We start from the raw sequence: 72,089 nt of genomic DNA on the forward strand, positions 1-72,089 counted from the left end.
CTTTAAGGAACAAGTATTCAAATGACCCTCGTAAAATAGAGAGCCTACGCTCACTTTTTGTATTTACTCTCACCATAATTGTACAAAATGCACCAATGCATTCTCTCTCTTATGCCCAGTACTCAAGCACTAAGATTTGTAATAAATAGTTATTCCCTAATACTCAACTGGATCGATCGACTTTTCTCTTTCTTGTATAGACTTTGATTCGTTTGCAGAAAAAACTAACACACCCCCATCCGTGAATTAACATTAATGCGGAAAACGCTCCGTGTACAAACATTTTGGCGCCCAACGTGGGGCATGTGTGTTATGTTAATTCTTCTGTGAACAATTAAACTTTTCTATATTAGACAATCCAGACTCACGCACAACAATTTGCTCGAACGAGTGAATGAAATTCTTATAGTTTGCATATGTTCCGTCGAAAGTGGGTAGCGACAACCTTGGTAACGATGACTTCACTGGCGGTGGGTGGTAGACCGGCGCAACAATGCTGGCGTTCAGATCTCCTCCCATTTTTTCCTTTATGGCTAGCTTGATTGCTATGTATGTATCCTCCAAATCTGCCCGTCCTTCATCATTCGGACTAAGGTCTTCAATATTAGCTTGGACATTTAAAACATTCTTGAAATACGTTTCTAAGATATGCAATGATGAGCTTCGCTATCGGTTGAAGTACCAAGCAGTACCTCGACGAAGCTCAGAGTTGTCTTTGACGCCTCTTGCCGTACAACATCTCAAAGGTCACTTAACGATCTACTTTTAGTCGGCCCTACCATTCAGGATGAGTTGTACTTGCAATTGCTGCGGTTCCGCATGCATAGGTTCGGCATCACAGCCGACGTCACAAAAATGTACAGGCAGGTACTTGTGAGTGAGAAGGATAGAAAATTCCAGTACATTTTGTGGCGAGCATCTCCAAATACGGATCTTCAAACCTACCAACTCAATACAGTGACATATGGGACTGCGTCTGCCCCATTTCTCGCAACTCGTAGTTTGCATTACTTGGCTGAGGATTGTAAGGATGCATGGCCATTAGGGGCTGCTGCTGTTAAGACTGCATTTTATGTTGATGACCTTTTGTGTGGGGCTGATGATATAGATACACTCTTCAAACTAAAAACTGAAATCACATCAACTCTCGCTCGTGGTCAGTTTCCATTATGCAAGTGGCATTCAAATCATCCAGGCGTGATGGAAGACGAATCTACCAAGGAATTAGACATTTCAGAAAACTCAGTCAGCAGCACAACTTGGCGTAACTTGGCATCAACGAAGTGATGCATTTAGTTTCACATTTAATCCAAAGGAAGTCTATCCCACTACCACAAAACGAACAATTTTGTCTACTGCGTCGTCGCTATTCGATCCAATCGGTCTACTATCACCGTTAGTCATTGTCTCTAAGATCATTCTTCAGGAGTTGTGGCTTTTGAAACTCGACTGGGACGAGTCTGTCCCCCAGAATTTAAGCCACGCATGGAGCAAGTGTTTGGAATCGCTGAATTCACTGTCGTCACTAGCGGTACCTCGTTTTTGTTTGCAGCCTGATACTAGGAGCATTCAAATACATGGATTTTGCGACGCATCGATTCGGGCATACGGCTGCTGTGTTTATGTGCGCACGGAGAATTCGCTTGGACAGGTCACAGTGAAATTTTTCACTTCTAAGTCTAGAGTAGCACCAGTGAAGAAACAGTCTCTTCCGAAGCTTGAACTATGCGGCGCACATCTACTTTCTCAGTTGTATAACAAAGTCAAGGCCATATTCAGTAAACACACTATCACATCTTACTTTTGGAGCGACTCACAGCTCGTATTGCATTGGCTGCAACAACACTCAGTCACCTTATCGACCTTTGTTGGAAATCGAGTGTCCGATATTCAGGATTTAACGTCTGATGGAAAATGGCGCTATGTGCCAACACATCAAAACCCTGCTGATATTCTGTCGCGAGGCTGTAACGTGAGCGAGTTGATTAAGTCTCCATGGTTTTCGGGTCCTACGTTTCTAGTCGAAGATTCACTAAACTGGCCCGCCACTGGTGGAAAACTTGATATTGACATGGACGTGGTTAGCTCGGAGAATCGGAAAAGTTTGTTTGCTGCCGTACACGAGACAAATAATATCCTCAACATCGTCGATAATATCAGCTCGTACACTCACAGTCTGCGTCTCATTGCTTGGATGATTAGGTTCATAAGGAGATGAACGTCGGAAGCAATCGACGTTTACTACAACCTCACCGACGCCAGATGAACTTCGTTTTGCTTCACATTGCCTTATTTGGAACATTCAACAAACTCATTTTGTAGGGGACATCCGTTTACTTCAGAAGCAAAAACCATTAAAAAGCAGCTTAAAGTTTCTTACTCCCTTTTTAGAAGTCGTGAACGGATTCGAACTTTTCAAGGTTGGTGAACGTTTGGAATACTCAGACCTACAAGACGGTCAAAAACATCCGTTGCTGCTGCCTAGTCAGTCCAAATTTGTATGGAACTATATTCGCCATTTGCATCTTCGGAACTATCACGCTGGACCTAAAGCCCTAGTCGCTCTCATTCGTTTGGAGTATTGGATCGTTAACGCCAGAGACTTGGCACGTAGAATTGTTCGCTCCTTTGTACACTGCGTTCGCTACAGACCGAAGCTGCTACAACAACTCATGGGCTCATTACCGCCTACGCGACTCGCTCCGGCTCGACCCTTTGAACGCTGTGGAGTTGACTTTTGTGGACCCATCAACACATATCTACGCATTCGAGGAAAGGGACCTACAAAAGCATACATAGCCGTGTTCGTTTGCCTTCTCACCAAGGCCGTTCACATCGAAGTAGTCTCTGATTTGTCAACAAAGGCGTTCTTAAACGCATTGAAACGGATGGGAGGTCGTCGCAAGCTGCCGACAGACATCTTCTGCGATAATGCCACTAACTTTGTAGGGGCATCGAATCAACTGCAGGAACTAAAAAAGTTTATGTTTTTAAAGCAGACCCAAGATGAAATCTATAAATTTTGCGCATCTGACTTTATTAATTTCCATTTTATTCCCCCCAGGGCACCTCATTTCGGAGGCCTTTGGGAAGCGGCAGTCAAGAGTGCAAAGGGGCTGTTAAATCGTACGCTGGCCAACACCAGGTTCACCTTTGAAGAGTTGAGCACTGTCGTCGTCGAGATACAATCGATCCTCAACTCGCGCCCGCTATCGCCGCTTTCGTCAGACCCAAATGACTATAGCACGCTCACGGCTGGTCATCTCTTGGTTGGCGAATCATTGCGATCACTACCTGAAAGGTCCCTCGAGAATATCAAGCTGTCAAGTATGGACCGCTACGATGCGATTACGGCCGTCAAGCAACGGTTTTGGAAGCAATGGTCTGCTGACTATGTCAACGAATTGCGATCGCGCACGAAGTGGACAGCACCCTCAACGAACCTCACCGAGGGCACGTTGGTCATCATCCATGAGGACAACCTGCCACCGCTACGCTGGAAACTAGGCCGAGTGCAGTCTACTGTGCTTGGGAAGGATGGACTTGTACGGGTGGTGCACCTCCGCACTGCAAATGGAACATGTTGCAGGCCAATACACAAGTTGGCAATTCTTCCGGTGGTTTGAAAGCAGTCCTTTCAACGGGGCTGGGATGTTCGATCAAACTCCTTTAAGGAACAAGTATTCAAATGACCCTCGTAAAATAGAGAGCCTACGCTCACTTTTTGTATTTACTCTCACCATAATTGTACAAAATTCACCACTGCATTCTCTCTCTTATGCCCAGTACTCAAGCACTAAGATTTGTAATAAATAGTTATTCCCTAATACTCAACTGGATCGATCGACTTTTCTCTTTCTTGTATAGACTTTGATTCGTTTGCAGAAAAAACTACCACACCCCCATCCGTGAATTAACATTAATGCGGAAAACGCTCCGTGTACAAACAATTATTATTATTCATCCAACAAATTTAAAAAAAAATCATTAAATCATAATACAAAATTAACTTAAAGTTTTGTGTAAATACTTCTGCAGCATTAAAAATGTGTGTAAATAATTTTGACAACTGATAAGCATCACTTAATTTGCTTCTCCTTATGCGTACAAACAGTTATCTTTTCCAATTCTTCTCTCATTCAATTGCTAGTAGATCAATCTTTTTGGCCTAAAAGTTTTTTTTTTATTTAGCTTTCAACAAACACAGGAAAAGGTCCTGAAATTGAACATGCAAACAAAAACTCGTTGTGTAAATACTTTTGACCACCCCTGTATATATAAATAAATAAAAAAACAATCAAACAAATCAACTGGCACTTCATTCCGCCGTCTGCCCCGCATTTTGGAGGTATTTGGGAGACCGGCGTACGCTTAAATTGCGCTGAGTAATTGGTAGCAGTGCGTTGACACTTTCGAGGAATATTCAACAATTTAAACCCAGATTGAATGTTTACTCAACTCTCGCCCACTGTGTACGCCCAGCGATCACAGCTTGGATCCCCTTACCCACGCTCATTTTCTTATAGTTTAACCTCACATGTCGGTGCCGGAGCCGTCCTTGTTAGACGTCAACATTAACAGACTGTAGCGTTGGAGACAATTGCAAGCCAAGGTTCAAGGATTCTGGAAACGTTGGAGTCTTGAATATCTTGCTTCCTTGCAACCTCGCACGAAATGGCAGCAGAAGTCCAACAACATAACCGTGGCCAAGACGAGAGGGTTTTAGAGATCACCGTAAAAACAGCTCGAGTAGTTTACAAGAGACCTATTACCAAAGTTTCTGTGCTTCCCTTGTTCTGAACAGTCGTTCAGGGAAGCCGGTATGCTAAGAAATTAGACGCGTAGTTTTAGTTCAATGTTCATTTATATTACAACTGCCCTATTCATATGATTGTATTGTACCGCTCAAGTAAGTGTTTTTGCGCACATAGCTGTGTAGTTATTGCTTGTGTTCAAAACATAGCTGTAACGTTCTCACAAGTATAGCTAAAGCCCGCAGCTGCACACGCATACATCGATGTGTACCGTTTTGAATTGGACCGTCGCATCACATGATCTTTCAATTCCTTTTTGGCTCCACTTCTTTTGTGGAGTGGAAGTTACATAGTAGGAAAATAGAATCATAACCAACCGCCCGCATATCGGGCGATTTTCACACATAACTAATCACCGATATTATATAATCATCGAATATATTAAATAAAACCTAGTAAAATGTATACAGTACACTCATTCATAACGAAAACGTTAATTCATAAAAACATTAGTTTAACAATTTATGCAGACGACGCAATCTTCTACACTAAGTTAAAAAACACATACGGCTTACATAATTGTTTTAAAAAAATACTTAAAGATATTCAGGAGTGGGGAAACTTGTCGGGTGCCACACACTCCACAAACAAATGTAAAATATTGCATATTTGCAGAAAACATCGCTGCACTTCAAGAAACAATGATCTTAGTTTTCAAAACACGACAATTCAATCTGTAGGCCACTTAAAAATTCTTGGAATTGTTTTCGATTGTAAATTTAATTTTAAAAAACACTGTCTACAATAATGATTACAATTAGAATCTAGACTTAAAATCATTCTATATCTAAGCTCAAAATTTTCAAATATCCATGTTAATACGTTAGTATATATCACAAGAGCTCCTATCCTTGCCAAAAGCGACTACGGACTTCCGATATTCGGATGGAAAGCAAATGCAAATTTAAGAAAAATTCAAACACCATAACATAATTGCGTACTCCGCAGCTTCAACGCCTTCCCCACATCTCCAATAAAATTCACTTTAGCAGAAGCTGGCCTTCCGTCCATCAAACATAGGTTGTACGAATCCACAATCAGAATGACAATTAACCGACTACTCAACAAATATTTCAACAGTGCCTTAAACGCCAAACGTAAACACAAAGTACCCTCAACCATACGACGCTGTGCCATGCTCTGAAAACAGAGCAGTTCGTCCTTCAATCTTCAACTTCACCAACTCAAAAAAGTAAATATGAGCGGAGTTTTCCGAAGGCTCTTCTTGGAAGAGTTTTTCAAAAGGCGTAACTCTTGCTGGCTATTCACCGATGCATCAAAAAACATCTCTGGTACCGGCTTCACTGCAGAGGCTTTCGCCATTCGTAAAGACTGCACAGACGCAAAGGAAAACCCCGGCCTATTTATGATCTGCACAGATAGCCTCTCCACTATAGAAGCTGTAAAAAATGTAAACTGCCACAATAAAATAATTGCCGAGATTCGTAACCGTAAAGCTTACTCTTTTCTGGGTGCCCAGTCAGCAGGGTATTCAAGGAAATGAGTATGCGGATCTAGCTGCAAATCACGCCCTTCATACTCCCACTGAGGAAAATGATATTAAAAGGCTCATCACCCAGATCTCAACCCAAAGACCTTCTGAAGATTGGAGCCAATTTCTCCACCGATACAAGATGTTTAACCCGAGTGGTTCACCCACGATCTATCCAGCAAAATGTACAAAACGCAAATGGATCATATTCATCCGCTTACGTATCGGCCATACAAAATTGACTAATGAACACCTGTTAAAACCACACAACGTTGTTCCTGCGGGGACACTCTCTCAGTGGATCACCTTTTAGATGTTTTTACAAAATGGTCAAGGATAAGAAAATAACTCTTTAAAGTTAAAAAGCCCTCAGCATTTCTTGAACATACTAAACCTGAAAACATTAATTTAATTAACCTTTTTTTTTAGAAAATGTAATATTATCGAATTTATCTAACTGCAGCTATTGAACAGCAGAGCTGAAGGCCCTAATAGCTAGCGCTCGAATAGTTTTTTAAGTTATTATTTTATATTAGCCTTAAATTTAATAAATAAATAAAAAAATAAAAATTAGAATCCCAATTTTATCACAAGAACGATACCAATTGTACCGTCTAATACCTTTCCCATTAAAAACACAAAATTTATAATCCTCCCACGATACATTATTAAAAATAAGCTAGAAATTAAGGTATTTATTCACCTTGTATTAAACTGGGCGAATTACATGTATGCGAAGGTCCGATAACCCCAACCAACCCCGATTGTTTATTCAACCTACTCAACAGCAACAAAGTGACTTGCAACATCATCGACCGCGGACAAAAACCACAAATATTCATGCCAATGAAAGGACTTATGCGCATCTTTAACGCCAAAAATAGAAATATCCCTTCTGATTGAATGTCTGACAACAACTTCAGCGGCTCCATGGTCATCCACTACGAGAACTACTCAATCTCCGCGGACGGCATCAAATACGTCGACGCCGCCACCACCATAGCAGAAAAACTCCAGATCGACATGCCTCATATCCAAAACTTAACGACATTAACCTTAACTAAAAAATTGAGCCTCCAGGACTACACCTAAACGATCTGGAGAACAACCTGGAAGTAATTCGGTTAAGAGACCAATCCACTGCACACTTGACAACCGTCTAGGTGCTCTTCGGAATCCGGCTCACAGCCACAACCTTCGCATGGATCTTCAAGCGGAAATCGATCATTTTCACACCCGCCAGCCTGGACTCCATTGTCACTCCTGCCACAACTTCGTTGGCCATGCCCTCATTATGGCCGTCGTTCCAAGTAAGGGGGAGATGAGTTACCGATAACGGTTCTGCAGCACCGCCACCTAAACCCCCTCGGACATTGGCAATGTTTCACTGAACGACTATGTCGTTCAACCCGGAAATTACTTTGTCCATCACGACACTTTGACTGTCGACTACATTGTCCACCGCAGCATAAGCAACCGCCACATACGGGTATATGTCATAACGCCCAGTGGCATAACGCCCACGGGCAAAAATTAGTATCATAGCGCCCGAGGGCGGGGTTTCAAATCTCTTTTGGGCTATCCGTCGTCTCTGACCGCAGCCTGCTGCCTACCTACTCGGAATAGGCTGCTCAGCTTGTCAGGGTCCCAGAATTTTCTGGCAACAAAAAACTGTCTTTGGCGACGCACAATGTAGAGACTCGAAGAAAAGAGGAAATGAGCCTGGCACGAGCTCGAGCCAGCCCAGAAATATGCATGTAGTTGTTTATGTGTGTTTTCGAGCATCAATGTGCTGAATCATGCGCAATATAGTTGTTTTTACAAACTTGCGATCTAGCAGTGTCGAGTCTCTACGTTGTACAGTGGGTCAAACGACCAATTAAGCTCAATTTTCGAAGTCAGAAATAGTTTTTTTTAGTCTTTTCGATAAACAATAAATTAATAATCTTATTAATATTCTTGGGGTCTCATTGTTTGCCTCAAAATATGAATTTTTCCCAGAATTCAGAAACTTTAAGTCTTCTTTAGGATCTGGAATATGATTCTGAATAATACTTTATATATTTTTTTCTAGTCCTCTACTATTAGAGAACAATTTTAAATAATTCTTTCTTTTTGTATATTTAATATTTTTATTGTCATCAGCTTTTTTTATGTTGGATGATGCTGGATAGTGTACCAGTAGGTATCGCAGTTCCCCGTTGATGTGCAGTGTGGGAGAAGGCTATAATCAAATGTTCCGTATTTTCCATATAAATTTAAGACATAATTTTTTCACGATTTATTCAATTAAGAATTTGATTTTTTTGATTTTTCGTATCTTCAAAATTGTGCAGATTCGATATCACAGGAGTGTGATTACCAAATTTGGTTGCTCTAGCTTTTATAGTCACTGATATCTAGCCGCTCACTTTTTGCGATAGGCAAAGCCGACCATAAAACGTGTGTGTTAGAGAGAGACAGAGCGAGAAGGAATAAAATTGTTTTCATCATTCTGGCTATTATATTAATAGGATCTGGCTCAGGTTCTGCAGTCTAAAAGATATAGTCATTGTCTACGATTCTGTATTTTTTGTTTTCTCGTATCTTTGAAATTTCGGCTGCCACTGATTTTCGCCCTTTGGGCGATGTTTTAAAATATACTTTTAACAGTGACATATCACTGAAAAATGGATACAAAATGTCGTTGCTCTAGCTCTTATAGTCTCTGAGCACTAGGCGCTCATAGGGACGGACAGACGGACGGACGGACAAACGGACAGACGAAAAGACAGACATCGCTCAATCGACTCAGCTATTGATGCTGATCAAGAATATAAAAACTATATGGGGTCGAAAACGCTTCCTTATGGACGTTACACACATCCAGTTTCACCAAAATTCTAATATACCCCTATACTCATTTTGCGTATCGGGTATAAAAAAAACAAGCTATCCAATTCAGTTCCGAAATAGCTAGCCTTATTAATAAAAAGGAAATATAAGCAAAAAATAAACTATTCAACTTAAATCCGTTCTTAGATAAAGATGGATTGTTACGAGTTGGAGGTAGAATGCAAAACTCCAACGCGGATTTTGAAGTTAAACATCCCTTGATTTTAGATTAATGTCACTTGACGTCTTTAATTATCAAGAATGCACATAAAGAAACATTGCACGAGGGAATTAATCTGATGCGAAACTATATCCAGGGAAAGTTTTGGATATTTGGGATAAAAAATTGCTTAAAGAAAAAACTTAACGAGTGTGTCACGTGTGCTAGGTATCGACAGAATGGAACCAACTTTATGGGAGCATCACGGAAATTAGACGTTGAATACCAAAGAGCCCTTAAGGAAAACATAAAAGTGGTGCCAATATTAGAAAGAGAACAGATCGAGGGGCACTTCATTCCCCCGGCAGGACCTCACTTCGGAGGTATTTGGGAAGCTGGGGTAAAATCAGTGAAATATCACTTAAAAAGTGTAATTGGGGACAATAATTTAACCTATAAGGAAATAGCAACTCTATTATGTCAAATTGAAGCGGTACTCAATTCACGCCCTTTGTATACAGCTACAAATGATTTTGATGATCTGGATGTATTAACACCATGTCATTTTATTATTGGAAGGCCAATATTTGGCCCTATTGAGACAATTTCAAAAGGAACAAATCGGGAATCTGGATAGGTGGAGGTTAATTCATAAAATAAAAAGAGAATTTTGGATTAAATGGAAAAAAGATTATTTGCACACACTACAACAAAGAAATAAATGGAAAATAGGAGTAATTGCAGCATTGTAGTGCTTGTGTTTTGTTCCCAAGTATCAAATGCAAACATTGCTGCCAGAGGAACGGCGAAGTGGTCAATTGAAATAATGAACAGTTCCACTTCCATATATTTGGACCCGATGGGGGACTTTGAAATAGTCGCCTCGTCCGGGAATGTAACTGTTTATTATAACATGAACCCGTATTTTCAAATGATAAAAAAGTGGAAAGAATTGATTGGGAAAATGAGAGTTGTGTGTGGTAAACTTTATACTTTTGAAGATCAATGCAATAATTTTATCTAAACGCGGAAAGAAAAATTGCAGACTTGGATGAAAATAATAAACTTTTCATGACTCAGTAGAATAAAAGAAAGAAGCGAGCAGCATTTGAGTTTATGGGCTCACTTTATCATATATTATTTGGGATAATGGACGCCGAAGATAGGGAAACGTTGGAAGGAAATATGAAAAATTTATTAGAAAACCAACAAGTGGTAGTGTCAACGGTAAATATCCTCAAAAGAACTATCGAGGAAATAAATTTAAACTTTAGAAGTATGAAAGCTAGGGTAGAAGACATAACGGAAGCATTAAAGGAAAGTTTTTATGTGTACAAAGAATCTATAAATTTCTTTATGGTAACAAAGCAACTAAGCTCCTTGATTGAAGAGTTTGATAAATTTCAATCAGCAGTTATTAATCTACTGATAGATATTAATCGTGGTAGACTAAATCCAAATATTTTAAAACCTATACAGTTAAAGGAAGAAAAAGCATAAATAAAAGATAACTTATTAGAAACATTGGTGCTTAACAGCGAAAGGAATTTTTGTTGATAACAAATTAATTCTGAACGTGAAGACTCCCCTGTTTGGTAGGCGCGCATCCCATTTGTTTAGGATAATTCCAATGCCGGTTGAGCATGAACAAGAATTAGTCAAGGTAGATTTGAGCTCCAGGTATTTAGTATATAATTTCGAAATTGATTCCTATCATTCGATGACTGAAGCTACCTTGAACAAATGCCAAAAATGGCAAACAAATAGAAGAGTATGCGACGGTAATTGGCATTGGAGCAATGCCAATGATAATGCTTGTAAGATAGCTCCTTTCAAACAAAAAGGTAATTCAAATTGCGTGTATCAAGAGCCAACCAGCACAGCAACGCTCTGCATGTGTGAGTATTACACAAAAATATGTGATTGTATGATCTTTTCGTTTTTGAGAGTTCTGTCCCTGCAGTACGGGCCTTCGATAACTAATCTACTGACATGTCGTTGACAGCGTCACTACCATAGATGACATAGTTGATGACCCGCCACACGCTGAGCTGTTGACATTAACATGGAGAGGTCCTATGGCATGATGACACTGTCATCATGCATTTCATAAGCGATGATTTTAGTCGAAAAATCATGCACTTAATAAGCCATCATTTTGGTCAAAAATGCGTGCATTTAATATGGAAAAACATTCATTTGGTAATTTTTTCAATTTGCTCTATTTATAGAAAGTTTAATTCTTTTCTGCGGTGTTCAGAGCCTTGAATTTGTTTGATCTTGAGCTCTTCAGAAAGGCACTATTCTTAATATTATGAAGAGCCTTGCGAATGGACTTTTCAGTTTGCTCGTTCGGTATTTTTATTTTCACCGCCGCTGAAGTAATATGGATTAATTAATCAATTATTATGTTTTTTTTTAAGTTTTTTTCCAGGACATTATAAATTTCTTTGAAACTTCCAAGAGTTCCCTTCCCCGAAGTTCCAAATACATTTTACTCCAAAATAAGCCTCTCGTGCACCAAATATTTTAAACTTCCTGACATTGATGGGCTCGTCCCCATTACGTTCCGTAATTTGTTTATCTAATAAAAGAAAATAATGAAAAAATAACATTAATTAGCTGCCATGGAAGGATAGGCTACCACTCACAAAGAAATCGGTGAGCTCCGGAGTTATTATCGAGTTGAAATGCTCCAACTCCGTCGTCGATTATGTAATTTTCTGCTACTTTTGCCTCTTTTTTATTTGTAGCTTCACAAGTGCCACCGCCCCCGCAAACTTTTCTATCAAAACGTCGATTTTTTTCTAAATTATTATTTGGACTATCATTTCGCCATTTTCTTCTGAAATATAAACAACAAAATGCATATTAGTGTACATGAATTTCAAACTTTCGAATCGATAACTTACTTTTAAACGCAGCCATTTCTTACGTCCAAGCTTCCTTTGACCAAAATACCACGATTGGGAACCTAATTCCATCCGTTGATATCCTAGGCGGTTCGCGTGATCTTTCGGCTCACCAAAATCACCTTTGACTTGACACAACCCTGTTTGTTTGTCCCTTGCTACCGAATGACTTCGATAACATCTACAAAAAGGCGTTGTATCCGATCAGCTGAGAGAATTTAAGAGGTATTATTGCTGGTGGAGTATTTTTTTTTGTATTACTATATTTTATTTTTTTTTTTATTATTATTTGCCAATGGAATTAAAATAACCCTAACTGGCTAGACTTACTTATATCTATTTTAAAAAGATATAAGTCAAAACCCATGTCAAAAGTCAAAACCCATTTCAGCTGGCAGCGTATTGTGCTGGCGTAGCGCCTGCCAAATGGGCTCATTAAAGCCATAATTGGTCCGGTTAAGATCAACTACAAAGAGTGAATCCTTAGGCTCCTGGCAGGCGTACTGAAGCCCATCCTACTAAGCTGGTCAGGGCAATCGATGTTACCCACTAGGAGGTCATAAATAATGATCTGGGCCGCAATGGTCCTTCGATCCTCAAGAGAGGAAAGATGCACGAGGCGACATCTGCATTCATAAGACGGCAACGAAATGGAAAAGGGCAAAGGCTGGAGTGCCGATTTCAGAAACTTTCTTTGCATCTCTGGATGCGGAAAATTTGAACGACCCCAGTGGAATTCCAAACCATTGAAGCGTACTCAATTCTCTAGCGCACAAGGAATGAGTACAGACTTAGCTTCGTATATGGGCCCCTGAACTGGGATGATTTCGCTTAACAATGCCGAGCATAGCATAGGCTTTTGGCAATATAAAATTCAAGCGCTCTACAAAAAGAAATTTTGAGTCCAATATGACCCCTATAGAGAGGATGGCCATCTATTGAATATGCGGCTAACACATTGAGGACACACTTACTAAAAGAAACAAAGTAACATTTGCTAATGTTGGGAGGAAGCGACTTAACTCTGCACCAACGAGAAACTTTATCCAGGTCGCGCTGACGAAGGATACTGTCACATAAGGTTTTGACAGATCGGAAGATTTTAAGATCATCAGCATAAAGCAGATGCTCAGAAGCTTGAATGCTAAAACATAGTACTTTGATAAATATTAAGAACAGTAGTGGGCCAAGTGCACTTCCCTGTGGAAGGCCGGAAATAGCGAAGAATGGGTCGGAAAGCTTCGCACTTACCAATACGACATACTCTCGCTGCTCAAAATATGATCTTAACCAACTGAGCACGCAGGAATGAATCCCTAACCGATGCAGCTTGGCTATTGGGGCACAGTGGGAGACTTTGTCAATGGCCTTAGCAAAGTCAGTATACACAACATTTACTTGAGGGTGCATTTCAAACACACGAGTGCAGAAATTACAAAAAGCGATAAGATTAGTGCCCGTTGATCTACTCAGCATAAAACCATACTGATTTGGGGTAATGTCGGCCTTCATGAGGAAAATGATCTATCTGCCAATGATTCGCTCAAGAAGTTTTCAAAAAAATTTTCTGATTTGGCAATTGGTGTATAATTGGAGATCAATTTTTGGCACTTTTCTTAAAAATTGGCGTAATCGTGGCAACGTTCCACTTGCCAATAATCCGACCTGTTAACAGCGAACTTGTGAAGAAAATTATGAGAGGCTAACAGAACGCAGTTGCCATCAAGAATTTTCCATTCATCAATTGCCTCCAAACTGTACACCAAGTATGCCAATATCGACCACCGAGGGAATAGAGTTTAAGATATCGAAATTAAGCCAAGCTTCGTATGGCTCAAAATTGGAGCTAAAAAAAAAAGGTAAAAAGGTTTGCTATGCCACTATCCGTAATTGAGCTCAAAATGACAACGTCGAAATCTCACGTAAAGGTACAATCTAGGTGCTGATTCTGAAAAGAGTGTTCCACTCAAGAGCGATGGTCGGGTTGCTGACTCTTTCCAAATGTCGAGAGCAGCGACGGCGCAAGCATAGCACACGAAGCCTTACTATAGCGGTAATTGTTGGAATGATGACGTCAGAAGCGTGCGTACTCGAGAAAGTCCGCCAGCATCGTCGTCTGATCCAGCAGAAACCGAGTGAATATCGCACAAAGTGCAATAAAGCAAAAAGTAAAAAAAGTGCAAGCAGAATATGTTGTGGAGAAGCGGCGATCATAAAACCAGAGTCGCCGTTCATTGGGGGTTTTTTGAAGTGGATGGATCTGGAGCTTCCGGAGTTGGCGTGGACGTCCGCACAGCTGTACGCAGATTAACTTCTATCAAATAAGCTGCCGGTCTGTGTCTGTGCACAAAGCGGGAAACCCTTACCGATACTTCCCAGAATTTGTCATCAAAGCCCACACGAAATAGGGGTTCAGGGGCCCCAAGTTTAAAGCTTACGAATTTCAAGCAAAATTTCATCACCGCCTCTGGCCCCGTCTTAGTAGCAAATTTACCAATTTGAAGGTAATACACTGCTCTGCATCACACTCAACTGCTCACAGCACGGAGCAACACCAACAAGACGATCAACATATTTGTTTCGATTCTTCCTCTCTTTCCTTCTGACTGTGATGAAGCCCTCCAAGTCAGATGGGGGAGCAGCAGCTGATTCCAAGTCAATGACCTCAGTCGAGGTGGCGGCTACTAACTGTGGAGACATTAAGTCGGTCGCCGGCATGGGCTCACTGGAATCCTTCTTTGGAGCAATCGGCTTCACCCGCTCATGAGAATTGACCGAAAGTGCGGTCTAAAAATCAGACTAAGATCCCGATAACGGGTTTTAAGCATCAGAACATTGTCATTAAGTTCATTTTCGAATGCGAGTCATTCGCAACCACACAGTTATCACACTGAGATAACAAATACGGCAGATTTTTATTAAGCCAAAAATCATAAAAAAAAGTCGGTTTGTTTCGAAAAATAAAAAAGCCAGGCGTTGGGCTCTTTCAATGCTAATTTATTATTTTCTTGCACTCTCCCCTTTGCTTTTCACGGGTTTTATAATGCTGGTCTCAACAATTAATTTAAGTCAATACTAATGACATACGGCCATTAAAAAAAATAATAATAACGATGCACCCAGAAGTGAGAAGTAACATTAAAATAAATCGAGATCGAATAAAAAGCAATTGGTGGAATACCGCCAATGGTAAAAATATCGATCAAAAAATTTCGTTTATATCGTTTACATATATCGCTAAGTAACATCATTTCTAGTTTTCTCAACTCCATCAAAACTACAAATTAGAACTAGCTTAAAAGCATTTGGTGTGCCAAAAATATTTCTGTGTATTGCAGTACTTGGTTGAATTGCGTTATTGCTCTGTTAAGATGGCATTGAAAGTATTAGTAGGCCAGAGTAAGTGCATACTAACCTTTTAAATTTATGTACCAACATGTCGTGCGACGTGTTTGTCGTTCATTGATTTTTCCAAACAAAAATGGTCAGTGACTATAAGTACAGGAAAAAATTAAAAATAAATGTTTCATTACCTGCTACCACACCATTACCTGATGGATTAAACATTTTACAATATAATAATCATTTCTTGATTTCACTAACATTACTTTCTTTTGAGGAGCATAAGTTCTCAATTTTTAATGAGTCATAAAGCATATTGTGTATGTGTCTACACTATTGATGTGGTGTTCTCATTTTAAATACGTACATTTGTATGTATGTGAATCAGTTCATGATTCATGAACGAAAATAATATCGTTCAGAATAAAAAATCACCGTTTTCGCATGGTGGGTTATGTAAGATCAGCGTCAGTATCCAAATCGATATAGAATTGCTTAAGCCTAGTTTTCCGATGGTCTTATAGCTAAAGCAACCGAATTGCTTGTTTCCTGTGATATCAAACTGAAACATATGTATCTCTTTCAACCATCATGTATCATGAAAAAGTATTATAGAAAGAGGAAGAAAAAAAAAGGTACCGTGACTCCCTCCTTCCGCGCACTCTCTCAGACAGGAACAGTAGAAGTAAAGGAATTTTTCTCATGTGACACTAGTCAAATTTTTTTTGGCCAGCTTGGTAAGCTAGGGTTGTAAACCTATGTAGTAGTCAGATCGAATAAAATTTTCACCGACTAAAAGTCATACTACATATTTCGCTAGGGGACAGGGTGTGACCAGGTGTAAATGCACTACGGTTACACTGTTTTGTGTTTATAGTCTTATGAAACTAGACTTTGCTATCGTCGCTGCTCTCAGCTAAACTGGAAAGCCAAGCTAACGCATATATGTATGTATTTATCTCGCTCTCACTGTATGGTTTTCCTATAAAGATATCTCTGTTTTTTCAGTTAGCAAAGTCTAAATCATCGCACCACAAAGCTGGGTTGTAAACGATGCAGCGACTGCACATGCAGCATTTATGTCTGTATCGCTTCATGCTTCACGCTGCAGCATTGTTCAAGCGGCATTAAATTATTAGTTGGTGATATCTCGCTTGTGCCAACGCAAGCTAAATTGAGTTGATATTCTGTGCAGCATAGGAATGTTGAGTGAAATGAGATTGTATGCCTCACACGTACACATGCTCTCATGCAGCCGTTGTATCGTATACAAACAGCTTAAAAGCTATGTATGTACATATATGTCATTAGTCTGCTAACTGGCTAGCTGCCAAAACAGAGACGGCCTTATGGGAAAAGCATGCAGTGAGAGCGAGAGTACTTAGTTAGTATTTACTTTCATCAGTAAATAAAAAAATTTTCCAAAATGTTGGTTCCTTATTTAAGTGCGCTTTGGCGATTCTTTTCAGAAATCAAAGGTTTCTGCTCTTTCTCGGCTCTTGAAACCCTCCTTGTGCAAAAAATTGGCAATTGTTTTTGGGTGCACAACTCCTGACTTCTGACTCCTGAAAACATTTCGATGTGTTCCGCCAATTTTGGTGCACCTATTTTCGGGTTTTTTATTAACTTCCTTGAGAATGCTTCTCTCGCCGCGACTCGATGGCTTCTTTGGCCTTCCTGATCTCTTTTTATTTTCCGTGGTATTTTTGTTTTTGCGAATGATGGTCTGTACGGTGGATCGACTTAATTTAAGTACATTCCCCATATGATTTTTTATCATTACGAAGGCTGATAATTAAATTTCGAACAGAAGACTGTATTTCCTTCCTTTTTTTCTGAAAAAAAGAGTAATAATACTTCTTCCCACCCAATAAACAGACTTGATACGCAACGGAGCTAGGCATCAAAACAGTCAGATTTCAATTTTGTACCTTCTATTTCTTCAATTATTAAAGGGAATTCCCACGCTGTATGTAGAATTTTTTCACTGAACATTTTATGTTTTTTCCTAGTAACTTTAGTATAAATAATTTTTTTTTTCTGAAGTAATGATATCTCTGAGTGTCCCAAATAATGGCATAACAACTTTTTTAATTTTCGTTGTGCAAAACCGAAATTTTGAAAAATTGGTGCTGTTTGTTGACTTTTTTCCTTGACTGTAGGCTTTCAGTTGAGCTAGGAGCAGCGCTGCGTCAAAGATTGCATAGCCCCACAAAAACAACGAGGGGGAACGTTGTGAGTTGCTGCGGAGACCGCAACTCTACATTTATACCCGAAACATAGTCAGTATGTCTCTTCTCCGGCAGACGCCGCTATTATTAAAAGACACGACAAAGAGTGCGTGCGAGAGAGACAGAAAATCAGTCTGAGCGTGACATCGGTCGCTGCGTAGCCATTGCAAATTGATCTGTTCCTTTTGGCTATAAAAATGATCTGATCTGATCAAGATTCAGCAATCTGATAGATATAGTCATTATCTATGATTCTGCGTTTTTAGTTTTCTCGAATCTGCAATGTTGTGGATGCAACAGATTTTCGTCCTTTGTGGGGGCGGAAGAGGGCGAAATTCTGAGATATACGTTTTATAGTGAGATCTAACAGGAGTGCGGATACCAAATTTGGTTACTCTAGCGTTAATAGTCTCTGAGATTTGTGGATACCCCCAGATTTTCATCCTTTGCGGGGGCGGAAGGTGGTGTGGCGAAATTTTGAAACAAACTCGGCAAGGTCCGATATCTCAGGAGTGTGGATCAAAAATTTGGTTGCTCTAGCTTTTATAGTCTCTGAGATCTAGGCTACGTGTGTGTTAGAGAGAGACAGGGCGAGAAAAAATGAAATTGTTTTCTTGATGCTGGCTATAATAATGATACGATCCCATTCAGATTCTGCAGTCTAAAAGATATGGGCATTCTCTACGATTCTGCGTTTTTCTTTGTTTCGTATCTTTAAAATTGTGGATGCCACAGACTTTCGTCCTTTGTTGGGGCGGAAGTAGGCGGCGCGAAGTTTTGAAATATTCTTGTAGCAGTGACATATCACAGAAGACTGGATCCAAAACATCGTTGCTCTAGCTCTTATAGTCTTTGAGCACTAGGCGCTAATAGGGACGGACAGACAGACAGGGCTCAATCGACTCGGCTATTGATGCTGATCAAGAATATAAATACTATATGGGGTCGGAAACGATTCCTTCTGGACGTTACACACATCCATTTTTACCACAAATCTAATATACCCCAATACTCATTTTGAGTATCGGGTATTAAAATAGTATCCTTCACGGCTGACCTTAGTACCACCAAATACCATGTGTATTTTTGTGCGCTGACGACGAATTTTGTTCTAGCCTATACCCTAGAAAAACCAAAATGGCCGGAACATGGCAAAAGAGGTTTTGAAAGATTCGTCGGATTTGCCTAAAACTCGTCACTCGAGGGCTTTCGGGGTCATTAATTACGAATTTGTAGCAAGTTTTCAAAAATTCAAAATGGCTGATCCAATATCAAATCCAATGGCAGGTCCTCCTTTAAATAGATCTTTTGAAGAAATCTGACCTTGGATTCGTGTTTAGGGCCCCAAAATACACTCTGGCCAGCCGCGCACGACACTCATTTGTATACCCGATACTCAAAATGAGTATTGGGGTATAAAGGATTTGTGAATTTTAAAATGGATGTGTGTAACGTTCAAAAGGAATCGTTTCCGACCCTATTGGTTAGGTTAGGTTAAGGCGGTAGCAGGGAGCTCACTTGGACCTATAAGACGTTCATTGTGTTGCCGCATGGGCATGTGCCCCTTCTCGTTGCCTGAAACCGTGAGAACAGACTACTGCAGGTTAAGGGCAGTCCCATCCGGAGGCTTGGATGAATTTGGACAAGGTCCCTGGTTTGGTTTCGGACAGGTCCGAAATGTCCGTGAAGAAAGCGGCTCCGAGAATACGAAGACGACGATTTCCAAGGGCCGGGCAGTGGCAGAAGAAGTGGAGGGACCGATTCCTCCTCTTTCTCGTCACGACAACTTCTGCAGAAGTCGTTATGAGGGATTGACAGTCTAGAGGCATGAGTGCCGATCTGCCAGTGTCCCGTAATGGCTCGAGTAACTGCAGAACACTGTGCTCTGCTGAGTCTATACAGTTCTGCTGAGCGCTTCTTCGATCGATATATCAATCTTGAGACTTTACAGGAAGCGGTTTGCTGCCACCTCCTATTGGCATTTTGCTCGAACAATTCGTGCGTGAGGAGCCTGCACGTAGCCAAAAGCATCACTACTTGCTCCCTCTCCGACATGAGAGGAATCGTAGTACCCTGCCTGGCTAGCTCGTCGGCGGCGTCGTTCCCCTCGATGTCCCTGTGGCCGGGGACCCATATAAGGAAGAGATCTAACTGCTCTGCGATCTTGTGCAGAGACCTGCGGCAGTCATTTACAGTCGCTGAGTTCGACGATATTGAGCCTAGAGCTTTAATAGCTGCTTGGCTGTCCGAGAAGACGCACACTAAGTGCGTGTCTAGAAGTAGTTTGGACACGATAGAAATGGCATCCTTGATGGCTACAACCTCCGCTTGGAACACACTACAGTGATCCGGGAGCCTGAAGCAATGACTGATGTTCAGCTCGCTGCAGTACACTCTGCCTCCCACGCGGCCATCTAACTTTGAGCCATCAGTGTAGAAGTGAACCGCATTTGTAGGTCCTGGTTCGCCCATCTAACAGTCCTCCCTAGGTGGGATAGATACCTGGAAAGGCGTTGAGAGGTGATCACTAGGGATACAGTAATCTGTCCTCTGGTAATTGCGGGAATCTCATCAGGATTCCCGGGTGCCCAACCTCGGATGCTTTTCCGACCCCATAAAGTATATATATTCTTGATCAGCATCAATAGCCGAGTCGAGTGAGCCCTATCTGTCTGTCCGTCCCTATTAGCGCCTAGTGCTCAAAGACTATAGCTCTTATGAGCTAGAGCAACGACATTTTATATTCGGACTTCTGTGATATGTCACTGTTACAAGAATATTTCAAAACTTTGCCCCGCCCACTTCCGCCCCCACACAAAAGACGAAAATCTGTGGCATCCACAATTTTAAAGATACGAGAAAACCAAAAAAGCAGAATCGTAGAGAATCATCATATCTTTTAGACTGCAGAATCTAATTTGGATCGCATCATTATTATAGCCAGCATCAAGAAAACAATTTCATTTTTTCTCGGCCTGTCTCTCTCTAAAACACACGTAGCATAGCCGGCTTTGCTTAGCGTAAAACATTAGCGCCAAGATCTCAGAGACTATAAAAGCTAGAGCAACCAAATTTTTGATCCACACTCCTGAGATATCGGGCCTTGACGAGTTTGTTTCAAAATTTCGCCACACCCCCTTCCGCCCCCCGCAAAGGACGAAAATCTGGTGGTATCCACAAATCTCAGAGACTATTAATGCTAGAGTAACCAAAAGTAACGAAAATCTGTGGCATCCACAATATTGCAGATACGAGAAAAATAAAACGCACAATCATAGATAATGACCATATCTATCAGATTGCGGAATCTTGATCAGATCAGATCATTTTTATAGCCAAAAGGAACAAATCAATTTGCAGTGGCTACGCAGCGCCCGACGTCACGCTCAGACTGATTTTCTGTCTCTCTCGCACGCACTCTTTGTCGTGTCTTTTAATAATAGCGGCGTCTGCCGGAGAAGAGACATACTGACTATGTTTCGAGTATAAATGTAGAGTTGCGGTCTCCGCAGCAACTTACAACGTTCCCCCTCGTTTTTTTGTGGGTCCGTGTAGTTCTTGATAAATGTTTTTCCTCATCGTCTCTCTTAAAAATCAACTAAGTTGTTTTTTAAGGAAATATGAAATATGTATTCATGGGAGAATGTGGGTGATAAAGTAAAAAAAAAACACATGGAAAAATCGTAAGTTCGACAAATTTGGAATTATACATGTAGCAAAATTGGAATTACATGTTGGAATAACTTCAAAGTTAGATCAATATATCTTCAGGAAGAGCCATTGTTTCGAACGAGTAAAAAAGTGTCTTTTTGCGGATGTATTGTGAATTGTTTGCGGCTCGACTATTGGCGCTTAAAATGAATCGTGAATCTCAAAAGAAAAATGTTCGTTTGTTTTATATATTTAGTTCAACAAATAAAAAATCTATATTCAACGTGTTTGGTGTGGAATTGACCGGCAGGCACATAAATTTAAGGCGCAGAAAACATGAATAAAGAATAAACAAAAACACGAAAAAAACTTAAAAAACTCTGTACGCAGACACTTTTTTGTTTCAGCTCATCTATCGACACTTGCTGTGAACGCTTGATCAAAAGTAAACACGAAACATGCGAAGAGAAAAAAAGTGTTCTGCTCAGTGAGAGACCGTGTGCGTGTGACCTTTTCTGTTTTTCCAGTGACCAGACAGCAAAGGAAAAAAGTGTTGATCGTTTTTTTTATTAGCTATCGTTTTGTATATTGGTGCTGCAAATGCAGAGTGAAAATTATGAAAGTCATTCAGGTCTGCAATCTAATTTTTTCCTTGTGCTAAGTACATTCAAAAGTTTTCATTTTGTCCCACAGTGTGATTAATGAAATTTTTAATTATAGAAAAAACTAAAGGCACAACTACAACTATTGATATCGGGGATGCAAATCAACGTTTTGCTCAGACATGCTTGGCACTAATAATTATCTGATACATTGTGTACTATTGCATGCGTTGCAACCGTCCATAAGCGTTTGTTGCTGCCATATCGATCAAGTGGTACAAAAATTCGAGTCGGCCCATAAGTCTATCCATTCCAAGGCTATAAATACCTTTCACACGCAGATCGACCAGCAAAGGGAGCGACGTATAAAATGTACCAAAGTAAATAATGTGGTGCTTAAAACTTTAAAAATCCCACAAGACAAATAGCTTGGTACCCCACAAGTTGCAAGTGATGCTTCATTTTTGAACATTTGTTCGCCGACACAAAGGCGGGCTTGCTCTGGCATGGAGTCAAATTTTTGGTTGAGATATGTCGCCTGTCTCAACCTATTTTCGCGTGCGGGACAGTGGATCATAACCTGGTTCCTCCTTTTTGATCCGCTCGCTCTCATCAGGCAGTGAGAAGTACTGCTTAATTGCCTCGAATTTGCTTCGGGACATGGAGGTCCAAACGTGAAAAAATATTAAAATAGCTGTAATGGAGTTTTGAGCTCCATTATTTTAGCTCGTAGTGAAGAATCTCCCAGAAGGGCTATGTTGTTGACATTTAACTGCATACATTGCTCTCGCCACATTATTTGACTCGGCTCCTTTGTTCTTGAAGATAGCGAAGATATGCATGTCTTCAATAGTTGGCATATGCGATCGAGGTCTTATTACGTTTCCCGGGTATGCTCAGATTCCTGTACTATATTTTGCACATTTTCAACATTACTGTCCATAACTAAAACAGTAGGAGGTATGCAATCTGTAATGCAGTGGTCAGAGCTTCTGCCACATTAAAGTCATCGTCCCCGTCGTTCCTTGATACGTTTGACACTTCCTCATCCGACGATCACCCGATGCATAGATCGCTTGCTCCGAGGAGCCTAGTTTAAACTGGAGGTCACCAGATATCCACAGTCCGTATACTAGAAACCGAGATCCCCTTTACCACGCATCCCTGGTATATAACAGTGTCATCTTGGATTGGGGTAATTTTACTGAGAGTTGTCTTCTCTCCACACGACTACCATTAGCCAGCATCCATTGCCGAAACTTGAACGTACAAGGACCTGTTTCTAGCCGCCACGCGCACTTCCACTAGTGTGCACACCTACAACACGTAACGGTTCTTTCCAAATCCCCCTGTATCCTAGGGCAATGGGCACAGCCGCATCGGGTCAGTACACGACCAAGTTCGAGACGCCTTTGCCCCAGTCCAAGACCCGTCATCCGTTAGTTCCCCACCCCACCCAATGTCTGGAGGCCACCGTAACGGTTTGTATACATAACAGAAGAACTATTCTATTGAAGTAATTAAGTATTGATATAAGATTTGTATACCCGATACTCAAAAAGATTATAGCGGTATTGTAACTAATGGGAGATAAAGTAGGCTGACTATTGTTGCCATGCCAGATTGGACCTAAAATATGCAGTCTTGGCTCGGAGTTGTTCGGAATAACAAGTAAAATCCCCAGAAAATAAAGTCTCTGTATAGTAAAAGTACTCTCTGTTTTAATACAGTATATTTTAACAGTATATTAGATTTGTGGTGAAAGCGGATGTGTGTAACAAAAAGAAGGAAGCGTTTCCGTCCCCATAAAGTACATATATTCTTGATCAGAATCAAAAGACGAGTCGATATAGACAGGTCTATCCATCTTACAGGGGGTGAAATGATCAATCTAGCAGGAATAAAACCTCATTTGCGATATGCGGAATTTCAAAAACTTTTGCGGAATGAATTTAGAATTCATCCAAGGAATTGCGTTTTTTTTTTATCGCTCAAAAATTCAAACAGTTATCGGCTATAAAACCTAATATATGGTGCGCAAGCTGCAGCTGTAAGGTTTATTGCAATTTTCCACGTGCTCTTTCAGCTACACATATTTCGAAATGGAAGTCATGTTTTTGAAGAATAAAGTGTTTTCTGTATTATCTGAAGTAGTATGTACTATTGTACTCGAATATTTGTAGATTTTGATTTGCGTGAAGTAAAAATATATAAAGGGCCCCTCCCAGTACCCGTCCCAGTAGACATATCCTGTTAGTTTCGTTTATTGTGAATATTGATATAACGAGGGGGAACGTTGTGAGTTGCTGCGGCGACTCATAGTCAGTATGGCTCTCCTCCGGCAGACGCCGCTAATATTAAACGACACGACAAAAAGTGCGTGCGAGAGAGACAGAAAAACAGTCTGAGCGTGTCGACGAGCGCTGCGTAGCCACTGCAAATTGATTTGTTCCTTTTGGCTATTAAAATGATCCGATCTGATTCAGGTTCGGCAATCTGTAAGATATGGCCATTCTCTATGATTGAGCGTTTTATTTTTCTCGTATCTGCAATATTGTGGATGCCACAGATTTTCGTCCTTTGTGGGGACGGAAAGGGGTGGGGCCAAATTTTGAGATATACGTTTTATAGTGAGATCAAACAGGAGTGTGGATACCAAATTTGGTTACCAAATTTGGTTACTCTAGCCGTAATAGTCTCTGAGATTTGTGGATACCTCCAGATTTTCGTCCTTTGCGGGGGCGGAAGGGGGTGTGGCGAAATTTTTATTGCTCTAGACCTGTGTGTTAGCGAGAGAGAATTAAATTGTTTTCCTGATTCTGGCTATAATAATTATACGATCCAATTCAGATTCTGCAGTCTAGAAGATATGGTCATTTTCTACGATTCTGCGTTTTTGGTTTTCTCGTATCTTTAAAATTGTGGATGCCAAAGATTTTCGTCTCTTGTGTGGGGCGGAAGTGGACGGGGCGAAGTTTTGATTTATAGTCTTTGAGCACTAGGCGCTCATAAGGACGGACAGACAGACAGGACTCAATCGACTCGGCTAATGATGCTGTATTCTATTGATACTTTATACTTTATGGGGTCGGAAACGCTTGCTTCTGGACGTTACACACATCCACTTTCACCACAAATCTAATATACACCTATACTTATTTTGAGTATCGGGCATAAAAAGTGCTAACCTTTAATTGATTCTATTTTTTAAGGCGAGCTTTATTTTGCATATGGTATAAAGAAAACATAGACTACAAAAATGTTTTCCCGTTAAACAAAAATATTTTGGTCGTTATTTAAAGTAAATTTAGAACCAAGAAATTGGGAAAAAATTGTATGCTTGTTAAAAATTATAAAAAATTTACCTTTGCATCTTCAATGGGGTTGCACAGTGACAATAATTAATCTTAATATCTTTTTGGTATAACTTGACTGTGTATTCATTTGATGTAAGCAAACAATTTTTTTTTAGTTAAACATTTTTTTTAATTACTCATTTAAAAAAGGTGTTCAAACATAAACATATTATTGTACACGTTCACTCATGTAGCCAAAAACCGATCTTTAAAGAAATAAAATTTTGGTCCTTCGAGACTTAAGTTAAGCCAGAGTATTTGAGGCCGAAACATCAGCAATTAAGAAATTTACAAGCGGAGCGGAGTGCATTTCGGCCGGTGGAGTTGGATGTGGGCGTAATATACCTTGCACTAGTGTCGATTAGACTACTTCTAGTGCAATCTTCGCAATTCAATGCTATTGACAGTGTTCGGGCCAGCCGCCGAAAAATAACCGTAAATGTTTATAGATATTGTTATTGTATGTGCAGAGTGAGCCGCCTATGGTTTGCAAGCGTTGACGTTCTGCAGAGCTGCTGCGCTCTCCCGCTAAAAGGGCTCTCTGCCGCCGCCACTTCGGCAATTACCTTGCTGTGCCGCCGCCACTTCGGCAATCACTTTTGATCTGCCGCCGTCGTCTTTTAGTTCCATACTAACCCCTCTGCGCATCGGTTTCATATCAACCTCCTACCTATCTGGCCCTAGCAAGCAATCGGCTTCAGCTCAGCCACAAAATTTAGGTAAATGTTATTAAGATTAACCAAGTCGATTTTTTATTGTGGAAAAAAATATGTGCCAAAAAAGCTAGGCATCTCAAACAATGGTGACCCCCCGACGTGATATAAAAACATCACTTAATCGCGTTCCGTTTAAAAAACTTATTAATTACGTAATATTTTGTTGTTGGGTAGTTTAACTATCAACAAATATATTGTAGTTAAAAAACAGTTTAAAGTGCAAGTTCAGTGAGAGTGCGGCTGGAATATTTATATACGTATTCCGGTACTTTAAGCGTCCAATATCTCATTCTCTGCGCAGCTGCATCCGCGGTTCTTGACTTTTTCCGTGTCTTCCATTCTCGCTCTCACGTCTATATATCGTTGGTTAAGCGGTATTTACTTTTCCGTTGCTGTGTCAAATTGCACAACGGTTAAAATGGGCAACGATCCGAATACAGGTGGATTTTATGGCAATGCTAAAATCGGTGATTGAAGCGGATGCGGAACTCATTGACATCGAGAAATTCCAGCACCTTCGCTCTTGCCGCGCTGATGCGGCTTTGGATTCGGTTCGATCGTTGGAGCTCTCCAGTGCCAATTATCGTGCGGCTCTGGATATACTTAACAAACGCTTTAATAACAAATGACTTGTTTTCCAGGCACACATCAAGAAGATTCTTGGGCTCAAGAGGGTAGACTCGCCTTCTGCCAAAAAGGCTTCGGGAGTTTTTGGATGCAGTCAATTTACACATGCGAGCGTTGCAGACATTGGGAACTGCTGAGGAGATCTCAGGATTCATGGTCATCAACATGCTGCAGAAGTTGGATTCGAAGACGCAAACCAAATGGGAGGAGCATACATCGTCGGATGCTTTACCTACCGTAGAGGAATTCTTCGAATTCTTGCAGCAACGCTGCCAGAAAATGGAGCGATTGGAATATGCTACAGCGACATACGCTAGTAGCGATCAGGTGGGAAAAACCATTCCTATACGCAGGTTAAGAAAACGTTTGTAGCTTCCAACTCTTCCGCCGACCCGTCTGTATGCGTCTTTTGCCACTCAGCGGGCCATGGAATATACTCGTGCAATATATTCGGAAATCTCTCACCGTTGATGCGCCACAAAGAAGTGAAGAAGCTTTCCCTATGCTTCAATTGCCTAAAACCGGGGCACCGGACCCGCGCATGCAATAGTGGAAAATGTCGAGTATGCGGCGGTAGGCATCATAGTTTGTTGCACTTCGATAGTATACAGCCCACAACACAAAGCTGCCCAGGTATTACTCCTTCCGATCTGGCCGTTCAACCGGACACTCTTTCCGTTGCTCAAAAGAGCTCGCCTCTACCTTCGTCTACCTCTCTTGCTGCCCAAGGTCTTCACTCTGATGTAGTGCTTCTGGCTACAGCCGTGGTTCTCGTTAAGAATCGGTCTGGCGTTTTAGTTCCTTGTCGTGCCATCTTAGACTCAGGATCACAGCTGCATCTGGTCACATCCAGGTTCGCCCAGCAGCTTCAGCTTAGGAGAACCCAATCGTCTGCACTTGTGTCTGGGCTGGGCGATACCAGTGTTTCTACTGAGGGATCCATCATAAGCATTTGTATGCATTCTCGCACCTCTGCTTACACATCTACGCTCTTACTGCTCTCATCGCCCCCACAATAAGCGATTATCAACCAAGTATAGCAGTAAATGTATCCGAGTGGAGTATTCCATCTAACATTTAGCTTGTCGATCCTGCATTTCTCAATCCTCAACGGGTTGATCTCCTCATTGGTGCGAGCGTTTTTTATGATCTCCTCTGCGTAGGGCAAATCAAACTCACCGATGGCCTGCCTCTCCTGCAGAAGACCCGGCTTGGGTGGGGCACCAAGTCAACCCTGATTCCCGTAGCCTCTGCAAATATTTCTTGCCTCATCACTCCTAAAGGAGGACAGTACGACGTCAAAACTCCGTGTCGTTTTCGATGGATTCGCAGCTACATCAACTTGCTATTCTCTAAATGATGTGATGACAACAGGCCCGGTTATTCAGCCTGCATTGTTTAACATATTGATTCACTTTCGAACATATCCAGTCGCTCTCACTGGGGACATTTGTAAAATGTACCGATGCGTACGAGTGTCTCCACCCGACAATTTGTATCAGTGTATTCTATGGCGAGATTCCATTGAGTCCGATGTTCAAGTCTACACATTAGACACCGTCACATTCGGGACGAGGGCTGCATCATTTTTACCGGTCCGCGTACCCTCTTGGCTCAGCTGCTCTGCGTCAGGAGTTTTATGTGGATGATCTTATTTCGGGCGGTAATTCGGTCACACAGGTCATGGACAAGATGCACCAAACATCAGATTTACTGTCCCGTGGTAATTTTAAACTTAGGAAATGGTGCTCCAGTCACCAGGAAGTACTTGAGGGAACCCCTGAAGATGACATAGAGAAGTTCCTAAAGTTGCATGATGGAAGCGACATAGCCAAAACTCTCGGCCTAGCGTGGGACATTGCTTCGGATCAGCTGCTTTTTGCCTGGTCCACAGTGGACACAAACTCAACTCGGTTTTATCTAAGGTTGCGCGGTTCTACGACCCTCTTGGATTGATAAATCCAGTCATTGTCAGGTGCAAAATCATCCTTCAGAGCTTTGGAGAGAAAATTTTGACTGGGATGAAAGCCTACCCTCAGCGTTGCATTCAACTTGGATGGACTTGAGAAACAGTTTGGCAAGCATTTCTCGGATCTTATTTCCTCGCTTGGTTCTTCGTTCTATCGATTCCTAAGCTGGAATTAAGTGGAGCCCATTTGCTGAAATTTTTACAAGTCAGTTTTATTGCTGGTCGGATTCGTCAACAGCATTATCTTAAATTAGGGACGAGCCAGACAAATTGCAGGTTTTCGTGGCAAATCGAGTATCATCAATTCAGGAGTTGACGGCAGTCATGGAATGGCGCTACATCTTTAAATCTTGCTGATATTCTCTCGCGAGGCTCGCTTCCCAGCCATCTTATCCAGTCAGAGCTATGGTCTCACGGCCCATCTTTTTTGCTAGGCTCTAAGGATAAGTGGCCTGTATCGCCTGCTAACGACATAGCAACTTTGGAGCTTCGCAAGAGAGTATTGCTGATTACGTCTCCACAGGCCGATCTCACGTCCGGATGCATATTTGCAAATTCGTTCTTTCGCATGCAGCGCACATTCACCTACATGCATAAATTTATACATCGTCTAAGGCATCCAGGACTCACCGTTTCTGATATTCGGCAAGGAACGAATCTTCTGACTCGACACATTCAGCTGGCAAATTTGTGGATGGACATAAAGGATATTCGGCGCAATGGTCAAGTCATGAAATCCAGTTCTATTAGTTCGCTCAACCCGTTCATCGATCATTCTGGACTACTTAGAGTTGGAGGTCGTCTTGGCAACTCATCGCTAGGATTTGACACTCAGCACCACTCATTATGCCAAAAGGACATTCCATTAGTTTTGCGCTGATAAGATATTATCACGAAACCATGCCGGACCTCGCGCCCTGCTATTTAAAATATTGGCCCATTGGAGGTATTCATGCAGTGTCAAGGGTCATCAGCAAGTGTGTGAGATGCTTCCAGACTAGGCCGCGCATGGTTGAACACATCATGGGAGACCTACCTAAGGAACGTTTCGAAGGATCTCGATCTTTTGAAGTCACTGGAGTAGATTACTGTGGACCTTTTTTCTACTCAACCGTTAACTCTCGCCCTTTACTCTCGCTTTCAGAAAATCCTGATGATTTAGATGTTTTGACTCCTCTGCTCATCTGCTTCTAGTCGGCCCCATGAGCAAATTCTCGAGCCTGACCTAACGAAGGTGAACTAAAATCGTCTGGATGTCTGGCAGCGGGTCACCCAACTACAACAAATATTTTGGAGGCGTTGGCGGAAAGAGTATCTCACGATACGTATAGCGCGAAGTGGCGTACCTCCGCGCAAAACATCTGCAAAAACGATCTCGTCCTGGTGAAGGACGAAAATCTTCTTCCAATGCTTTGGCCACTGGCTAGAGTGGTCGATGTCGTTATGGGCAAGGACGGAGTGTGTCGCGTCGCTGACCTGAAGACATCCTCAGGAAACATCAGGAGGGCCGTCACTCGGCTATGTTTGCTGCCCCTTAAGGAATCTGTAGAGAGAATACCTCCCAACGGGGGGAGTATGTTCGGGCCGCCGAAGAACAACCGTAAATGTTAATAGACATTGTTATTGTATGAGCAGAGTGAGCCGCCTATGGTTTGCAACCGTTTACGTTCTGCAGAGCTGCTGCGCTCTCCCGCTAAAGGGGCTCTCTGCAGCCGTCGTCTTTTAGTTCCATGCTAACCCCTCTTCGCATCGGTTGCATACCTCTTACCTATCTGGACCTAGCAAGCAATCGGCTTCAGCTCAGCCACAAAAATCAAATAAATGCTATAAAGAATTAAACCAAGTCTCTTATTTAATTTGGAAACTAATAGGTGCCTAAAAAGCTTGGCATCTTAAACAGATAAGTATATATAACATATACCAAATAATGTGGACAGTCCCCGACTAGCTAGTAGTCTATTAGGTCATATACTCAAACTATTATTATTATTATGCTATAAAATGAAATGTATTTCTTTATTTCGCATGAAACCTTAGAAATCATGAACGAGGTGGTCAAGTACAAGCCGCCACCACCGAAGAAACATGGTGCTCCATCGGCTGTCAAAAATGGAGCTGGTGGCATGGAATGGCGGGTGTTGGTGGTGGATAAGCTGGGCATGCGAATGGTTTCCGCCTGCACCAAGATGCATGAGATTAGTGCTGAGGGTATTACTTGTAAGTGTTTTTTTTTTTACTTACTTACAAAAATGACTTACATATATTATTCGTAGTGGTAGAGGACATCAACAAGAAACGTGAGCCATTACCCACCATGGATGCGATATATTTAATTACCCCATCGGATGATTCTGTTCGTGCATTGATACGGGATTTTGAGAATCCTGCACGCCCCATGTACCGCTTTGCGCATGTGTTCTTCACCGAGGGTATGATTTTAGTCGCCAGTTATTATTGTTCTTGTGTATTTGGAATTCATTTTTTTTTTTTTATAATTTTGTGTTTTGATTTTTATTATTTTCATGAAATCTAACCACATTACTGAATAGCCATTCCTACCAGAGCACTCGATATGCTGAAAGCACACAAAGGTATTTGTCGGCGTTATGTCCGTACCTGCAAAGAAATCCATATTGCATTTCTAGCCTCTGAATCCCAGGTATTGAAAGCGTCCAGCGCTTTTCTAGTCAAATTAAAACTCCTATGCCGTTCTACTAATATATAACAACAAATCTATGTTACGCTTTTTAAATCTACCTTTTATGTGTGTTAAGCCACTCAACAACTTATACCATTGAAAAATAATGGGGAAAATTATGTAGCTGACTTAATGGCCGATTATAAAAAATACATAGCTCCATCCTCAATTTGATCATATATAACTATAAACACTTTATAGTTTTGATTTTTTAGTTGCCAAGTGAGCATCCTTTTATTATTTCATTATTTCGTCTTGGAATTTTCTTACCACTGAGCATTGTTTCAGAATCAAAAGAAATTATAACCGTTTTATTATCTGAAAACGGAAAATCAGAATGAATTGCAGTTTTACTGGCGAATTTAAATAAATTTATACACATACATACATGAACATACACACTATATATTCTTTATTACGTATTTTTTAGGTACATATACATAGAATTAGACATATATAGCATACAATATACATATTACTTTTTATGTATATATGTATACATATATATATATAAAGTACATAAGTATAAAAATCAAAAATATTTATATTATAGTTTGCCCGGAGGAATTGTTTAACGATTTGTGTAAATCGTGCGCTGCAAGAAAGATCAAAACTCTAAAGGAGATTAATATTGCATTTCTACCTTACGAATGCCAGGTGCGCTCAAAAACTAACACTCATATTAAGTGTATACTAATTTATATCCAACTCCATTAAACCAAGCGACATTCTTATATAACGTGCCTAATAAGTTAATCACATCCGTGCTCCTGTGGTTGGCTTGTTTTTCTACTAATATAAATGTTAATTATTAACTATTGGAATATGTCTATAAATTTGATAGTGCCTAACAAGAGATTTCTAGTGCTAGTTTATAGCACACTTTCTTTTATCACTGTCCTTACGTACAATATTATACTCGTACATATAGCTTTGTGTCGTATTTATTGTAAAAAAAATACGTTTTAATTCACAAATTACCTTGCGCGGTCTTGCTCTGGCAAATTTTAGCTCTAAAGCATCTACAAACAAATCTCCTTAAGTTTTGTTAAACTTGTTTTGTAGTGTTCAATTTAATGTGTGTTAATTGTATGCAGACAAACAAATCGTATAAAAAAGAGGCCCGATCAATAAAAAAATATCAATTTAGTGGTATTCTTGAACTTTTTCACCTGTGCACATATATTCGGCTTATTCGTAATTTTCTTATGATAAAAAAAGTATGGAAATGGCCACATATGTATGTATGTAAATTAAGGTTGCGCTTATTTATAAAAGTTTTATTTTTAAAGGTCTCAGGGTCTAAAAAATGTTCCTTTTGTTATAAAACAATAAAATAAAAAGTTTCAGCCAAATTCGACAACGTTTAGAGGTTCCGACTTGAGGTCAAAGTTCAAAAATACGATATTTGGCTAATGCTTCCTATGGCAGCTATACTATATATCGCTCTGATTGGATTGATTTTTTTTGTGATAGAATAGAATATTAGAATATTCTAGAATTCTAGAATATTAAAATATAATCCATCCCGTAAAACAGCATATTCGGTTGTATCATTAGCCACTTTTTAAAAGTGGTTTTAATATATTTAAAGAATTTTGAAAATCTTCATTACTATGCCATTCTGAAGAATTAAGTGTCACAAAATCAGATAGTCTCCGTGTAATAAACGTTGGATAATCATTTTCTTTAAAAATTTGGCGTTTTGTAGAAGTTTCAACATCATCATGGTCAACCCGAAGTGTCAAGAGTTGCTTCGCCATTTCTCGTTTCTCCATGAAAGTAACTTTATCGTCAAGCAATGCAAGTGCGATATTTTCATCAGATAAATACCACAAATGGCTGCAAGTCTTTTTTAAAACGACGTTTGCAATTTTCGGATAAAATTCTTTATAGTTGTACATTTCGCATATAAATTGAAAGTCCAGATTTGGAGCTTCAACAGCTAATGTTGACCGAACCAAATAATTTATATAAGAACGCACTATAATAATAGAATCGTCAACTCTTCTCGAATTGTCAACTTAAACTTGTCTCTAAAAAAAGGCATCCAGCGTGCATGGTGCATTGGTCCAGGTAGTCGGAAACAATGACCTTTGGGAACCGATCCAAAAAAAAAACGAGGGGGAACGTTGTGAGTTGCTGCGGAGACCGCAACTCTACATTTATACCCGATACTTCGTCAGTATGGCTCTTCTCCGGCAGACGCCGCTAATATTAAACGACCAAACGGGCCAAATTTTGAGATATACGTTTTATAATGAGGTCAAACAGGAGTGTGGATACCAAATTTGGTAACTCTAGCCTTAATAGTCTCTGAGATTTGTGGATATCCCCAGATTTTCGTCCTTTGCGGCGGCGGAAGGGGGTGTGGCGAAATTTTGAGACCAAACGGTCAAGGTCCGATATCACAGGTGTGTGGATCAAAAATTTGGTTGCTCTAGCTCTTATTAGTTCTGAGATCCTTGAACTCACATGTTGCAATTGGCAAAACCGACCATGAAACCTGTGTGCTAGAGAGAGACAGAGCCAGAAAAAATAAAATTGTTTTCTTGATTTTGGCTATAATAATTATACGATCTGGTTCAGATTTTGCACTCTAGAAGATATAGTCATCCTATACGATTCTGCGTTTCAGTTTTCTCGAATCTTTGAAATTGTGGATGCCACAGATTTTCGCTCTTTGTGGGGGCGGAAGTGGGCGGGGCAAAGTTTTGAAACATTCTTTTAACAGTGACATATCACAGAAGTCCGGATATAAAATGTCGTTGCTCTAGTTCTTATAGTATTTGAGCACTAGGCACTGATAGGGACGGACGGACAGACAGACAGGGCTCAATCGACTCGGCTATTGATGCTGATCAAGAATATAAATACTATATGGGGTCGGAAACGATTCCTTTTGGACGTTACACACATAAATTTTCACCACAAATCTAATATACCCCAATACTCATTTTGAGTATCGGGTATAAAAAGTGAGTTAACTCTAACAATTCAGCGTAATCAGTACGCGCATGAGTTTTCTCAATTCAACTTGGCAGAAGTTAATTATTGCATTTCTTCTGTCATTTAAATGCCTTGCAACGTACTGATTAGTAAAACCAAACTTAAACTTGATTTTTTCAATAGTTTTCCAGGAATCTTTAAATTTGCCAAGGAGTGCAACGTTTGTACCTGATGTAGCTTCGGCACATGACTCAAATGCTGCCCGCATCTTTCGATTATCTTTCGTAGTGATCAGACGTGTTTTTGTTTTGCGCTCCGCATTTTTTCCTTTTGTTTTGAATAAACAGCCGGTGTTTTCCTAACTAAATTCTAATTATACTTCCTAACCAGACAACAATCTGGAAACCTATTCTATTACGCGAGTGCATGCCTTTTAACTTGTGTTAAAACATTATTTAACTTTTTATTTTTCGGCGTCGGCTTGTGCTTGTGTTTGTGTTGTTGCAGTGAGTGAGTACGCATTACATTGCATTGCAGTCCGCTCTCGTCTGGTAGCTTTTGTTTTTTTTATCACTCTCTCGCTATCACCTCAACTTCAATAACTGTTCTTTCTCTCTCGCTCTTCAAACTTTACGAGCAATAGCGCTCTCTGCTTAGTAGCTCTCGCTATAACCGCTCTCCACTCTGCTCTCTTTTTTTTTACCAATTCCGCTTTGAGCGTTGTCTGGCACATTGGTCTGATACCAATTTGTTTTGCAAATAATAGTATATAAATAAATAATAAAATGGAATACGCTGTGGTCTGTGCCAAAAAAAGCTGCAAGAAGCAGATCACCCACGATCAGCCGAATGTCCCCTGCTGGCTCTGCGACAGCGTAGTGCACGCAAAATGTGCTGGATTTTCTGGCCTCGTGAGTGATGCTATAGCCAAACGTAATGGCTTGCATTACAGTTGCGAGGCATGCCGTGCGGTGGAGAAAGACATGGTGGCTTTCATGAGGCAGACGCGGAGTGGCTTTAAGGAGCTGACCGTTGGTTTTAAAAACCAATACGATCGGCTCCTAGCCATGGAGGCTCAGTTTAGCGGTTTAAAACTGCTGAATGAGTCTCCGAGGCGCAAAAAGGTCACTCCGCGGGATCTGCAATTGCCAACCGTCACTCAGCCGTGCGCCGCCGAAAAACTGATTCCGACCACTCCAAGTGTGCAGCAGTTGATCTCGTTTGCCACTCCAAGGGCAACGACAGCTGCTGGCGATGCAGATTCGGTAGCCGAATTCATCGCCTCGGAGAATGTGCAGCCAAGTACGTCTGCAGCGTCCGTGTCCGTGGTGTCCGCAAGTTCGCTAGTTGTCCCGTCTATCCCGATCCCACCAGTAAATAGACGTTCCGGACCTCCGGATATTGCCACCACAGGTACTAGGCCTGTGGTGACTAAACCACTGGTGGGAGTCCCACCAAAACGACAAGTTTTTGTTTCACGGCTGGCCCCTGACCTCACATCTAATGATGTAATTGCTTTTATTCAAAGCAAAATAAAAGCCGTGGGTTTAAAGGTGGAGAAATTTAACTTCTCTTATGCCAGGGAGATAGCCTCGTTTAAGATAAGCATCTCCCCAACTCAATTTGACACCATTTGCTCCGCCAAATTTTGGCCGGAGCATTTGGTGGTGAAGGAGTTTAAGGCTAAGAAGAAAAATAGGCCCCCCATATCCCTTCCAAATCTTTCCAGTGTGCCACCCTCAACCTCAACTTCCTCTTCCTCAACTTCCCGTCTTGCTTTCACCTTTCCAAAAAACGAACTTCTCTTTTAGTAACCTATCAGAATGTAAGAGGCTTGCGTAGTAAGCTCAGCATTCTTTTCCGGGATAGTGTTGCATTTGCTTCCCACGTTATTGTGTTTACTGAAACCTGGTTAAAGCCGGACATTCTTAGTTTCGAGGTCTTGGCAGGTCGGTACACAACTTTTAGAAAGGACCGTTCGTCTCGACGTGCAGGGGGGGTTCTAATTGCAGTGGACTCTTACTTCACGTCGGAACACTTCACAGTCCAAGTTCAACAGGAACTGGAATTCCTGTGTGTAAAACTGATTCTTCCCGCTTTCGCTATATTCATTACTTGCTCGTATATCCCACCTTCTTCGGATATTTCAATTTATGAGCAGCACTTGTCCGCTTTAACCGCTGTTTCTTCCTCGCTATCTGATAAAGATCGTATGATAGTTCTTGGTGACTTCAACTTGCCAGGAACTGTTTGGTCTTCGGTAAACGAGTCTAGTATCCTAGTGCCCATGTCACGACATGACTTTGTTGACGGCTTGCTTGACCTATCCCTGTCTCAAGTCAACCATGTGAAAAATTCCTTGGGTCGATTGCTTGATCTGTGCTTTGTATCGGATCCGACCATAGTGTTGTTAACCCGAGCCCTTCCGCTCACTATACCTGAAGACGCCTACCACCCTACTTTCGAGGTGTCGCTAGATATAGGACCAACTGTATTGGATCGGTCGAGTAGGCTGCCCGAACGTGTCCGCTGCTTTCGTAAAGCCGAGTTTGCGAAGCTTAATAACCTCATTAGGGATTTTGATTGGTCCGCTTTGTACTTGTGCACTGATATCATAAAAGGCACAAACATTTTTTACAATGCTCTTGGCACATTTTTCGATTCTTGTGTCCCGCTTTGTTGTCCGACTAGATCTGGAAAACCCCCTTGGTTTACCAAAGAGTTATCCAGTCTAAAAAACTTAAAATCAAGACTTTATAAAAAATTTCAAGAAGTGGGTTCTCCTACTTCTCACTCTCGCTATGTATTAGCTCGGTCAAACTTTTCAGTTCTTAATGCTCAATGCTATAAGAACTACCTATCTCGATGCAGGATACGTTTTTCTCAGGACCCTAAACAGTTTTACAGCTTCGTAAACAGTAAGCGTAGAACGTCCGCACACCCATCCTCGCTATCATTTCCTAATATGGCGGCAAATAATGATCAGGCAATTGCCGATCTTTTTGCCCAATTCTTCCAAACCACCTATTCTGAGGAAAGCTACTCTGGTCAACCGTACCCATACGGTTTACCGAGGTCGAACGGCATTTTCAGTCCCTTGTTAAATGAATGTTCCCTACTTCATGATCTTCGACTAGTTAAGCCGGTGTTTTCACCGGGTCCAGACGGGGTTCCAGGTTGTGTACTCAGGTACTGCGCCGAGGCTCTGTGTGGACCTTTGCTTAAACTATTCACCCTATCCATTGATTCTTCTTGCTTCCCCCCGATCTGGAAGGAATCGTTTATAATTCCTCTCCATAAAAAAGGTAGCAAGTCTGATGCAAAAAATTATAGAGGTATAGCAAAGTTATCCGCTATTCCTAAAATGTTTGAGAGGGTTTTAACTCCGCACTTGCAACATCTCTGCAAGTCACTTATATCTCCAACTCAGCATGGATTTATAAGGCGGCGATCAACCAACACGAACTTGTTAGAGTTTACCTCTTTCATTATTAAAGGCTTTCAATGTAACTTACAGACGGATGTTATTTACACCGACTTTAGTAAAGCATTCGACTCTGTAAACCATTCCCTTTTAGCGCATAAACTTGACCTTTTAGGGTTTCCGCCCAACCTCCTGAGATGGATTTCTAGCTATCTTTGTTCTAGGTCTCAAAGAGTCCTCTTCAAAAACTCCCTCTCTTTCCCAGTAAAGGTTTCTTCGGGAGTACCACAAGGCAGCCATCTAGGCCCCTTACTCTTCACACTCTTTATTAATGACTTACCTTCAGTATTAACATACTCTCGAGTACTTATGTATGCGGATGATGTTAAACTCTGTGTCCAGTACAAGGACATTTCATTTCATTCTCGCTTGCAATCCGATCTCAATAACTTTCAGTCATGGTGTTGTGCAAACTTGTTACACCTTAATGCCTCGAAATGCAAAGTTATGACATTTCATCGTTCTAGCCCTTTGTTGGCTCCCTACACCCTATTTGGTGGTTCTCTTGAGAGAATTACCCTGGTGGATGATCTGGGTGTTATGTTAGACCCCAAGTTAAAGTTTTCCGAACACATTTCTACCATGGTAAATAAGGCCATGGGCGTGCTTGGGTTTATAAAGAGGTGGTCAAAGGAATTTGACGACCCCTATATAACAAAGACTCTCTATACCTCGCTTGTTCGTCCGATCTTAGAATACGGCTCCTGTGTATGGTGCCCTCAGTACAAAGTACACCAGGACCGTATAGAATCAGTACAGAAAAACTTTTTACTCTTTGCTCTGCGGGGCCTTAACTGGGATGCGGGTGTAAGACTCCCATCTTACTCTAGTAGACTACTATTAGTAAACCTCCCATCCTTAGTTAACCGTAGAAAAATGCTTGGTGTGATATTTATGCACAACTTGATCAGGGGTGACATAGACAGCCCTGATCTGTTGAGCCGCATAAACTTCACGATTCCTATTAGACTGACTAGAAATTTTATACCGTTGTTCCTTCCACTTTGTAGATCGAATTATTCCTTGCATGAACCGTTTAGGGTCTTATGCTCGGATTATAATTCCCTCTACCATATTATATCCACCACTAATTCTCTTCCTCTTATTAAATTATTAATCCTTACACACCTTTCTATTATTAGTAACTGTAGTGGTATTTGTACTTTGATTGCATGCTTAGTTTCTTAGTAAGTTTAGTACTAATTTTCCTCGAATGTTAGTCTAATAGCTATCTTTCTTGCATGTTCGCGTTTGGTTCGGCTACGCACCGCGCGTCATGCGGCAGCGCCCCTCGGTCGGTTGGGCGGGAGGAGGGCTGCGTTTTGCCTGGGATCCGCGCGTAACAGCCTTCTGCTGGTGTCACACGGGCCACTTGACGGTGCAGTAACTGCATCGCCTCTTGAAAGATGCAGTCATTGCATGTCAACGTCCACAGAAAAAAAATAAAAAATCTATTTTACTGGTGCCATGATGCAATTATACATATGCATCATATACATAATTGCATCATGGCACCAGACTGGTGCGATGTCTGCATGGTATAAGGTAAAAGGTATATGAGTCTTTTGTCTAATAGTTTCTCTAGGCGGAATGTAGCGCTGTTAAGTTGTCCAGAATTAGACACATTTGTATCAAAACAGGCTTTTTTAATTTGATCAACTACTCCCAATTTCATTCCCATTCACCCATGCATCTTGGGTAGATGAGGGTGGCGTTTCGATATTTTAATATTCTGCACGTGTACAAATAAGCGCAAGCCTAATGTACATACATACATATGTACAGCTGCTGTCAAAATAATAGTAATGCATAGTAGTAATAAAAACTTGTATTTTTATTTGTTCTCAATAACAAGATTTAGGAGCATTTCAGCAAAACAAATTTTTTTCCGAGCCAAATTTGAGGTTGGTTTAAAATAAAATTATTTATAAAGAAAGCACAAGTTAAAATACCCTGATATAGGTGTCAAGTTTATGTTAATGCATCAATAAGTCATCCATTTTTTTCCTTTTGCAATTAATGTTCGTTTTGTTGTATAAAAAGCCGTTTGCTTTTCATTTCATCAACAAAAGTATTTTCGTTTTGAAAACGAAGAAATCTTGCGGAATGTGAATATAGAAGCCCCAATTTATGTGATTTCAAAAATAAATCGGAAAACTTTTGTGAAAGTAAAAAACGGAGCCTATCTTTTATAGTAACTTGGCTAATTATAGCTTTTAAAATATTCGTTATAAGAAATTTATATGTGTAGACAATTTTAATTTTTAGCCTTTGATAGTAGCCTTTTCTATAACAGCTTCACAGTGATTTGGAACGGAGTTAACCAAATTTTGGCATCTCTAAAAATATCGATGCAGATGCATGTCCTCCGACAAAAAAATATTCCTTCACTTTTCCAATGGTTATTTGTGTTCCCTTGCAAACTTCAACCTTGTGTCTACATGTTTTTTGCCAGTAAACATTTTTTTGGATTTTATACTATTAAATTTTAATCTATTAGGCTTCTGCTATTGTTTTCGATACTAGTTTCCAAATTAAAAAATTTTTAAGGAAGGAGCAAAAGGTGAAACCTTGCCTGTCGTAGTAGTCGATCAACTGATATTTTTGAGAAAAACTTTGCCGATCACGGGTTTTACTTTAGCGTTCTTATTTAAAACCATCTGCACCTCGACATATTTCGTTCCTTCTGAAAGGAACGCTTATCGACACTGTTTGCCACGCCTCATGATACCGACAACAAATGACCAAAAAGGAAACTATAAAAGCTTAAAAGCTGTAAAATAAAACATTCAAGTAATATTTAACACCAAAAATGTTGCAAAAAATATAGTACATTTCATAATTTAGTAGAGCATTTCTATTATTTTGACCGCAGGCAAACGGTGATGTTGAGCGAAAAATCGCAAAAAAAGAAATAAGAAAACATAAGTGTATTTTCAAGTACAGCAGCAATCGGCAAGTCCCTATCATATGTCAACAGGAATGTGCGCTGCTGTTGTAATGGCGCTTACGTACACGCGTATAACAGTGGTTGGCACCAATACAATGTTTCGTTTTGTCTTCTGTCTACTAGAAGATTAACAATATTCAAAACCCATAGAAGCATTTTAATTTGGTATTTGAACCGCAACTGTACATTCTAAATTTGTGTGACAATCCATTCTATTAAATACATGCTAAATATCACTACTTATGCGGAGCAGTAGCTGGTATCTGCTCTTTGCGCTAGCATGCGCTCTTAAATGAAGAGCTCGTCAATTGATGAATATTTCCGAGCATATCCCGATGGCATAGCGTTTTCGGTCTGCGTGGCTTGCCCATGTCATAAGATCAGAGAGACGAAATTGACGAGAAAATGAGATCGGTGCAGTACGGCAAATTGGAAAGCTTCGAAAATAAAGCTAGTTGAGGTAGTTTAAGTTAAAAGGAATTCGTGAGTCGAGAAGTCCGACAGAAAACAATACTCCTTTTTATGTAATATGTAAGGGCTCGCGCACACTGTAGCTAAAATCGGAGCTGAAAGCCGAGCTGATCTGAGAGCTATTTTCAGGCTGGCAGGTGCGTACATTGTCGGTTGAGCTGAAAGATGATCTGATAGCTATGTTTTTGCATATTAAACTACTATTTGAGTTTAAGAACTATCTCAACGAAATGCAACAGCATATTGGTATATTTTAAAGCTTTACCAAGCACTTGTTGAAATGGAATCTAACATCTGTATTTATCATAGCTCGCAAACGACGGTCAACACTTTGTTCGTTCACTCGCGACAAGATGCTCAGTGAAAAACAGGAACAAAAGAGAAGTGAAAAAATCGGTCTTTGCTTGAGCGAAGAGCGAGTTGAGCAAAAACAGATTTGATCGGGTCTTTTCAGTCTATTTTCTCAATGTGTCCGTCAATGAGAGGTTTTTATCAGACACGCCGAAAGTGTCAACAGTTATTTGCGAGCTATGGCATTTATATAAAAAAGTTATATGAAAAACTTCTTTGTTTTTTTTAAACAGTCAGCCCAAAACTTTCCACTTGTGTAATTACATGTTTGTACATAGCCCACACATTTTTGATGAAACTCGAACCACTGTGTATGTAGTATAGTAAGGAAATATTGATGGTAGATATCAGCAATCAGCTTGCTGAAAAAAAAAGAATGCTTGATGGATCAAACTAAGCTGAGCTGATTTCAGCGAGCTTTTTAAGACTTCAGCTCAGCTCAGTCAGCAATGTGCGCACTTGCTCCGGTGCAGTGTTTTTTTTTTCAGAGCTTATAAATAAATTATCAGCTCCCCTTTCAGCTACAGTGTGCGCGAGCATAATTTGGAATAAGTTTCAGCAGTGTAAATAAAAAAAAAAACAATACAGGTTCTTATAGTCAGCTTCAACTTTAGCGGTGAACTTAGTCGAAGAATGATCATTACGTATTATTACTTAACTGCCATTTCCGCGTAAAAAGCTAAAAATATCCCTGGGTCAAAATAATAGAAACGGCATTTTTATACGCGATACTCAAAATGAGTAGGGGGTATAGGGGTATATTAGATTTTTGGTGAAAGTGGATGTGTGTAACGTCCAGAAGGAAGTACATATATTCCTTATCAGCATCAATAGTCGAGTCGATTGAGAATTGTCTGTCTGTCCGTCCGTTCCTTTGTCCATCCTTATGAGCGCCTAGTGGTGAAAGTCCATAAGAGCTAAAGCAACCACGTTTTGTGTTTACAAGTGTATTTCAAAACTTTGCCCCGCGCCTTCCGTCCCCACAAAGGAGTCAGGAGAAACTCAGAAAGAAGAGAATTATAGAGAGTGACTATATTTGCCATCTTTATATCGCGAAATCATAGAGAATAACCATATCTACAAGATCGCCGAATCTGGATCAGTTCAGAACAAGTCAATTTTCTATGCCTACGCAGTGCCCTACACTTTCGGACTACTTTTCTGTCTCTCTCGCACACACTCTTTTTTGTTCAATGTTGGCGCCGTCTGGCGGAGGAGAGCCATACTGACGTTAACAACGCTCCTTTATCCTTTTTTTTAAGTCGCTGGCTCATTAGCAACAATTATAAAATTGTATTAATGTTATGTCGTTATTCTAATGTTATTCTATTCGTCTATTTTAAGTTTTCAATAAGTTAATTTTAAACAAAAGTCCATACTAATTTTGTTGTATATCATATGCCATATCGTATGCCATATAATTATAAACAAATATTTGTTTTAATCACACCTTTTTTAAGGTTTTTTCGGTCATTTTGACCAAACGGAAGAAAAAATGGAATTTAAGAAAATCGATTTTTTTCAACAAAAGCTGAATTTTGTTATTTTTAATTTATTTTTTTACTTTAAACTAATGAAAAAACAAATATAATAACCGTCTTGAAAATATTAAGCTTTCAAATTAAAAATTGATATTTTTTGTCGTAATTTTTTCAAACATTTTGATTTTGAAAACTGGGGAAAAGTCGAAATAAATTCATTTCTGGTGTTTTCATATTTTTTGTATAGTCATATTAATTAGGCGTCGTTTAAGGTATGGTTTGTAAAAAATCGCTGGATAAACGGCTAAGGTGCAGCCGTTTGACCAAAACTTCAATAGCTGCATTTTGCCGTTAATACTTTTAATTTTTGCCCAGACCCCTTTCGCCCCACAAAGGACGAAAATCTGTGGCATGCACAATTTCTAAGATATGAGAAAACTAAAAACGCAGAATCGTAGAGACTGGCCATATCTAGCAGATTACTGAATCTGAATCAGATCGGATTAATAATATAGCCAAAAGTAACAAATCAATTTGCAGTGGCTACCCAACGACGCGGCGCGCTGGCCCCAGCTGCGACTCAACGTTTTTCCTCGTTTTTTCTTCAGTATGGCCGCTAAACCGTTAAAAAGTACCACATTAAAAAATACGTATTTCTAAATATGTATATGACGACTCGTATGATATACAACCATTCTAAATAAATAAAGCATACACCCAGCGACAAAAGCCGCACTCTAGAATTTTATGCATTTTTTACTTATCCAGCATAGGGTTTACAATGTACATACATATGTACATATTATGCTCCCTTACGGCAGCAGCCTTTGTAGCCGTTCTCTCGCCTTAATAATAATAATTATAATTAATAATAGTAATTAATTAATCATAATAAATATAATAATTAATTCATTAATTATATATTAATTATAATTAATTCATTAATTATATATTAATTATAATTAATTCATTAATTATATATTAATTATAATTAATTCATTAATTATATATTAATTATAATTAATAATTTATTTTTGGTTTTATTACACAATTGACCCTATTGGGCATCGAATTCATCCGTTATATCCTCGAACCAAACTTCTTCTATAATTTCCCTTAACTCAACCATAGTTTTTGGTTTTCTTATTTTGGCAGTCTTAAGGGCTTAGACATTCTCTATCGTATTGAGGGGGCTGTTACCTGGCCAGTATAAGGACTTAATGTCCAATTTCGCTTTCAAAATGTCTGTCGTTGAAAAATAGTCGAATCTAGTTGAATGCATTTTTTTAAATAGCAAAACATCAAAGAATCACTTAAAGAACGCGCACGATGGCAAGGAGCAGAATCGTCCTGAGAGAAGGGATCTTCTCCACTCTCACTAACTAAATCCATACTGTACAGAACTCCCTTTTTTTTGCATTCACCATACTCTTAATAATTTAGCGATTAAGTACATTTACACTTGCTCGCATATCTCTGCATACACTTAGAAAGCGAACTACATTTTCATGTTTAGTTGCGGATAACTTTTAATATAAGGCACTTTGGGCAACGATTTTTTTTAATAATATTCTTTGCTTATTTATAAACTTACCTACATTTGTTTTTTATTCAATAAAAAAAAAACTGAACAGGAAAACAAATCATTTAAAAAAAATATCAGAAAAATTTGACACCTCAAAAGTCTGCGTACACTCTAATAATTCTGCGTACACGACTAAAATTCTAAGTTGTTAATATTTTGTGGGATCTCCCTATCGTTTTAAAATATCTGCCAGACGTCTAGGCATTGAGTCAACCAGATTCCTGGTGTCCTCTGCAGTTATTTTGCCCCATTCCTCCAGGATAACTTCCTTCAACATGTTTTTAGAGCTTATGGTGTGCTTACGAATCCTGCGATCGAGTAAATCCCATAGATGTTCTATGGGATTCAGGTCTGGGGACTAAGGAGGCGATCGAAGCTCATTTTTTACATTGTAAAGCAAACAGAGCTTAACATTGTGGGCAGTATGCGTCGGATCATTGTCCTGTTTTTCCTATGTCCAATAGGTTCGCATCTTCTGGAAAAGGGTAATTTCTTCAGATGAGAGCAAGGGCATAAAAAGAAAGAAAATTTGTTGGAGAAAAAGCGGAACAGCCATGGACAAAGAACATTTACTACCGACTGTAAAACATGGAAGTGGTGGTGTAACGGTGTTTGGTTGAATGGCGGCCAATGGTGTTGGAAATCTCGTTTTTATAGAATCCACAATGGACCACAAAGCATGTATTCAAAGTCTGGAAGAAAGCCTTCAGCAGAGTGCCCAAAAAATTACAGCTTGAAGACGACTTTTTCTACCAACAAGACAATGATCCGACGCATACTGCCCACAATGTTAAGCTCTGTTTGCTTTACAATGTAAAAAATGAGCTTCGATCGCCTCCTTAGTCCCCAGACCGGAATCCCATAGAACATCTATGGGATTTACTCGATCGCAGGATTCGTAAGCACACCATAAGCTCTAAAAACATGTTGAAGGAAGTTATCCTGGAGGAATGGGGCAAAATAACTGCAGAGGACACCAGGAATCTGGTTGACTCAATGCCTAGACGTCTGGCAGATATTTTAAAACGATAGGGAGATCCCACAAAATATTAACAACTTAGAATTTTAGTCGTGTACGCAGAATTATTAGAGTGTACGCAGACTTTTGAGGTGTCAAATTTTTCTGATATTTTTTTTAAATGATTTGTTTTCCTGTTCAGTTTTTTTTTTATTGAATAAAAAACAAATGTAGGTAAGTTTATAAATAAGCAAAGAATATTATTAAAAAAAATCGTTGCCCAAAGTGCCTTATATTAAAAGTTATCCGCAACTAAACATGAAAATGTAGTTCGCTTTCTTAGTGTATGCAGAGATATGCGAGCAAGTGTAAATGTACTTAATCGCTAAATTATTAAGAGTATGGTGAATGCAAAAAAAAGGGAGTTCTGTACAGTATGGATTTAGTTAGTGAGAGTGGAGAAGATCCCTTCTCTCAGGACGATTCTGCTCCTTGCCATCGTGCGCGTTCTTTAAGTGATTCTTTGATGTTTTGCTATTTAAAAAAATGCATTCAACTAGATTCGACTATTTTTCAACGACAGACATTTTGAAAGCGAAATTGGACATTAAGTCCTTATACTGGCCAGGTAACAGCCCCCTCAATACGATAGAGAATGTCTAAGCCCTTAAGACTGCCAAAATAAGAAAACCAAAAACTATGGTTGAGTTAAGGGAAATTATAGAAGAAGTTTGGTTCGAGGATATAACGGATGAATTCGATGCCCAATAGGGTCAATTGTGTAATAAAACCAAAAATAAATTATTAATTATAATTAATATATAATTAATGAATTAATTATAATTAATATATAATTAATGAATTAATTATAATTAATATATAATTAATGAATTAATTATAATTAATATATAATTAATGAATTAATTATTATATTTATTATGATTAATTAATTACTATTATTAATTATAATTATTATTATTAAGGCGAGAGAACGGCTACAAAGGCTGCTGCCGTAAGGGAGCATAATATGTACATATGTATGTACATTGTAAACCCTATGCTGGATAAGTAAAAAATGCATAAAATTCTAGAGTGCGGCTTTTGTCGCTGGGTGTATGCTTTATTTATTTAGAATGGTTGTATATCATACGAGTCGTCATATACATATTTAGAAATACGTATTTTTTAATGTGGTACTTTTTAACGGTTTAGCGGCCATACTGAAGAAAAAACGAGGAAAAACGTTGAGTCGCAGCTGGGGCCAGCGCGCCGCGTCGTTGGGTAGCCACTGCAAATTGATTTGTTACTTTTGGCTATATTATTAATCCGATCTGATTCAGATTCAGTAATCTGCTAGATATGGCCAGTCTCTACGATTCTGCGTTTTTAGTTTTCTCATATCTTAGAAATTGTGCATGCCACAGATTTTCGTCCTTTGTGGGGGCGAAAGGGGTCTGGGCAAAAATTAAAAGTATTACCGGCAAAATGCAGCTATTGAAGTTTTGGTCAAACGGCTGCACCTTAGCCGTTTATCCAGCGATTTTTTACAAACCATACCTTAAACGACGCCTAATTAATATGACTATACAAAAAATATGAAAACACCAGAAATGAATTTATTTCGACTTTTCCCCAGTTTTCAAAATCAAAATGTTTGAAAAAATTACGACAAAAAATATCAATTTTTAATTTGAAAGCTTAATATTTTCAAGACGGTTATTATATTTGTTTTTTCATTAGTTTAAAGTAAAAAAATAAATTAAAAATAACAAAATTCAGCTTTTGTTGAAAAAAATCGATTTTCTTAAATTCCATTTTTTCTTCCGTTTGGTCAAAATGACCGAAAAAACCTTAAAAAAAGGTGTGATTAAAACAAATATTTGTTTATAATTATATGGCATACGATATGGCATATGATATACAACAAAATTAGTATGGACTTTTGTTTAAAATTAACTTATTGAAAACTTAAAATAGACGAATAGAATAACATTAGAATAACGACATAACATTAATACAATTTTATAATTGTTGCTAATGAGCCAGCGACTTAAAAAAAAGGATAAAGGAGCGTTGTTAACGTCAGTATGGCTCTCCACCGCCAGGCGGCGTTAACATTGAACGACAAAGAGTGTGTGCGAGAGAGACAGAAAATCAGCAAGGTCGTGTAGGGCGCTGCGTAGCCACTAAAAATTGGTTTGTTCCGTTTGGTTATAATAATGATCTAATCGGATTCAGATTTGACAATCTGCGTTTCAAATTTTCTCGTATCTTTAAAATTGTGGATGCCACAGGGCGAAAGAGGTGGGCGATGTTTTGAAATACACTTGTAACAGTGACATATCACAGAAATCAGGATACAAAATGTCGGTGCTCTAGCTCCTTTAGTCTAGAAGGACAAGAAGTTTAGAAGGACAAACAGACATGCCCCAATCGACTCGGCTATTGATGCTGATAAAGTATATATACATATGTATACCCTATGGGGTCGGAAACGCTTCCTTTCCCACATATCGAATGGCATAAATAAAAACAAATATGCGCAAAAAAAATTATACCACATTTACTGATGTTTTAAATTTATTAGGTTGGGGAAACCTATTATAACCCTATTTTTAGGATTTATTTAAAATATGTCCCGTTTTGTTCAATGACTTATTGCCATTTGAGGATAATTTTAAAATTTCACTCTTAAAAAAGCTCTGGTGTGAAAAATCTCGACTTATCTAGTTCAGCAGTCCACTGGATCAATTTTTTTTGTCGTAAAGAAAATTTTTTTAAGGAAAAAGATACGGACTATAAGGTGAATCCAAGCTGTCCAAGTTTGGTGGTCTATTGCAATCTCCACACGGTCTAATTGGTGACAATAGAGGTCCGAGTTGAGTGTTAGCCCATATGGAAGTATCTCATGATAGATGATTCCCTTCCAATCAAAACCTACGAAACAAAAATGGCGCATTATTAGCCGAGACATTATCGGCACCATAAACCTCGTTAACTATTTCAGTAACGTTGCTTGCATTTTCGTCTTTATCATAAAGACATTTGTCTTTGTAGGTCTCCATTTATCTCACAATGCAATCGTCCTTCAAACAAAAATTTGACGACAGTGTGTTTTAAAGGGGAAAGTTGACACACAACAAAAAATATGTTTCCTTTTTCTTTTAATATTTCTATTTCCCCAACTTAATATATATTTTTTTAATTGGAAATTTGTTTCGTATACAATTTTCGCGTTGGGTCTTTCCCAAAATATCCTTTCGTAAAAACCTTCAGCTGGGCCTTATAGTATAGTCCATACATTTTTCACTCGTTTTTTATATATATGTATGTACATAGGTTAGGTTAACCCGGACGGCCCTCAGCGGGGCCACGTATGTATGTACATATGTATGTATATATTTCATATGAAATAAATTTAGGTCACATATTTTGATATTAATGTCAACATGTAAGTTAAAACCAGGGACCGCAAATAAGTTATGAATGCAAATTTTAGCTAAATAAATCAATGTGAAGGAAATTTCTTACGGCAACACGTCCGTTTTTTCGAATGGTTTCTAGCTGTTTGTGAGCGTGTGTTTTTATTTATTTGTGTTGTGTTATTTTGAATCGTGCTAAATGGAAATTTGTATTTTTTTTAAACTGTGTTAAATCTGTGTTAAATATAAGATGTAAAAATACTGCGTACAAACAGAGTTTGCTGTCTATGTATATGTATGCATACATATATAGATATAGAAGTTAAATTTATTTCTAATCACACCTCAAACCGTCCAATTAAAATACAGTTTGCTGTGTACATTCATACTTAAGTTTTTTGCATGATTTTGAATAAATTCAAGGATGCATTATAATATATGTATGTATATTATATATAATATTGTATACATCTTTTGTTCGTTCCTTTACAATTTGGTTGGCTCTATTTCCAGAAATCAAAATATCTTTAATAGGGTTCATTCTGCTGTCATGGATTGAAAAAGACTATCGTTGGCAATAACTCGATTATGGGTCTAAAACTGCGAATCTAAATGCAAATACCCTTTGGTATTAGGCTTCGAAAATCTGAGAATAATTTCAACATGCACACTAGGGTCTTTTTTTCGCAAAACAAAATTTTAACACGCATACACTCTCTTTTTTTTTCATTTTATTATACTTATTTTATTATGTTTGTGTATGTAAAAGCATAACTTCTAACACGATTCGACACGGCTAAGTGTAATTTAAACGAGGAGGAACGTTGTAAGTTGCTGCGGAGACCGCAACTCTACATTTATACTCGAAACATAGTCAGTATGTCTCTTCTCCGGCAGACGCCGCTATTATTAAAAGACACGACAAAGAGTGCGTGCGAGAGAGACAGAAAATCAGTCTGAGCGTGACGTCGGGCGCTGCGTAGCCACTGCAAATTGATTTGTTCCTATTGGCTATAAAAATGATCCGATCTGCTCCAGATTCAGCAATCTTATAGATATGGTCATTATCTATGATTCTGCGTTTTTAGTTTTCTCGTATCCTCAATATTGTGAATGCAAAATTTTTTCGTCCTTTGTGGGGTCGGAAGGGGGTGGTGCGAAATTTTGAGATATACGTTTTATAGTGAGATCTAAAAGGAGTGTGTATACCAAATTTGGTTACTCTAGCCTTAATAGTCTCTGAGATGTGTGGATGCCCCAGATTTTCGTCCTTTGCGGGGGCGGAAGGGGGTGTGGCGAAATTTTGACACAAAACGGTCAAGGTCCGATATCACAGGAGTGTGGATACCAAATTTGGTTGCTCTGGCTCTTATAGGTTCTGAGATCCTTGAACTCATATTTTGCAATTGGCAAAGCCGACCATGAAACCTGTGTGTTAGAGAGAGACAGAGCGAGAAAGAATGAAATTGTTTTCTTGATTCTGGCTATAATAATTATACGATCTGGTTGAGATTTTACACTCTAGAACATATAGTCATCCTCTACGATTCTGCGTTTTTGGTTTTATCGTATCTTTAAAAATGTGGATGCCACAGATTTTCGTCCTTTGTAGGGGCGGAAGTGGGCGGGGCGAAGTTTTGAAATATTTTTGTAGCAGTGACATATCACAGAAGTCTGGATCCAAAACATCGTTGTTCTAGCTCTTATAGTCTTTGAGCACTAGGCGCTGAAGTGGACGGACAGACGGACGGACGGACAGACGGACAGACGGACGGACGGACAGACGGACAGACGGACGGACGGACGGACAGACAGACAGGGCTCAATCGACTCGGCTATTGATGCTGATCAAGAATATATATACTTTATGGGGTCGGAAACGATTCCTTCTGGACGTTACACACATCCACTTTTACCACAAATCTAATATACCCCAATACTCATTTTGAGTATCGGGTATAAAAAAAAGATGAGAACCCAGAAATCGTATTGCTTTACTGAAACGCTACGGAATATATGGACTATGAAGAGAAATATGCAACAAAGTTGGTGCGAATGTTATGTTATGCTGGAAGGCGAATCAGGCAAAATGAAAACTTGCTATGTATATTATTATTTCTTTCTTTCTTTCTACCAGAAAAAAAGTACTAATCGATCAATTTTTACGTTTACCCTAATCTTTGTACATATGTATGTACATGCTGGGGTCGGCAGGATTCGGATGTATGACTGAAGTAATACAAAATCTGAATCATAATACGCCATCAAAATTAGTTTACTGTGGATTCATGGAGGGATCTACATATATACATATTTACATTAATACAAATCATTGGTTTAACCGCTCTTCAAACTTACATATAATCTGTAACTCCTATGCTTAATTAAATAAACATTTACTTTCAAATGTTCTCTTGATAATATCGTTTTTTCCCTACTCAGGTCTATTCGCTGGACTCACCGGACACGTTCCAGTGCTTATACTCACCGGCATTTGCTTCCATTCGAAACAAGCACATCGAGCGCATTGCCGAGCAAATTGCCACTTTGTGTGCAACTTTGGGCGAATATCCTAACGTTCGCTACCGGAGCGACTGGGATCGAAATATCGATCTGGCTGCTTCGATTCAGCAAAAGCTGGATGCCTACAAGGCTGACGAGCCGACCATGGGCGAAGGGCCGGAAAAAGCACGTTCCCAATTGCTTATTTTGGATCGTGGCTTCGATTGTGTGTCACCGTTTTTACATGAGCTTACACTTCAGGCTATGGCCTATGATTTACTACCAATTGTTAACGATGTGTACCGCTATACTCCAGGACCCAACCAACCTGAGAAGGAGGTGTTACTGGATGAGAACGACGACTTGTGGGTAGAGTTGCGCCACGAGCACATTGCAGTCGTGTCAACACAGGTTACGCAGAATTTGAAAAAGTTTACCGACTCAAAGCGGATGAGTTCCAGTAAGTCTTTCATAACATTATTCTTCATTAATCACTCAAAATTTTTCCATTTTTCGTATACAGCTGATAAGTCCTCAATGCGCGATTTATCTCAAATGATCAAAAAGATGCCGCAATATCAAAAGGAGCTGTCAAAGTACTCCACTCATTTGCATTTGGCCGAGGACTGCATGAAATCCTATCAAAACTATGTGGACAAGCTATGTCGTGTTGAACAAGACTTGGCGATGGGTACTGATGCCGAGGGCGAAAAAATTAAGGACCATATGCGGAATATTGTGCCCATATTGTTGGATGCGGTAAGCTCCAATTATTTATATTATTTATGATCTATCTAAAACCCTGTTCTAGAATGTTTCTAACTACGATAAAGTTCGCATAATTGCCCTTTATGTGATGATCAAAAATGGGATTTCGGAGGAAAATTTGACTAAACTCTTCACGCATGCCCAGTTGTCTCCGAAAGATCAAGATATGATTCGCAATTTAAGCTACCTGGGAATCAATGTCATTGCTGATGTGAGTAATCTACGGAAAAGATGAAAAATGTTAAATTTTTTATATTTTAGTCTCGCAAAAAGGTATATTCAGTGCCGCGCAAAGAACGAATAACCGAAAGCACCTATCAGATGTCTCGTTGGACGCCCGTAATTAAGGACATAATGGAGGATTGCATTGAGGATAAGCTCGATCAACGACATTTCCCCTTTCTTGAAGGTAGGGCACAAAATACGAACTATCATGCGCCTACTAGTGCCCGTTATGGCCATTGGCACAAGGACAAGGCCCAGGCGCAAGTAAAAAACGTTCCCAGGCTGATTGTATTCATTGTGGGTGGCATGAGTATGTCTGAAATGCGGTGCGCTTATGAAGTTACTAACTCTGTGCGTAACTGGGAGGTGCTGGTCGGATCATCGCACGTTCTTTCTCCTGAAATCTTTCTCAGTGACTTGGGAAGTCTTTCTAAGGAAGATTAAATATAAAATAAAGTGTTTTGTTTCGCACTCTTTAAACGCTATACAATTGTATTTATTGTTTAAAATTTGCCGTTAAAAATCTATACATTTTTGGTTACTAAAAAATTGCCACAAATTAATTATATTCAAAATATATAAACACATATAAAAAAATATATATTGACAGATATTTTCTAAATATATATGTAATAGAAACATAGTAGAATTCTAGAGTTATAAAATTGCTAATATTCTAAAGTATATACATATATATATCTATTTATATAAACTAATAAAAATATATTGTATACATGTGTAGAGAGTATATGTATTTTTATGTATATGTGTATAATTTAACATATGTATATATTTCAATAGATCACCGGACAATACAGCCACCCTTTTTAATTTTTTTCCTTCGATTCAAAAAAAATATTTATTTTTTCGGAAACTGCCTGTATGACCACGATTTTATCCACCAAAATATCGGCTTAACACGGAAAATTCCATTAAAAGTTGTACTTTCTTTGAATTTAAAAATTTCCTTGAAACTATCTACTACAAGTCCGGGGTCTAATTGAACCATATATATACAAATATATTTCCATACATACTTATAAATGTATATATAAATATAAAGGGGAAGTGTGCCGGTTGTGGGCGCCGTTTTTGTCAAAACCAAGTGCATATTATACAAACATAACTGGGCGAATTAAAGCTATAGGTCTTAGGTAACTGTCAGTGAATGAAATAAATTAATACCTTCAAATGGTAAAATTTTATCAATATATTAGTGAAGTAAACATTTTTTGAAAGAGGAAATATTGCACTCGTCTGTGGGCCTCCGCTAAAAGTTTAAAAATATGAAAGAAAACCACCGCAAATAAAGAAAAAAAATAATTAATTATTTTAATAGCCTTAACTGGTATAAATAACAACAAATATGACACGCTTTCACATTTATTAAATGATTTTTCCATTGTTAACTTGGCTAATATCACGAAAAAACAATAAAAACAGTGATGAAATACTTTACGTTAGCATAAACAACTATATTACGCAATTTAATAACGTGATTCATAAATTTTGGTTAAGCACGACGACAAATCACAAAATGAAATGAAACACTGAAAACCAAGTGAAACACTCAACTTTTTTTGAATAATTGATCTTCAAAAAAAATGTAAACCAGCTTTATTAGAAAAATGCATATATTTGTTTCGTTATGAGCGCGAAAGATGGGTACCGTTAATTCACACTAATCAGAACTGTAGCGCCCGCTTTCTGTCCAAGCTTGCGTAGGGGTGCCCACTACTAGAGCGTGCCCACAACCAGCACATATCCCCTCCTACTTTATATAAACTATATAATAAACTTATAAATTTACTGTATTTAACACATAAATAGTGAAATTCACGATATCCAGACGCTCACATAAGAGACTTGGAAATAATAATTCCCAGGACCTCAGAATTTGTTTCGATTAGCTTGGATCTCTGTTTTTCGTAACAGTTGTTTGTATTTTTCTTGTAAAAAGAACAAGAGAGCATTACAAAAATTGTTAGTTAATTTCTTTTAAATGAAATAACTTTATATTTGTGTGTGTTCATCTTTGTTGCTGTGCTTATGAGCCCTATAAATACACCGCCTGAGCAACGTGCGAAAATAAATGCGAAATAAACAAACAATTTGGAATAATGCAAATACCCAAAGTAAATTTTCATTTAGATCCGCAGTTCCAGATACCATATTTGAGTGATTAGGAACGAACCGTCCAAGTCTAAAGATTGGTATTATTAAAACGTATCGTAAAGAGCTGACTATAGTAATACATGTAATTTGGAGCTTACAATGGATACAGGCAGGGCTCTATTACATACATTAGGGTTGCGTTTATTTATAAAAGTTATGCAGTTTTAGCCCGATTCGACGTTTACAGGTGCTGACTTAAGGTCAAAGCTCAAAAATACGATATTAGGCCAATGGTTCCTTAGGCAGCTCTATTATATATCGCCCTAAAATTGCAGCTCGATTGGTTAATATTTAAGCCAACAATAAATAGTTAACATCGAACTTTTCATACTAATGTGCAATTCGTTCTGTGTATTAAAATATCGAATTGATGTAGTGGGGAATAGTTCATAAAATCAAAGAAGCCTGTTTTGATACAGCTGCGTCGAATTCTGCACGACGTAACGGCGCTACATTCCACCGAAAGAAACTATTAAACACCAAAAACTCGTACAGCTCCCGTGCAGACATCACATTAGTGAAATATATTTGCGGGCAGCGTTTGAGTCATGAACAAACCAAGTTTTGTTTAACTGATCTGTACGTTGCAACAAATTGAAATGACAGAAGAAATGCAAAAATTAACTTCTGTCAAATGAAATTGAGAAAACATCATGTGCGTACTGATTATGTTTAGCTGTTAGAGACGATTTATGAAATGTTTTAAAATATTAGCACATTTAAAATTCGTTTTTGATACAGATGAACTTATGCAAGACTATAACCAAATGACAGAGAGCGTTGTGAGTTGCTGCTACGGCCGCAACTCTACATTTATAACCGATACTGTCAGTATGGCTCTCCGCCGCCAGAGGGCACACACATTGCATGACGAACAGTGTGTAACAGAGAGAGAGAGAGAATGAGTAAGTGCGTAGTTAGATTTGCGTAGCCCCTGCAAATTGATTTGTTCTGATTCCGATTCGGCAATCTGGTAGATATAGTCATTTTCTATGATTTCACGTATTTCATTTTTTTGTACCTTCAAAATTGTGGATGGTACGGCGACATTTAGAAATACACTTGTGCAGGTCCCATATCACAGGAGTGTGGATACAAATTTTGGGTTACTCTAGCTCTTATAATCTCTGAGATTTAGGCGCTCATTTGTAGCTATAGGCAAAGCCGACCATGAAACGTGTGTTTTAGAGAGAGACAGAGCGAGAAAGAATGAAATTGTTTTCTTCATTCTGGCTATAATAATTATACGATCTGCTTCATATTCTGCAGTCTAGAAGATATAATCATTCTCTACTATTCTGCGTAATATGGTTTTCTCGTATCTTTAAAAATGTGGATGCCACACCCCCTTCCGCCCCAGCAAAGGACGAAAATCTGGGGCATCCACACATCTCAGAGACTATTAAGGCTAGTGTAACCAAATTTGTTATCCACACTCCTGTTAGATTTCACTATAAAAAGTATATTTCATAATTTCGCCCCAGATCGGATCATTTTTATAGCTAAAAGGAACAAATTAATTTGCAGTTGCTACGCAGCACCCGACAACATGTTCAGACACGTTTTCTGTCTCTTCCGCACGCAATGTAGCCATACTGACTATGTATCGGGTATAAATGTAGAGTTGCGGTCGCCGCAGCAACTCACAACGTTCCACTTCGTTTTTTTTTTCAATTTGTTAATATTAAGTCAAGTTCAAGTTTTGTCATAAGTTATATTTTTTTATAAAACGCTACTCAATATTTGGATTGACAGCAATGAAATTTATCTCATTTCTTAAAAATATCATTACAATCGACTTTCGCATGTTTGAAAGGGCGAAAATCTGGGCATCCACATTTTTGAAGATACGAGAACCGAACACACAGAATCATAGAAAATTACCATATGTACCAGATTGATTTTAATCGTATCATTATTATTCCTAAAAGAAACAAATGAAATTGTAGAGTCACCACTCTCGCGCTAACTCATACCAAATTTGGTTGCTTATAGTCTCTGAGAACTAGGCGCTCATAGGGACGAACAGACAGACATGGCTCAATCGACTCAGCTATTAATGCTGATCAAGAACAAATCTACTTTATGGGGTCGGAAACGCTTCCTTCTGGACGTTACACATATCCACTTTTCCCAGAAATGTAGTATATCTTTATACTCCTTTTGAGCTTTGGATATAAAAACAAGATGATTTTCAGAAGTTGCTAAACGTTGGAACGTTCAACATTCATTGAATAAAAATTGTTAATTGTGGGGTTCAGTGTTAACCAATCGAACTAAAATAGATAATATAGATATAATATAGCTGCCATAGGAACCATTGGACAAATATCGTTTTTTCCACTTTGACCTCAAGTCGGCGTTTCTGTCAAATCGGGCAGAAATTTTATATTTTTTTTTTACTTTTTTATTTTTAGACAAATAAGCGAAACCATAATGTACATACATACATACAAATTCAAATGTATAATTTGATAGAATTAAATGTGTTTTATCTGCATTTATATATACATACATACATTTATGTATTTGTATATATAAGTGTAAACTACTTACATGTATATCAATATACAATCATAGAAATTACACATAAAGTTATGTCAAAACCTGTTTGCGAATCTCTACGTTATAAAAAAATGGTAATTAACTATGGTTTGGTTTACTTTAGTCGGCAATTCTGGCGAACGTATTTTTTGATTCAGACGCAATAATTATCCGAATGCAATTGGAATCGTTTTTCTTATACCTTAGGTAAATAATAATATGTGCACTACATGTGCATGTAACAAGTTGCCCGTGGATGACGCGCATTTCTCCAATATTTATGATGGCCATCTGAATACGGCCCAAATTAAATTTTTTTTTCATCACTAAAAATTACATTTGCAAATTCGAGGTCCCAGAATTTCAGAATTATATATTCCATAAAATTTCGCGATTTGAAAGGGCCTAACAAAAATCACTTGGTTCAATGTGATATAGTAGGAGTCTGTAAAAAGAAATAGAGGCATGTTAAAGAAGATTATACAAAACGAGCAATAAAAATCATATTCATAGTAACATTCATACATATGACCATACATATATGTATGTAGTACATGGGCAACCGTGGAAATATCAACCAAAGCCAAAAATAAAAGTCAATAAAAACACATTTCCATATACTTTTGTGCCGATATTATTTTCCAAATCGACATAAACTCAGATAATTTAACTAATTGGCATAAGGTTTCAAAAACCTTCATCTGAAAACCTATTAAAATAAGCAAAAGATCACTTTTTTTTGTTGGTATTTTTCGTTATTTTTAGTCATGTTTTCCTTTACTATTTCCTCCTATAATAAAGAAACCACAGCCACAAGAAAAAAGGTTTGGGCGCGGCTGACCAGAGTATCATATCTATCACATCAGGTTTTTTTCCAACCTTAAAAAAAAACAATTTGGTCAAAACATGGTGAAAACTTGTTTGAAAAATTCATCGGATTCGCTTAAAACTTGTGGCCTGAAGGTTTTTGGGGTCGCTGAATTTGAATTTGACGTCAGTTTTCTTGTTTCGAGATGAATCGTGTTGTTTTCTCTTCAAAAGATATATTTAAAGGAGGAATCTAAACCCTACGATGTTTGCGGCCCGCGGAAATGCCCATATGTAATTTAAAAAAAAGACAAGTCTAGACAAATAATTATCTACAATTGGCAAATAATTACATTTTTCTTATATGCTTATTAATTTAATTTCACGTTCACATACGATACAACAATTCTGATAGAATCTTACGATTCTATGCGTTATTGGCTTTATATAACACATCTCCATCAAAGAGTTATTTTCGAAAACTTCGGGCACTTTTGACAACTGGCGCTAAGTAGAGACTTACAAGCGAAACCTGAAGAAAGAATGACTGAGATTGAAAAAACAAAATACATACATGCCGGTCCGACGCTCGGGACCGAGAGTTCGAAAAAAACAAAAAAAAAATAGTGAATAAGGGTAATTTAATTTTCATTCATATAATCCGATTTTAAACTTCGTAAATAGGTAAATAATAAACTATTCTCCTCATCTGTAATGAAAGTCAAGCTCCGTAATACTTAATTTTGACTCTGACAAATACTTTTAAATTACAGAACTGCGAATAATTATTGTTAAATTAAAAAAATTAAATTAAAAATTAAATGAATTAAATTAACGCAAGACAACGATTTTTAAATAATTGAATAATTGAAGCTTATTGAATTGAACCTAAGATTAATTGTGTAATTAAACAAATAGTTTCGAAATCTAAAAAAATATTCCAGTTTCTTTAACAAAAGAAAGCACACTCCTTTTTATGAAGTTTACAAATCAAATAATATAAAACGTCTGCTTTCTCTAAGCATAAATATATTTAAAATATGACTACACCATTGTACTTATTCACCAAATCAAATTGTTAAATTAATTTTTATTTTTGTATATTTTTTTAGCCGTTACAAAAGAATTACTCTCAAAAACCTCGTTCCCATGATTTATGGATTATTTCCATTTTTATACCCGATATTTAAATAGAGTAAAGGGGTCCTTTAGATTTGTGCGGAAAATGGATGTGCGTAACACCCAGAAGGAAGCATTTCCGACCCCATAAATTATATATATTCTTGATCAGCGTCAATAGCCGAGCCGATAGAGCCATATCTTACAGACTGCCGAATCTGAATCAGATCATTACAGGGTTGAATCTTATTTCAAAAATTCATCGGATTCGATTGAAACTCGTCACTCGGGGGATTTAAGGGTCAAAAATTACGAATTTGACGAATTTTTTGAGGGGCTGTGTTATAATAGCCAAACGGAACAAATTAAACTTCAGTGGCTACGTAGCATGGCCACGCCACTTACTCATTTTCTGTCTCTGTCTCACACACTCTTTGTCGTGCATTATGTGCATTCTCTGGCGGAGGGGAGCCATACTGACTGAGTATCCGGTATAAATGTAGAGTCGCGGCCATAGTAGCGACTCGCAACGTTACCCCTTGTTTTTTTTTATACTTGCGTAAGCTGGTTATTTACAACCAGTTTTCAGGCTTGCACAGAAAGCTTAAAAGAGGATTTGGGTATAGGTTCTTCTAAATGCTGGAAAGTAAAAATGGGCTACAGGTTGCAAATTGAAAGTTACACAGCTCTGAAAAAAAAAAGACAGCGTTTTTTGATATTTTAAAAAAAGTACAGCTAAGCCCTGACGTGCTGAGATCACATATTTTCGTCAATCCAAAATTTTGAATAAAAATAATCGATGTTTTTGTTGTATTTATTATAGTAGATAAGGTCTTGCCTGCCACCGCAATCAAAGAGCGGACAAAATTCCTGAAACATACACGTTTGCCTACTATAGCATACTAATGCACGAATAAACTTAAATGATCATTGTAAAACTTTTTTAAAACTTATATAAGGAATAATTCAAGATATTTAATAGCTGTTCAAAGTTTGACCATTTTATTTTTGTTTAAAGACGGGATAAACGTGCTAAAAAATTTTAAGTTAAATGCATTTTTTCCAAAAAGTAATTCGAGACTACATAGTTTCCTTTTTTAAGGGAGAAACTTAAATTAAATTAAAGGTAACGTGACTTCGCGTGCGAGGTATACCTGATAAAATTTCAACTTAAAAAAGTACACATTAAACATACATATGTATGTACATATGTACAATGTTCTATTTTAATTTAATTTTGATTCCGTTGGGTAAAAATTACTGTAAAAGCGTTAATAACGTGTGGATTTCAAAATTTGTTTCTAAGTATATGAATATGATGTAAACAAAAATTAGTATAAACTTTGGTTTAAAATTGTTAAAGCGACAAAAAAAAAAATTAAAGAAATCGGATAAAATTTGGGAAAACCTCATGCTGGAGAACTCAAACATGCATGAAATTTCAAGTAAATACATTTTTGGTAATAGCCACGTCAGCACTGTTCATACTAATAACAAAACTATAAGCTATTTTATGCAACATTTTATACAGATAATTAAAAAAAAATTTTTACATCCAACTTATGAAAGCACGTTGGTCCATATAAAACATTTGCTGAAATCCAACCTTTAAAAGAACACTTGAAATTTAATTGTATAGTAGAGATTGTTCTGTACCAAAAATGTTCTGCCAATTAGGAACAAATTGTACATTACATTACAGTTTTAAATTAAAAGTCATAACGTACATAATGCCAGAATCTAGCGAAATATTTGAAAAGTTAATTACTTAAAGGCATACTTTCGGGTAACCGAAAGATTCCGAAGTTTAGTTGTATTTTCGACCCCCTATAAATTGTACTAAGGTTGTTTAAGAACAAATAAACACGATCAATCGGTAGAACACAAACCAAACAATTGTTTTAAATATTTAAGAAATTCCCATTGCACATTTTGTGAGTAATCGATTGCTCCACACATTTCCCACATTTCCCCCTGAATCTTAAATTCATCTTTTAGTTTCATTAGTTTAAGTTCGTTCGGAACTAATCTTCTTGTCCCTAATATTATCGTTTCTAGTAAATTATGTTCTTCACATGCAGCCCGATATGTTGGGAATATTGTTCCATTCACAGTGAGTAGTGACTTAAATGACGTTGGCCCACGCATATTAACCAGCAGCAACCGCAAATAGAAGCATTCATCATTCTTTGGATGAACTGTAAACATACGACCAAGAATGCACATCCGGGATGCATAAGAATGCATAACCAGGAACAGCATCGCCATACTTCCGTCGTTGAAATTTCTTCGATGAAGCATTCCAAGTTTCACATAAGGACCGCTTGGAATTTCATCGTTGGTATTGGATGATTGGATGCCACAAACTGCCATATTGTATTTTTTGGACGTTACAGAATTGCAATACTCAACGTTGCCTGGGAAATAAGTGGCGAATATTTGTTGGACGTTGACATGCAATGACTGCATCTTACAAGAGGCGATGCAATTACTGCACCGTTAAGTGGCCCGTATGACACCAGCAGAAGGCTGTTTCGTGCAGATCCCAGGCAAAACGCAGACCTCCTCCCGCGCAACCGACCGAGGGACATGACGCGCGTCGAGGAGGAATTATAATCCGAGCATAAGACCCTAAACGGTTCTTGCAAGGAACAGTTCGATCTACAAAGTGGAAGGAACAACGGAATATAATTTCTAGTGAGTGTAATAGGAATTGTGAAGTTTATGCGGCCCAACGGATCAGAGAAATTACACATAAAGTTATGTCAACACCTGTTTGCGAATCTCTACGTTATAAAAAAATGGTAATTAACTATGGTTTGGTTTACTTTAGTCGGCAATTCTGGCGAACGTATTTTTTGATTCAGACGCAATAATTATCCGAATGCAATTGGAATCGTTTTTCTTATACCTTAGGTAAATAATAATATGTGCACTACATGTGCATGTAACAAGTTGCCCGTGGATGACGCGCATCTCTCCAATATTTATGATGGCCATCTGAATACGGCCCAAATTAAATTTTTTTTTCATCACTAAAAATTACATTTGCAAATTCGAGGTCCCAGAATTTCAGAATTATATATTCCATAAAATTTCGCGATTTGAAAGGGCCTAACAAAAATCACTTGGTTCAATGTGATATAGTAGGAGTCTGTAAAAAGAAATAGAGGCATGTTAAAGAAGATTATACAAAACGAGCAATAAAAATCATATTCATAGTAACATTCATACATATGACCATACATATATGTATGTAGTACATGGGCAACCGTGGAAATATCAACCAAAGCCAAAAATAAAAGTCAATAAAAACACATTTCCATATACTTTTGTGCCGATATTATTTTCCAAATCGACATAAACTCAGATAATTTAACTAATTGGCATAAGGTTTCAAAAACCTTCATCTGAAAACCTATTAAAATAAGCAAAAGATCACTTTTTTTTGTTGGTATTTTTCGTTATTTTTAGTCATGTTTTCCTTTACTATTTCCCCCTATAATAAAGAAACCACAGCCACAAGAAAAAAGGTTTGGGCGCGGCTGACCAGAGTATCATATCTATCACATCAGGTTTTTTTCCAACCTTAAAAAAAAACAATTTGGTCAAAACATGGTGAAAACTTGTTTGAAAAATTCATCGGATTCGCTTAAAACTTGTGGCCTGAAGGTTTTTGGGGTCGCTGAATTTGAATTTGACGTCAGTTTTCTTGTTTCGAGATGAATCGTGTTGTTTTCTCTTCAAAAGATATATTTAAAGGAGGAATCTAAACCCTACGATGTTTGCGGCCCGCGGAAATGCCCATATGTAATTTAAAAAAAAGACAAGTCTAGACAAATAATTATCTACAATTGGCAAATAATTACATTTTTCTTATATGCTTATTAATTTAATTTCACGTTCACATACGATACAACAATTCTGATAGAATCTTACGATTCTATGCGTTATTGGCTTTATATAACACATCTCCATCAAAGAGTTATTTTCGAAAACTTCGGGCACTTTTGACAACTGGCGCTAAGTAGAGACTTACAAGCGAAACCTGAAGAAAGAATGACTGAGATTGAAAAAACAAAATACATACATGCCGGTCCGACGCTCGGGACCGAGAGTTCGAAAAAAACAAAAAAAAATAGTGAATAAGGGTAATTTAATTTTCATTCATATAATCCGATTTTAAACTTCGTAAATAGGTAAATAATAAACTATTCTCCTCATCTGTAATGAAAGTCAAGCTCCGTAATACTTAATTTTGACTCTGACAAATACTTTTAAATTACAGAACTGCGAATAATTATTGTTAAATTAAAAAAATTTAATTAAAAATTAAATGAATTAAATTAACGCAAGACAACGATTTTTAAATAATTGAATAATTGAAGCTTATTGAATTGAACCTAAGATTAATTGTGTAATTAAACAAATAGTTTCGAAATCTAAAAAAATATTCCAGTTTCTTTAACAAAAGAAAGCACACTCCTTTTTATGAAGTTTACAAATCAAATAATATAAAACGTCTGCTTTCTCTAAGCATAAATATATTTAAAATATGACTACACCATTGTACTTATTCACCAAATCAAATTGTTAAATTAATTTTTATTTTTGTATATTTTTTTAGCCGTTACAAAAGAATTACTCTCAAAAACCTCGTTCCCATGATTTATGGATTATTTCCATTTTTATACCCGATATTTAAATAGAGTAAAGGGGTCCTTTAGATTTGTGCGGAAAATGGATGTGCGTAACACCCAGAAGGAAGCATTTCCGACCCCATAAATTATATATATTCTTGATCAGCATCAATAGCCGAGCCGATAGAGCCATATCTTACAGACTGCCGAATCTGAATCAGATCATTACAGGGTTGAATCTTATTTCAAAAATTCATCGGATTTGATTGAAACTCGTCACTCGGGGGATTTAAGGGTCAAAAATTACGAATTTGACGAATTTTTTGAGGGGCTGTGTTATAATAGCCAAACGGAAAAAATTAAACTTCAGTGGCTACGTAGCATGGCCACGCCACTTACTCATTTTCTGTCTCTGTCTCACACACTCTTTGTCGTGCATTATGTGCATTCTCTGGCGGAGGGGAGCCATACTGACTGAGTATCCGGTATAAATGTAGAGTCGCGGCCATAGTAGCGACTCGCAACGTTACCCCTTGTTTTTTTTTATACTTGCGTAAGCTGGTTATTTACAACCAGTTTTCAGGCTTGCACAGAAAGCTTAAAAGAGGATTTGGGTATAGGTTCTTCTAAATGCTGGAAAGTAAAAATGGGCTACAGGTTGCAAATTGAAAGTTACACAGCTCTGAAAAAAAAAAAAATTTTCTACGAATAAAATGTGTTTCTGCGGTTAAAGACAGCGTTTTTTGATATTTTAAAAAAAGTACAGCTAAGCCCTGACGTGCTGAGATCACATATTATCGTCAATCCAAAATTTTGAATAAAAATAATCGATGTTTTTGTTGTATTTATTATAGTAGATAAGGTCTTGCCTGCCACCGCAATCAAAGAGCGGACAAAATTCCTGAAACATACACGTTTGCCTACTATAGCATACTAATGCACGAATAAACTTAAATGATCATTGTAAAACTTTTTTAAAACTTATATAAGGAATAATTCAAGATATTTAATAGCTGTTCAAAGTTTGACCATTTTATTTTTGTTTAAAGACGGGATAAACGTGCTAAAAAATTTTAAGTTAAATGCATTTTTTCCAAAAAGTAATTCGAGACTACATAGTTTCCTTTTTTAAGGGAGAAACTTAAATTAAATTAAAGGTAACGTGACTTCGCGTGCGAGGTATACCTGATAAAATTTCAACTTAAAAAAGTACACATTAAACATACATATGTATGTACATATGTACAATGTTCTATTTTAATTTAATTTTGATTCCGTTGGGTAAAAATTACTGTAAAAGCGTTAATAACGTGTGGATTTCAAAATTTGTTTCTAAGTATATGAATATGATGTAAACAAAAATTAGTATAAACTTTGGTTTAAAATTGTTAAAGCGACAAAAAAAAAAATTAAAGAAATCGGATAAAATTTGGGAAAACCTCATGCTGGAGAACTCAAACATGCATGAAATTTCAAGTAAATACATTTTTGGTAATAGCCACGTCAGCACTGTTCATACTAATAACAAAACTATAAGCTATTTTATGCAACATTTTATACAGATAATTAAAAAAAAATTTTTACATCCAACTTATGAAAGCACGTTGGTCCATATAAAACATTTGCTGAAATCCAACCTTTAAAAGAACACTTGAAATTTAATTGTATAGTAGAGATTGTTCTGTACCAAAAATGTTCTGCCAATTAGGAACAAATTGTACATTACATTACAGTTTTAAATTAAAAGTCATAACGTACATAATGCCAGAATCTAGCGAAATATTTGAAAAGTTAATTACTTAAAGGCATACTTTCGGGTAACCGAAAGATTCCGAAGTTTAGTTGTATTTTCGACCCCCTATAAATTGTACTAAGGTTGTTTAAGAACAAATAAACACGATCAATCGGTAGAACACAAACCAAACAATTGTTTTAAATATTTAAGAAATTCCCATTGCACATTTTGTGAGTAATCGATTGCTCCACACATTTCCCACATTTCCCCCTGAATCTTAAATTCATCTTTTAGTTTCATTAGTTTAAGTTCGTTCGGAACTAATCTTCTTGTCCCTAATATTATCGTTTCTAGTAAATTATGTTCTTCACATGCAGCCCGATATGTTGGGAATATTGTTCCATTCACAGTGAGTAGTGACTTAAATGACGTTGGCCCACGCATATTAACCAGCAGCAACCGCAAATAGAAGCATTCATCATTCTTTGGATGAACTGTAAACATACGACCAAGAATGCACATCCGGGATGCATAAGAATGCATAACCAGGAACAGCATCGCCATACTTCCGTCGTTGGAATTTCTTCGATGAAGCATTCCAAGTTTCACATAAGGACCGCTTGGAATTTCATCGTTGGTATTGGATGATTGGATGCCACAAACTGCCATATTGTATTTTTTGGACGTTACAGAATTGCAATACCCAACGATGCCTGGGAAATAAGTGGCGAATATTTGTTGGACGTTGACATGCAATGACTGCATCTTACAAGAGGCGATGCAATTACTGCACCGTTAAGTGGCCCGTGTGACACCAGCAGAAGGCTGTTTCGTGCAGATCCCAGGCAAAACGCAGACCTCCTCCCGCGCAACCGACCGAGGGACATGACGCGCGTCGAGGAGGAATTATAATCCGAGCATAAGACCCTAAACGGTTCTTGCAAGGAACAGTTCGATCTACAAAGTGGAAGGAACAACGGAATATAATTTCTAGTGAGTGTAATAGGAATTGTGAAGTTTATGCGGCCCAACGGATCAGAGAAATTACACATAAAGTTATGTCAACACCTGTTTGCGAATCTCTACGTTATAAAAAAATGGTAATTAACTATGGTTTGGTTTACTTTAGTCGGCAATTCTGGCGAACGTATTTTTTGATTCAGACGCAATAATTATCCGAATGCAATTGGAATCGTTTTTCTTATACCTTAGGTAAATAATAATATGTGCACTACATGTGCATGTAACAAGTTGCCCGTGGATGACGCGCATCTCTCCAATATTTATGATGGCCATCTGAATACGGCCCAAATTAAATTTTTTTTTCATCACTAAAAATTACATTTGCAAATTCGAGGTCCCAGAATTTCAGAATTATATATTCCATAAAATTTCGCGATTTGAAAGGGCCTAACAAAAATCACTTGGTTCAATGTGATATAGTAGGAGTCTGTAAAAAGAAATAGAGGCATGTTAAAGAAGATTATACAAAACGAGCAATAAAAATCATATTCATAGTAACATTCATACATATGACCATACATATATGTATGTAGTACATGGGCAACCGTGGAAATATCAACCAAAGCCAAAAATAAAAGTCAATAAAAACACATTTCCATATACTTTTGTGCCGATATTATTTTCCAAATCGACATAAACTCAGATAATTTAACTAATTGGCATAAGGTTTCAAAAACCTTCATCTGAAAACCTATTAAAATAAGCAAAAGATCACTTTTTTTTGTTGGTATTTTTCGTTATTTTTAGTCATGTTTTCCTTTACTATTTCCTCCTATAATAAAGAAACCACAGCCACAAGAAAAAAGGTTTGGGCGCGGCTGACCAGAGTATCATATCTATCACATCAGGTTTTTTTCCAACCTTAAAAAAAAACAATTTGGTCAAAACATGGTGAAAACTTGTTTGAAAAATTCATCGGATTCGCTTAAAACTTGTGGCCTGAAGGTTTTTGGGGTCGCTGAATTTGAATTTGACGTCAGTTTTCTTGTTTCGAGATGAATCGTGTTGTTTTCTCTTCAAAAGATATATTTAAAGGAGGAATCTAAACCCTACGATGTTTGCGGCCCGCGGAAATGCCCATATGTAATTTTAAAAAAAGACAAGTCTAGACAAATAATTATCTACAATTGGCAAATAATAACATTTTTCTTATATGCTTATTAATTTAATTTCACGTTCACATACGATACAACAATTCTGATAGAATCTTACGATTCTATGCGTTATTGGCTTTATATAACACATCTCCATCAAAGAGTTATTTTCGAAAACTTCGGGCACTTTTGACAACTGGCGCTAAGTAGAGACTTACAAGCGAAACCTGAAGAAAGAATGACTGAGATTGAAAAAACAAAATACATACATGCCGGTCCGACGCTCGGGACCGAGAGTTCGAAAAAAACAAAAAAAAAATAGTGAATAAGGGTAATTTAATTTTCATTCATATAATCCGATTTTAAACTTCGTAAATAGGTAAATAATAAACTATTCTCCTCATCTGTAATGAAAGTCAAGCTCCGTAATACTTAATTTTGACTCTGACAAATACTTTTAAATTACAGAACTGCGAATAATTATTGTTAAATTAAAAAAATTAAATTAAAAATTAAATGAATTAAATTAACGCAAGACAACGATTTTTAAATAATTGAATAATTGAAGCTTATTGAATTGAACCTAAGATTAATTGTGTAATTAAACAAATAGTTTCGAAATCTAAAAAAATATTCCAGTTTCTTTAACAAAAGAAAGCACACTCCTTTTTATGAAGTTTACAAATCAAATAATATAAAACGTCTGCTTTCTCTAAGCATAAATATATTTAAAATATGACTACACCATTGTACTTATTCACCAAATCAAATTGTTAAATTAATTTTTATTTTTGTATATTTTTTTAGCCGTTACAAAAGAATTACTCTCAAAAACCTCGTTCCCATGATTTATGGATTATTTCCATTTTTATACCCGATATTTAAATAGAGTAAAGGGGTCCTTTAGATTTGTGCGGAAAATGGATGTGCGTAACACCCAGAAGGAAGCATTTCCGACCCCATAAATTATATATATTCTTGATCAGCATCAATAGCCGAGCCGATAGAGCCATATCTTACAGACTGCCGAATCTGAATCAGATCATTACAGGGTTGAATCTTATTTCAAAAATTCATCGGATTTGATTGAAACTCGTCACTCGGGGGATTTAAGGGTCAAAAATTACGAATTTGACGAATTTTTTGAGGGGCTGTGTTATAATAGCCAAACGGAAAAAATTAAACTTCAGTGGCTACGTAGCATGGCCACGCCACTTACTCATTTTCTGTCTCTGTCTCACACACTCTTTGTCGTGCATTATGTGCATTCTCTGGCGGAGGGGAGCCATACTGACTGAGTATCCGGTATAAATGTAGAGTCGCGGCCATAGTAGCGACTCGCAACGTTACCCCTTGTTTTTTTTTATACTTGCGTAAGCTGGTTATTTACAACCAGTTTTCAGGCTTGCACAGAAAGCTTAAAAGAGGATTTGGGTATAGGTTCTTCTAAATGCTGGAAAGTAAAAATGGGCTACAGGTTGCAAATTGAAAGTTACACAGCTCTGAAAAAAAAAAAAAATTTTCTACGAATAAAATGTGTTTCTGCGGTTAAAGACAGCGTTTTTTGATATTTTAAAAAAAGTACAGCTAAGCCCTGACGTGCTGAGATCACATATTATCGTCAATCCAAAATTTTGAATAAAAATAATCGATGTTTTTGTTGTATTTATTATAGTAGATAAGGTCTTGCCTGCCACCGCAATCAAAGAGCGGACAAAATTCCTGAAACATACACGTTTGCCTACTATAGCATACTAATGCACGAATAAACTTAAATGATCATTGTAAAACTTTTTTAAAACTTATATAAGGAATAATTCAAGATATTTAATAGCTGTTCAAAGTTTGACCATTTTATTTTTGTTTAAAGACGGGATAAACGTGATAAAAAATTTTAAGTTAAATGCATTTTTTCCAAAAAGTAATTCGAGACTACATAGTTTCCTTTTTTAAGGGAGAAACTTAAATTAAATTAAAGGTAACGTGACTTCGCGTGCGAGGTATACCTGATAAAATTTCAACTTAAAAAAGTACACATTAAACATACATATGTATGTACATATGTACAATGTTCTATTTTAATTTAATTTTGATTCCGTTGGGTAAAAATTACTGTAAAAGCGTTAAAAACGTGTGGATTTCAAAATTTGTTTCTAAGTATATGAATATGATGTAAACAAAAATTAGTATAAACTTTGGTTTAAAATTGTTAAAGCGACAAAAAAAAAAATTAAAGAAATCGGATAAAATTTGGGAAAACCTCATGCTGGAGAACTCAAACATGCATGAAATTTCAAGTAAATACATTTTTGGTAATAGCCACGTCAGCACTGTTCATACTAATAACAAAACTATAAGCTATTTTATGCAACATTTTATACAGATAATTAAAAAAAAATTTTTACATCCAACTTATGAAAGCACGTTGGTCCATATAAAACATTTGCTGAAATCCAACCTTTAAAAGAACACTTGAAATTTAATTGTATAGTAGAGATTGTTCTGTACCAAAAATGTTCTGCCAATTAGGAACAAATTGTACATTACATTACAGTTTTAAATTAAAAGTCATAACGTACATAATGCCAGAATCTAGCGAAATATTTGAAAAGTTAATTACTTAAAGGCATACTTTCGGGTAACCGAAAGATTCCGAAGTTTAGTTGTATTTTCGACCCCCTATAAATTGTACTAAGGTTGTTTAAGAACAAATAAACACGATCAATCGGTAGAACACAAACCAAACAATTGTTTTAAATATTTAAGAAATTCCCATTGCACATTTTGTGAGTAATCGATTGCTCCACACATTTCCCACATTTCCCCCTGAATCTTAAATTCATCTTTTAGTTTCATTAGTTTAAGTTCGTTCGGAACTAATCTTCTTGTCCCTAATATTATCGTTTCTAGTAAATTATGTTCTTCACATGCAGCCCGATATGTTGGGAATATTGTTCCATTCACAGTGAGTAGTGACTTAAATGACGTTGGCCCACGCATATTAACCAGCAGCAACCGCAAATAGAAGCATTCATCATTCTTTGGATGAACTGTAAACATACGACCAAGAATGCACATCCGGGATGCATAAGAATGCATAACCAGGAACAGCATCGCCATACTTCCGTCGTTGGAATTTCTTCGATGAAGCATTCCAAGTTTCACATAAGGACCGCTTGGAATTTCATCGTTGGTATTGGATGATTGGATGCCACAAACTGCCATATTGTATTTTTTGGACGTTACAGAATTGCAATACCCAACGATGCCTGGGAAATAAGTGGCGAATATTTGTTGGACGTTGACATGCAATGACTGCATCTTACAAGAGGCGATGCAATTACTGCACCGTTAAGTGGCCCGTGTGACACCAGCAGAAGGCTGTTTCGTGCAGATCCCAGGCAAAACGCAGACCTCCTCCCGCGCAACCGACCGAGGGACATGACGCGCGTCGAGGAGGAATTATAATCCGAGCATAAGACCCTAAACGGTTCTTGCAAGGAACAGTTCGATCTACAAAGTGGAAGGAACAACGGAATATAATTTCTAGTGAGTGTAATAGGAATTGTGAAGTTTATGCGGCCCAACGGATCAGGGCTGTCTATGTCACCCCTGATCAAGTTGTGCATAAATATCACACCAAGCATTTTTCTACGGTTAACTAAGGATGGGAGGTTTACTAATAGTAGTCTACTAGAGTAAGATGGGAGTCTTACACCCGCATCCCAGTTAAGGCCCCGCAGAGCAAAGAGTAAAAAGTTTTTCTGTACTGATTCTATACGGTGCTGGTGTACTTTGTACTGAGGGCACCATACACAGGAGCCGTATTCTAAGATCGGACGAACAAGCGAGGTATAGAGAGTCTTTGTTATATAGGGGTCGTCAAATTCCTTTGACCACCTCTTTATAAACCCAAGCACGCCCATGGCCTTATTTACCATGGTAGAAATGTGTTCGGAAAACTTTAACTTGGGGTCCAACATAACACCCAGATCATCCACCAGGGTAATTCTCTCAAGAGAACCACCAAATAGGGTGTAGGGAGCCAAGAAAGGGCTAGAACGAGGAAATGTCATAACTTTGCATTTCGAGGCATTAAGGTGTAACAGGTTTGCACAACACCATGACTGAAAGTTATTGAGATCGGATTGCAAGCGAGAATGAAATGAGATGTCCTTGTACTGGACACAGAGTTTAACATCATCCGCATACATAAGTACTCGAGAGTATGTTAATACTGAAGGCAAGTCATTAATAAAGAGTGTGAAGAGTAAGGGGCCTAGATGGCTGCCCTGTGTTACTCCCGAAGAAACCTTTACTGGTAAAGAGAGGGAGTTTTTGAAGAGGACTCTTTGAGACCTA

General features: G+C 38.1%; 1 protein-coding gene and 1 long non-coding RNA gene across 4 annotated transcripts; one reads left to right on the top strand and one right to left on the bottom strand.

Annotated features, from left to right (window-relative positions):
* Positions 1-11,545: 11,545 nt before the first annotated feature.
* On the bottom strand, positions 11,546-16,323 carry LOC117186134. Its single transcript, XR_004471271.1, has 6 exons — positions 16,234-16,323; positions 15,804-16,156; positions 15,668-15,744; positions 12,253-12,460; positions 11,992-12,185; positions 11,546-11,924 (listed from the first exon to the last, which is right to left on the bottom strand). It is a non-coding gene; the product is annotated as an uncharacterized LOC117186134 (long non-coding RNA).
* Positions 15,494-53,073, top strand: LOC117186133 (protein ROP). Of its 3 annotated transcripts, XM_033386306.1 has the most exons (9): positions 15,494-15,651; positions 30,784-30,963; positions 31,020-31,175; positions 31,296-31,337; positions 31,998-32,101; positions 51,538-52,057; positions 52,121-52,356; positions 52,409-52,576; positions 52,627-53,073. In XM_033386306.1, the coding sequence occupies exons 1-9, from the start codon at positions 15,624-15,626 to the stop codon at positions 53,032-53,034; spliced, it is 1,842 nt and encodes a 613-aa protein (XP_033242197.1). In that variant the 5' UTR covers positions 15,494-15,623; the 3' UTR covers positions 53,035-53,073. The 3 variants fall into 3 exon arrangements, with proteins under 3 accessions (XP_033242197.1, XP_033242198.1, XP_033242199.1); XM_033386307.1 differs by lacking the exon at positions 31,998-32,101 and having other exon boundaries at positions 31,296-31,405; XM_033386308.1 differs by lacking the exon at positions 31,296-31,337.
* Positions 53,074-72,089: the final 19,016 nt, after the last annotated feature.

Source organism: Drosophila miranda, chromosome XR (genome assembly GCF_003369915.1).
Source record: "Drosophila miranda strain MSH22 chromosome XR, D.miranda_PacBio2.1, whole genome shotgun sequence".
Taxonomy (NCBI): domain Eukaryota; kingdom Metazoa; phylum Arthropoda; class Insecta; order Diptera; family Drosophilidae; genus Drosophila; species Drosophila miranda.

Bases quoted from the DNA above. Each gene is read 5' to 3' on its own strand.
- LOC117186133 (XM_033386306.1), top strand. From the start codon at position 15,624: ATGGCATTGAAAGTATTAGTAGGCCAGA. The intron at 31,176-31,295 runs GTATGATTTTAG...ATTACTGAATAG, and splicing joins GCATGTGTTCTTCACCGAGG to CCATTCCTACCAGAGCACTC. The intron at 52,058-52,120 runs GTAAGTCTTTCA...TTTCGTATACAG, and splicing joins CTCAAAGCGGATGAGTTCCA to CTGATAAGTCCTCAATGCGC.